Source organism: Sceloporus undulatus, chromosome 6 (genome assembly GCF_019175285.1).
Source record: "Sceloporus undulatus isolate JIND9_A2432 ecotype Alabama chromosome 6, SceUnd_v1.1, whole genome shotgun sequence".
Lineage (NCBI taxonomy): Eukaryota > Metazoa > Chordata > Lepidosauria > Squamata > Phrynosomatidae > Sceloporus > Sceloporus undulatus.
The window spans coordinates 72,527,701-72,599,789 of record NC_056527.1 but is presented as its reverse complement, the minus strand read 5'-3'; the positions used below and the strand labels follow the sequence as shown (position 1 = coordinate 72,599,789).

The following is a 72,089-nucleotide window of genomic DNA, read 5'->3' as shown; positions in this document are numbered from 1 at the left end:
TGCTATTCCAAGCTCTTTTATTCTGTTCTGGGTTATTTGAGACATTAAAAGTTAATAAAAACATGTTGACACATTTCTGTTTTTAAATATTATTTACAGTAAACCTGAAAACATTTCAATACCTGTCCAGAATAGCTCATTCTGCCCATTGTGTCCCACCTTTTACCCAGTCCCAAAGGAATCTGTGCTCACCCTTCCCTCCTAGAAGGAAGCTGGCTGTAATGGCTACTAGTGGTACCAAGCCACTGAGGCTGTTGCTGGGCAATGGCAGGGAGCAACAGTTGTGGACTCGGCCCTTCAGCATACTTTGCAAGGGCAGCTTCCCTCCCTTTTCTTGTTATTTGCTTCTCTCCTCTGTCCAGGTGCACTTTTGTTCTAATGTATGTTGAGCAGTTGCTGGCCACAGCAGGCAAGCTCTGAGATGAATGGAACAGGAAGGAAGCAGTCAGGCTGGTAGGAGCTTGTTTTAATACTGCTGGGGTAACATTACTAGAGGTGAAAAGAAAAGTGTCTATTGTGCCTTGCCCCAGTGAATTTCAGTACATTCAGCTTCAGAGCTGTATCAAGTCAGCGATTACTCTTCCATGAAACTATTCTAAATTCCTTGAGTCCTGACTTGTGAAGGAAGTCAGGAGGAGTTGTGGACTTTAGAATAGAGTAGGCAAAATGAAGCCCTCCAGATGCTGAACTGCAACTTATGGCATTGCTCACTGGCTAAGGTTGCTGGGAGTTGCTGCCCAACAAGAACTAGAGGGCTACATTTTGCCCACCCACCCACCCACCCACCCACCCACCCAGCCTCACAGCCAGGGATGGATTATCCATAGTCCAATTGGTGCAACCCCTCCAGGCCCCTCATTCTAAAAGATCTAGCTTGACCCCTCCCCAGTTGCTTCTTGAGTATTACAATGATTTTGTCATCAATATTGTGCATATTACTTGAGTAAATGGGATGCAGCTGCTAGTCTTACTGGAGTTGCAAGCCTTGAAATAGGTTTGCACATGAAGATTTTTGTGCTGCTGCCTGTTGTACTTGATAATTTAGTATACATTAATTCATTCAATATTTATGCCGCCATTCCTAGAACAAAATGCACACAGAGGAGGCCTTGTTTCTGTAATGAGTATACCAGTGAACCATATTTATTTTTGCGTTAAATGACCAAATGGGAGTGATAAACAAGACAAAAAAAGTTAACACTGGCCAAGAAAAAAAAGCCCACTATACTCTGAAAGGTAATCCTAAACATGAAAATATCATCTAGCCACATCAATCAAATTCATTAGCCAAACATGAATAATTTAGCGTGGATAAATGTCCCAACTACCTTAATCTGGCCTTGCTCACAGCCACACCTAACATGGCCGACATGCCATTAAAGGCTGCATGATGGAAAGAAAGACTTAGGTTTGTTTCCCATGGCAGGCAAAAGTGCAGCTGTTGCATTCTTACCTTTAAACGCAAACAAATTTCCATCAAGTCTGATTTCTTTCACAAGAAGATACAGATCAACATGGCAGCAAATCAGCAGGGCACAAGAGCCATGCTGCATAAGATGATGCCAGTGTTAGCCATACCACATAACTACAACCAATGGCTTGATTTTACCAAGAAGAAAAGAGGAGAGAAGCAAAGCACAACATTTACTGCCAAGCTTGATAGGAAAATCTCATTCCTGATCTGCAAAAAATGAATCAAACAGTAAACAAAATCCAAGACTCAAGGGTTATAGTGTACAATGACATCATCTAGCTTTGTGTCTAGTGGTAGGGAAAGTCCCTAATGATCCAAAGAAAGGAAAGTTTTCTGTTCTGTTCTGTTCAAGAAGACTTTCTGCCTGTGCAGAGAAAATTGTGAGTCACCACAATATTAAAAATTAGTTTTCTCATTATAAAATTATTAGTCAATTAATCATATGGGCTGAATTGGTTAACTGAGTATGTCTACATACATTTACAGAAAAATAAATTTGCTTTTAAGAAAAAATATATGATATACATTCAGCTCAATGTTATTAGATGCATTTGATGATGCTTGCATGTTTTGCAGCTTCTATCTGCAATGTAAACAAATAGTGAGTATCTTGTTTTATTCAGTCATTATGTCCACTGGGATTCATTCTATAACAACTGTGATTAGCATTTTAGCCTTTTTCTTTCCTTAACTAATTTCTTTTCATCACACTGTACACAAATGGAGGTAATTTCTACCAGCTGCTATTTGCAACTCCTCCAGTTTATGTTTATGTTTGTTACAGCTGAATGATTGAAACTGTGTACGGATGCAGCTACAGGCAATATCATGGGCACAATTACTAGGTCTTCCTTATTACCTGACACACCTTAACTAATACACCTCAGAGGTGTCTTCACACATCAATGGATTATATTTTGAATCACCTCAGTGCAGGGATAGTAATCATGCAGCCCTCCAGATGCTGATGAACTGCAGCTCCCAACACTCCTCCCCACTGACTTTGTTGTTAGTATGCATAACCCAAAAGTCTATTCCATCTTCCAAATTCCATGATATTTTGCTAAGAGTTTGCAATAAGAATTCTGGGCTACAATGCTGGATTATTTTGATTATTTATTTATTTTATGGATTATTTATAAAATATACACTTCATGCATTCCTCTCTCAAAGTAAGGCTTTGACAAGGTCCCCCATGCTATCCTTGCAAAAAAGCTAGTACGTAAAATGTGGGCTAGACAATGCAACTGTTCGGTAGATTTTTAATTGGTTGACTAACTGAACCCAAAGGGTACTCGGCAATGGCTCCTCTTCATCCTGGAGAGAAGTTACCAGTGGGGAGCCACAGGGTTCTGTCCTGGGCCCAGTGCTTTTCAACATCTTTATCAATGACTTTGGATGAAAGAACAGCAGGCACGTTTATCAAATTCACAGATGACACCAAATTAGGAGGAGTAGCTAATACCTTTGAGGACAGGATCAAAATTCAAAATGAAGATAACACAAGTTTGTTTTCTGTGGCTGCAGAGAATAGGACCAAGACCAAAGGATTCAAGATATAGGACCAGAGATTCCATCTCAGCATTAAGAAGAACTTCCTGAAGGTAAGAGCTGTTCCAATAGTGGAATGTGCTGCCTTGGAGTGTGGCAGTTTTGAAACAGAGACTGTATAGCCATCTGTTGGGAGTACTTAGATTGTGCATTCCTGCATGGCAGGGGGTTGGACTGGTTGGCCCTGCGGAGAAAACTGAAGGTGGCTAACATAGTTTTAAAAGAAGCGCTTCCCCTTACCTACACAAACATGAGAAATTCCTTTTTTCTATTATGATACCAACTTTGACGCATCGGGGTATCATCCAAAACTAAAAAAAAAATAAAATGCTTGTTTTGGTTTTTACCTACATCCAAACTCATAGTTGAAGTAACTAAAGCACATGATTATGTACTGGACTCAAACTTGTAATAAAGGAAAATGAAAGGCCTCTCTATTGCGTTCTTGATTCCCCAGGGCTAGGTCTGTCTTACGGTTTTTGAGATCAAAATGTGTCAATGACACAATGTATTTATTTAAATAGTAATCTTAACATGCAAAAAACCCCATGTGATTAATTTGCAAGTAATGCCACATGCTGAACTGGCTAAACCATTAATTTCCTCCATTTATTTTATTATTTATTGTTATTTCATTTCTATGCTGCCTTTCTCCCAAAAGGGACTCAAGGTGGCTCACAGATAAAAGAAAATGTCTTCCTTTCCTTCCAGTTCCCCATTACATTAGTACCCAAAGCTGCAGGAGGGATTGAGGTCCAGCAAAGACAACCTGCAACATAACAACTGCTAAAATGTAACAGCCTTGTGATCCTGATAAATATTTAAATTATCAATGTTACTGGATTGGAACTTTTGTGAACAGTACAAATTAATATCTAAATTAGAACAATTCCTCAGCAAAAAGAGTTAACTAGGGATAGACAGGCTCTGCCTATATGCTATCAAATAAATAACTGTTTTAAACAGAAGAACAGCAGTTTGTCACCAGGGTTGGCTTCACTAATGATTTTTGAAACTTTAATGAAATCGTATTTCAACTTCTTTCAGTGTAGATGCAGACTATTTAAAATTGTGACATTCCATATGGTATTAGGCACTTCATAATAAATTGCCAGTTATTGATGTTGTTAAAACTTGTGTTTTGCATAGTTTGAAGGGCTGTTATGATTGCAAGAGTTTTTGAAGGATAGCAGGTGTCAGCTGTCTGCAGTTCTCTCAATCAACTGATTTATCCTCTAGAAACCATGTTTCCCCTACTTGTGGGGCTTTTTTAGTCCAGTGATAGGTCCCTGCCTATCATTCCTTCATATGTACATCATTTCTTCAGTGTTGACACCCACTGCTATTCCCTTTTCATAATTACATATTTCATTACTCTCCAAAAACAGTTTTAGTGGGCTTGTGCTGGCCAGTGCAGCATGGCCATCCACAGAAAAGGTGGGGTATTTTTAAAAAGAGAGAGCTTTCCAAAGAAGCCCTCAAAGAAAAGAGCAGTTCCTGCTACAGAGAGGAAGAGGAGAGAGGTAGCTGGGCAGCCATTTTGAGTGGTGACTGTTTAATTTTTTTTTAAACTCTAGGGAGAGTGTGCTTGTTGCAGAGGGGGTGGAGCCTCAGTGAGTCACATCTGTGAGTCACTAGGGCCGGAGCTAGCAGACTAGCTCTATATCATTCCTCCCAGAGCCTCTCCAGAGCAGTTCCTGCTACAGAGAGGAGGAGGAGAGAGGTAGCTGGGCAGCCATTTCCAAGGAGATCTACAGCAGAGGCGGAGTTGATTGAGCTCACTGCCAGAAATTGGCAAAACATCAGGGGCTTTTACATTGGTGTTTTCCGGGGGATTTTTTTTTTTTTAAGGAGGAAGCCCACAGTCATGTTCCAGTAATTTTCTAAGACTTTTCAGTATGGACACTGACGGAACCACTGCAGTCACCTGCAACACTTGTGGGATGTTTGTCTTCTTGCCTACAGAAGTGGAGAACTTCACATGCCCCAAGTACAAGTTGGTAGCCCTCTTGGAGGAGAAAGTGCAGCAGTTGGAGTCCAGAGTAGCTACACTTCAGCATATTAGGGAGCAAGAGGATTTCCTGGACACAACAGAATTAACAATCCTGGACGAGTACCACACAGAGGAAGTTGCTGGAGCGGAGGTAACTTCACATACACAGGAGGCAGAAAGCTGGAGGTATGTCATACAGAGAAGTAGGCCAAGAAGGGATTGTTCTGGGAGTTTGCAGCTAGAGAATCAATTCGAAGCTCTTTCCTTTATCAAGGAGGATGAGGAAGAGCAGCATGGACAGACTTGAGGTACAGAGCAGGGGAGCCTGAGAGTCGCACCTGAGGGAACAGTTGCTGCTAAGCCTCAGAGGAGGCGTGTGGTCGTAGTGGAGGACTCCTTGCTGAGAGGTACAGAAGCAGTGATTTGTAGGCCTGACAAGATGTCTCGAGAGCTGTGCTGTCTCCCCGGGTCAAAGATCTGTGATATGACAGAGAGGCTGACAAGACTGGTCAAGCCTACTGACCAATATTCCTTCCTTTTGGTCCACATGGGAACCAATGACACTGCAAGACACAGCCTTCAGAACATCAAAAGGGATTACGAAGCGCTTGGTAGGAAGCTGAAAGGAATGGATGCACAGGTTGTCATCTCGTCTCTTCTGCCAGTTGAAGGGCATGGTCCAGGAAGGGAGAGGAAAACAGCGGATGTGAACAACTGGCTTTGCAGATGGTGCCGCCGAGAACGATTTGGATTCTTCGATCATGGGCTGCGGTTCCTTGAGGAGGGACTTCTTGCAACTGATGGGTTGCATCTCACACCTGTTTTTGCCAACAGTCTCAAGAACTTGATCAGGAGGGCTTTAAACTGAGTTCCGTGGAGGAGGGAGACAATATTAAGGAAGGCGAAAGGGATGGCGAAAATAGTCCAACTGACATAGAGGAAACAAGGCAAACAGTGCAACGACCCAACAGTGGGAGTCAAAAAAACTTGCACAGGCAGCAAGTAAAGGGGACACATGGTCTGTGATGTCTCTACACTAATGCACAGAGCATGGGAAATAAGCAAGATGAACTTGAACTCCTAGTACAACAAAGCAAATATGATATAAAAGGCATCACTGAAACCTGGTGGGATGAGTCTCATGATTGGAATGTGGAAATAGAAGGGTATAACCTTTTTAAGAGAAATAGGCCAAACAGGAAAGGAGGAGGAATAGCACTATATGTCAGAAATATTTACATCAGTGAAGAGATCCAGAACATCAATCATGGAAGCCAGGTGGAGAGCATCTGGATACAAATTAAAGGGGAGGGAAACAACAAGGATGTTATGGTGGGAGTCTACTACAGACCCCCAAGACAGATGGAGGAATTGGATGATGCCTTTCTAGAACAGATGACCACACACAGAGACGTAGTAGTGATGGGTGACCAACTATCCTGATATTTGCTGGAAGTCAAACTCAGCCAGATCCTCAAGGTCTAACAAATTTCTCACTTGCCTGGAAGACAATTTCATGGTCCAAAAGGTGGAAGAGGCAACAAGGGGTCAACTATTTTAGATCTGATCCTAACCAACAAGGATGACTAGGTTAATGGGGTGCAAACGGTGGGATCATTAGGCATAGTCAGACACACATTCTAGACTTTAGGAGAGTGGATTTCAGTAAACTTAGATAAGTATTGAGGGAGATCCCATGGTCAGAAATACTAAAAGAGAAGGGAGTTCAGGATGGATGGGACTTTCTCAAAAGACAGATACTGAAGGCACAATTTCAAACAGTTCCAGTGAGAAAGAAATCGGAGGTGTCTCAAGAAACCAGGATGGATGACTAAGGAACTTTCAACCGAGCTAAGTTTGAAACGGAACATGTATAAGAAATGGAAAAAGGGGGAAATCACAAAAAAGGAATTCAAAGAAATAGCAGGCATGTGTAGGGGTAAAGTCAGAAAAGCTAAAGCGCAGAATGAGCTCAGGCTTGCTAGAGAGGTTAAAAAGAATAAAAAGGGCTTTTTTGGATATATCCGCAGCAAAAGGAAGAAGGAGGAAATGGTAGGGCCACTGCGTGGAGAAGATGGCAAAATGCTAACAGAAGACAGAGAAAAGGCAGAATTACTCAACACCTTCTTTGCCTCAGTCTACTCAGAAAAGGCAAAGGATGCTCAACCTGAGGATAATGGAGCAGAGGACAGAATAGGGGAATTTCAGCGCAGAATAAGTAAAGAGATAGTAGAGGAACACCTTGTTAATCGAAATGAATTTAAGTCTCCAGGACCAGTGGAACTACATCCAAGGGTATTAAAAGAACTGGCAAATGTAATATCGGGGCCTTTGGCAATAATCTTTGAAAACTCCTGGAGAACAGGAGAAGTCCCGGCAGACTGGAGGAGGGCAAACATTGTCCCTATCTTCAAAAAGGGGAAGAAAGAGGATCCAAACAATTATCGTCCAGTTAATCTGACATCTATACCAGGAAAGATTCTAGAGCAGATCATTAAACAGAGAATCTGTGAACATTTAGAAGGCAATTCCATAATCACAAAAAGTCAACATGGGTTTCAGAGAAAGAAGTCATGCCAGACAAATCTAATCTCTTTCTTTGATAAAATTACGAGCTTGGTAGATGAAGGGAATACTGTGGATATAGTATATCTTGATTTCAGTAAGGCCTTTGACAAGGTTTCGCATGACATTCTTGCAAACAAGCTTGTAAAATGTGGGCTAACTATTACATGGATTTGTAACTGATTGACTGGCCGAACCCAAAGAGTGCTCAACAATGACTCCTTTTCATCCTGGAGAGAAGTGACCAGTGGGGTCCCACAGGGCTCTGTCCTGGGCCCAGTGTTATTCAACATCTTTATCAATGACCTGGATGACAGAATTGGGAGCATACTTATCAAATTTGCAGATGACACCAAATTAGGAGGAATAGCTAATACTCCAGAGGACAGGATCAAAATTCAAAATGACCTGAATAGACTACAAAGCTGGGCCAAAGCTAACAAAATGCGACGGTCAGGAGCAACTGCTATCAGCTTCGGCTGATACGCCAGCTGCGATCCTTCCTGGGCCAGGGGGACCTTGAAACCGTGGTACATGCTCTGGTAACCTCTTGGTTGGATTTCTGTAATGCGCTCTACATGGGGCAACCCTTGTACCAAACCCGGAAGCTTCAATTAGTGCAGAATATGGCAGTCAGACTGGTCACTGGATGTCCCAGGGCCAGTCATATAACACCTGTTTTGAAAGATCTCCATTGGCTGCCCATTCGCTTCCAAGCGCAATACAAGGTGTTGGTTATAACCTATAAAGCCCTAAATGGCTTGGGCCCAGGATACTTGGAGGACCGCCTCTCCTCATACAATCTGCCCCGCACTCTCAGGTCGGGCGGGAAACATCTCCTAAGAATTCCAGATGCACGCTATAATGCAACTCGGAGGGCATTTTCCATCTTAGCCCCACAACTCTGGAACACCTTGCACGACGAGCTCTGCACAGCCAACTCCCTTGAAGCTTTTAAGAGGACCTTGAAGACCTTCCTCTTCCGCCAGGCTTTTCCCCCATTACCTTTTTTTTTTTTTTGACTGATTCTTTCCCCCCTTTTTAGTGATGTTTTAGGCATTTTATCTTGTCATTTGTATTCTTATTGTACTGCCAGCTATTTGTATTGAGATTTTTATGATGTTTTAACTGTTTTATATTGTATAATTGGGGGGTTGAAAGGGCTTTGTTGTTTTACACTGTTTTTATATTTTCTGTACACCACTATGATCTCCAAGGAATAGCGGTATAAAAATAAAATTAATAATAATAAAATGAAATTCAACACAGAGAAATGTAAGGTACTGCACTTAAGGCAGAAAAATAAAATGCACAGATATAGGCTGGGGGACACCTGGCTGAATGAGACTACATGTGAAAGGGATCTAGGAGTCCAAGTAGACCACAAGTTGAACATGAGTCAACAGTGCGATGCGGCAGCTAAAAAGGCCAATGCAATTTTAGGCTGCATCAATAAAAGTATAGTGTCTAGATCAAGAGAAGTAATGGTGCCACTGTCTTCTGCTTTGGTCAGGCCCCACCTGGAATACTGTGTCCAGTTCTGGGCACCACAATTCAAAAAGGACAATGAGAAACTGGAGCGTGTCCAAAGGAGGGCGACTAAAATGGTGAAGGGTCTGGAAACCATGCCGTATGAGGAACGACTTAGGGAGCTAGGGATGTTTAGCCTGGAGAAAAGAAGATTAAGAGGTGATATGATAGCCATATTTAAATATTTGGAGGGGTGTCACATTGAGGAGGGAACAAGCTTGTTTTCTGCTGCTCCAGAGAACAGGACCAGGAACAATGGATGCAAGCTGCAGGAAAAGAGATTCCACCTCAACATTATGAGGAACTTCCTGACAATGGAACAAACTTCCTCAGAGTGTCGTGGAGTCTCCTTATTTGGAGGTCTTTAAGCAGAGGCTGGATGGCCATCTGTCGGGAATGCTTTGATTGTGATTTCCTGCATGGCAGGGGTTGGACTGGATGGCCCTTGTGGTCCTTTCCAACTCTATGATTCTATGATTCTATGTGCAAAACTGCTCCATAAAAAAAGACCATTAGAAAACTTTAAAAACTATTACACTAAACAAAGCAAAGAGGGAACAGAAAGTGATGCTGGAGTGACCTGTTTTTTCATGTTTAGTAAAGAGCATGTGGGGAAGATAACTGATTTGAGGACCTAACCTTCTTCCTGTCCCACCCCAAAAGACGAAGAGGAGGAACTATCTTGAACAGTAAAGAGAAGTTAATAATTCTCTGAACTCTCTCATACTATTCAGATTATGAGCATGCCTGGAATTATAACAGCATTACTGCAATTCCTCCCTTCCTTCACAACCAGTTTATGAGAGAAAGAGACTAAGAACCCTAGCTCATCTTTATGCTCCAAAGTCATCTAGAGAGCAGAAAACCAAGAATATGTAGAAAAGCGAGAATCTTACTTTTGGGCTTGCAGAACCACACATGCAAAAATCCCACCTCCCTTCCAAATAGACCCCAGTCCACTACATCCTACAGTTATAGTAGTGTCCAAGAGACCAAAACAACGTAGTGCTTAGAACGTTTGATTAGGATGTGCTAGATCTGTATTCAAGTCAGCACTGAACCATTAAATTCATAGGATGCACTTAGGTCAATCTCAAACTCACACTGTATCTCCACCCTCACAAGTTAGGATAAACTGGAGAGCAAGCTGAGAAACTATCCTGAGCTCAATCAAGGAAAAATGGTTTATACATTCCTACCAATAGTACTTAAACATACTAAAGGCACCAGATTCTGTCGAATCTTGGAAACTAAGCAGGGTCAGCCCTGGTTAGTACTTGGACAGGAGACCTCCAAAGAATACCAGGTGCTGTAGACTATGGCGGGGTACAGACGGCAGAAAAGGTGCAGTCTGCAGCCGCCCCTTTTCTTGCCAGGTTGGAGGCAGGGCAACCTCACTGGCAGCCCCTGCGACTCCAACCTGACGCTTTTCCAGGCCATGGAGAAGCAGCAAAATGCCGCTTCCCCGTGGCTTGGAAAAGAGGTGTCCTTGGGGCTTCATGCCCCAGGACACCCCAACAGCCGCAGCCAGAGGAGAAAGGGGCCACTCCGCCCCTTTCTCTCCGGTGCCGTTCCTGTAGCCATTTGGTGGCTGCGGGAACGAGGCGTGCGCCAGAAAGAGCTCCATTTCGGAGCTCCTTCTCGCGCTGCTGTTAGGCCACCATAAGCAGCCTGGGGCAGTACAAACACATCACACCTGTGCCACACTGTTTGGACATGGCACGGCCGTGACATCATAATGACGGTGCCCATGTACACAGGGCGGCACCATTATGCCACCGGCGGCATGTATTAGGGTTAAGGAGTGTGTACATGGTGCACGCTCCCTAACCCTAATACCAGCGCTGGTACACTGCTTTTTGGCGGTCTGTACTGCACCTATATATCAGAGGAAGGAACTGGCAGGACCACCTCTGAATATTCCTTGTCTAAGAAAACCTTTGAAGTTCATGGAGTCATCATAAGTCAACAGGTGACATGCAGGTACATAGGCATAGAAGAACAGGAGACAGCCAAAAACACTAGTATCGAAATTGCCTGGAATGACACCTGTTGGCTGGAGGAAAGTGATCTTTCTGTAACAATACTCTACTGTACAAGTTAATAAACATGAACTAAAATTACTAGGTAAACTATAAAGAATGACAGCTCTACACTAACTGATGGAAACTGTGGAGGAATTTAAGTTTCCTAAGGCTACATTTCCCTAAGGTTAAGTTTCCTAAGGCCTTTGCTAAGGAAACAAAAATACTGAATATCAAAAATGACAATGACAATCATGTTAGGATCTAGCTGTAAATTAGCAGAGAACAGAAATGTGCTCATGTCTAACTATGCTTTCCTAAGAACTGAGACTGATTCCAAAAAACAGCAAACACGTAGTTTGTAGTTTAAAACAAAAGTTTACTAATGGTTTTAATCTACAGTATATTTACATAGAAACTATATCCTAATCTTGCTAGTGAATAGTTCAAGTAAAAGAAATATTTTTCTCACCATCTTTCCAAAGAAAGTTTAGAGAACAGGAAGATGGAAAACACAAACAGCTCAGCTGAAAATATTTTGAGAGAAAGTCTCAAAGGGGAGGTGATCTAAGTCACATCATTAATCTGAATGAGAGAGAGAGAGGGTGGAACTTGCATGCAGGAAATCCCTATCTAAGGAGGAGGAAAGAGAAAGGAAAAATCTTCCAAAAGAAACATATATGGGGACTACACAGGAATGGAGAGCAAAGCCACCCATTTGCAATTTTAACAACTGAGACAGTTCTCAAGATTTTAAGTGACACCCTGATAGAACTGTCTTCTATTAGACCAGTTCCTCCTCTCCCGCTGTCCACCCCACAATACTTGACTACAATTTTCCCAGACAATTTTCTTGGAAGTTAAGTTTCATATTTCAGTATTAGTATGTGTCAGGTCAGTAGCAATAAAGATGTTGAGAAAATTTAGGGCTGTCAATAAGAAATAAATACTGCACTGAAACCTACAGTGTTTTGTTCTCCAAGTAAAATTAGTTACATCTATGGCTTTATAAAGCCACTGACATGAAAGTATGACCAGGTGAACACATTGGAGCTTTCTAAATATTTGTAGAGAACTGTGCTACACACTGCAACCCTGTGCATGTTCACCTATGAGTTGCAGTCTGTGCAACTACAACCTGAAGCACCTTTACAAGACAGCCAAGCCAACAGAATGCAATAGGGCCGAAGTAGAAGCAATCATGAATATGCGACCACTGAGTCCCCTTTCTTTTTTTATTTACAAGTAAAGATTCATATAAGTTTCAATGGTTTGTATTTTTAACATGTTATATTTTAATTTATAAGTGTTTTAACTCTTAACTGTTTAATTAGTTTTTAAATTTTCTATTTATATATTTTAATACTGTTCTACTGTTTTTAAATTGTATTGTTTTATACTTGCTGTTTGCCGCCTTGAGTCCCTATATTGGGAGAAAGGCAGGATATTAGAAAATAAATAAATAAATAAATAAATAAAATTCAGGGCCCAATCCAGATGGCTCCACTTTGCACCCCGGCAAGACTTAAGCGCCCCTTTTTGCTATTTTCCATCTGAATTCCTCCTCCCCCCTCCCCCACTGTGGCACTGCCCAAAACCCCTTTATTTTTTCTTTCTAAATCCCTTTTACTCCTTTGCCACCTTGTGCCACAGCTGGCACCAATTTTATGAAGGTGACGCTCTCTCATTTTACTGCTTTTCTCAGATGGCAGTCCAATGGGTTTTGTTATCCCACCACTGCCCCCAATTTGTGATAGGGACCTACTTCCCCACCCAAATCACTGAAGAGGTTTCAATAATAAAGTATTTTCCTCCAATGTTGGTAGCATGTAACTGTACCTTTGAAATCACTCCACACAGTTTGTGAGCAGGCGCTACCCAAGAGGGAGGGCATTTCAAGGTGGCCACAGTCCAGGAGGCTCCATGAGGGGGGGTCTCTGGGGAACCTAAAAGGGGGGCCTTCGGAGACCTCAGGGGCCACTCATCCCATCCTATGCAGAGCTTCCTCCCTCAGCACCTATAGGGGATCTGGACCGAAGGTGTCCGAAGATCCTGGTGGCACAGTGGTTAAATGCCTGTACTGCAGCTACTCACTCACAAATCATAAGATGTTGAGTTCAATACCAGCCAGGGCTCAGGCTTCATTCAGGCCTGGATCCTTCTGAGGTCACAAAAGTGAGTACCCAGATTGTTGGGGCAATTAGCTTACAGTAGTAAACCGCTTAGAGACTGCTTAGGTGGTATGAAGCAGTATATAAATGAAGCTGCTACTGCTATTGCCAAAAAGGCCCTTGACGGGCCTTTGGACGGGACAGGGGTGGCCCACCTCCAGGGCTCCAAGTGTTGCACTGGCATCACTAAGGGGGTGCAGACTGCACCAGGTGACACCCAAAGTGGGGGGGTGAGCCCCAGTGCTCCTCAAACACCTACCTTTTGGCAGAAATGGGAGTGTGTGGGGGGTGAAGCTCAGTGGGAGGAGAAAAGCGAGGCCCCCAAAAACAATGAAAAGTAATTTCAAATTTTTAATTTTTTTAAAAAAAATTGAATTTTTAATTTTTTTTAAAAAAAGCACATCATATTTTAACCAAATCTTCACTATGTATATGTAAGAGCATTTAAGTTGTGTGTATGATAATGTAATTCAAAGGTATATAAACTTGTCCTTCCACATTCTCTAGGGTTAGGGGCACAAGACCCCCATGAATATGGAAAAAACGCAAACAACAAAAATGCCAATTTTTTTTACCTGAGAGGAGATCTCTCTACCAACAGACACTGAGCACAGAACTGCGCTGGAGCTACAAATTCCTAGTAGAGTATTCTCTCTAGGAATAACCTCTACACCTTTCAGTGCAAAGTTTAGTTAAAGTTGACCACAGAATTGCGCCGGAGGACCTAGATATTCCTAGAGAGCACATATTAATAAAATCTGTGGGTAATCAAATCTGCAAATATCAAACCTGCAAATATGGAGGGATGAGTGTGTGAGATATATATATAGAGAGAGAGATAGATAGATAGATAGATAGATAGATTGCTAGTTGTTTATGCCATCATAAGTCTTTTAGAATGTCATTCAGTGGTAGATGGGAACTACAGTTTATGAGTAACGAGTGCAAAAAAGAAGAAATAAAGATTGTTATTTGATGCTTTTAATTTGTTGCCTGCCTTATTTAAATATTTTAATGAATCCTTTCATTTCTTATTATGTATTATTTTGTACAGTATGTGTTATGCTATTTTGTAGAATGTATGCCATGGGCAGTTTTATTTTTTAATCTGTTTTACTGCTTGTATGTACAGCACTGTGTAAATCTACCGCACTATATAAATAAAGCATAATAATCATAATAATAATCATAGAATCATAGAGTTGGAAGAGACTACAACAGCCACCCAGTCCAACCCCCTGCCATGCAGGAAATCCAGATCAAAGCATCCCCAACAGATGGCCATCCAGCCTCTGCTTGAAGACCTCCAAGGAAGGAGACTCCACTACACTCCGAGGGAGTGTGTTCCACTGTCAGACAGCCCTTACTGTCAGGACGTTCCTCCTAATGTTGAGGTAGAATCTCTTTTCCTGGATCTTGCATCCATTGTTCCGGGTCCTGTTCTCTGGAGCAGCAGAAAACAAGCTTCCTCCCTCCTCAATTAAACAGGGCTATCATCCACCTAATACCATCTGACCTCGGAGGGAGAGATGCAGGTCCAGCTCCATAGGGCCCGGCCTGAACTAAGAAGCAGAGCCCCTCTTCAGTCCCATGCCTTGGTCCAGGCCTCAGAGGGAGAGAAGAACCACTGGACCTCATCCCCTTCCCCACCACCATTCCCTTCTACTTTTGTGTTGTGTCTTTTAGATTGTAAGCCTGAGGGCAGGGAACCCTCTAATTAAAATAATAACTGTAAGCCACCCTGAGCCTTTAGAGATGAAGGAAGGGGTATAAATACCATAAATAAATAAATAAATAAATAAATAAATAAATAAAAAATACCATAAATAAATAAATATAATAAATATATCATAAATAAATAAATATAATAAAAATACCGTAAATAAATAAATAAATAAAAATAATAAAAATACAATAAATAAATATAATAAATATACCATAAATAAATAAATATAATAAAAATACCTTAAATAAATAAATAAATATAATTAAAATACCATAAATAAATTAATTAATATAATAAAAATACCATAAATAAATAAATAAAAATACCGTAAATAAAAATACTGAATAAATAAAATAATGATAATGATAATGATATAATAAAATGATGATGATGATGATGATGATGATGATGATAGGGAAGCATGACTAAGGATGAGGAGGTCAATGGACGCCATGAGTTACCGCGGCGGGTGACGCCATCCCTAGGGGTGCCACTGACGGCGGAGCCCCTGCGGAGGAAGGTCCAGCCGCTCTTCAGGACGGAGGCCCAGATCCGTCGGAGCGTTTTAGGAAAGGGCCTGAGAGAGGGAGGGAAGAGGCCCTTCAGGGCCAGCCAGGGGCGTCTCCCAGTATCCCTGGGTCTCCCCCTTCTGCCCTCTCTGCTTCCATTGCGTCAAGGGCGGCCTCGGGCAGCCCCTGCCTGCCTGCCTGCCTCCCGGCCGGGGAATCCCCGCCCAGGCTCCCTCTTTTCTCCTTCCGCAGCTATAAATACCTCTCGCTGCTGGCGCTATCTTGGGCTCGTCCGGCCCAGAAATAGCTCCTCTCTCCCTCCTTTACGCGAGAGAGCGCCCCCTGCGCCTGCGCTCAGTCACAAGGGCACAGTAGAAGAACAGACGCCGAGGCCGCTTCCCAGGCCACGCCCCCTCGCCTCTCGCGCGCGCTGCAGCCACTGCCGCCGCCGTCACCCGCCCAGAGGTCTAAATTTAGCCGCGCCGCTTGCGTCAGTCACGCGCTCCCTTTGCGTCAAGCTCTTCGCCCCGCCCTGCCTGAAATGGAACCTCGTGGTCTCGCTCCCTGATTGGCCGAAGACGTCACGGGGGACGGCGTTCCAGAGTGACGTGGCCGCTCCCCATTGGTCCTGAGAGGGGCTCCCTCAGAGAGAGGCGATAGCGCGGCACAAGCCGGGAAGGGAGTGAGGGGAAGGGAGGCTGAGGGAGCGGATGGGGTTTTTTCGCGTCCCTTGGCCTCCATAGCTCCGGTTTAACTCTTATCTGGCTCAAGGCCAGGGGATTCTGGGAGTTGGAGTATGTTGTGGGCCCAGAGCGGAGCGGAGCTACTCCAACTCCCAGAATCCCCTGGCCTTGAGCCAGACAAAGCGTTAAAGCGGTACGAAACCGGGTTATTTCTCCAGTGGATGCAGCCTTGGCAAAAGTTTCTTCAGGATTCGAACCCAGAGTCCTCCCAGCCCGACACTGAATAAACCCAGATAAACCCTCTCTCACACCATGATCCTCTATGGACGAGGCGAACCAAGTCCCTCCTGAGAGGCCCTCCCTTGGACGGCGGGGCTCTCCCTGGCTCCCTTCCGAGGAGCTTCCCAATCCCAGGCCAAGATTCACTGGAGCGGAGCGTACCTTGCCTCCCAGGTCATTTGTAGAGAGATCTTGTGGCCCCCTTGAGACTCACTGGAAGGGAGAAGCTTTACTGGGCTTCAGTCTACTTCCTCAGATGTAGTTGGATATAATAATAATACTGTAATAGAGAGTTCTTGTGGCCCCTTTGAGACTCACTGGAAGAGAGCAGGAGCTTTCCTCAGATGCTTCTTAGCTTCCAGAGAGAGAAAGAGAAGCAGCTTCATGGACTTCCATCCACATCCAGAGCGCTTTAGACGGCTCCATGGCTACCAACGTCGGCTACGCTCAGATGAAACCCTTGCTCTCATAGAATGGTAGAGTTGGAAGAGACCCCAAGAGCCATCCAGTCCAAGCCCCTGCCATGCAGGAACTCTCCAGCAAAGCATTCCCGACAGAGAAAGTCATTTATTTATTACATATATTTAATTATTATTATTATTATTATTATTGTGGAAGCCATTCAAAGCCCAGGGCTCCATTGTCTGGAGCTGGGACGCCCTCGTCTTCCGAGTCAAAGGGAGAGATGTGCAGGAAAAGTCAGGCTGATGGTGGCTGCAGAGTTTCCTCGGCCAGAAGGGCTCCTTCTGATCCCGGGACGGAGCTCTTGCAACGACGGCGTCCTTAGCCACAGCTTCGGAATCTCCTCCTCAGTATGTCCCCAGCGCGACCTCTTTGGGCTTCCCCTCCTCCTCAGTCAGCCCTGATGCTGCTGATGCTGCTGCTGCTGCTGCAGGAGGGCTGTTTGGCCGGGGCTCCTTTCCTCCGGGTGTGACTGTCACACACCCTCCCTCCTCCCTCCTCCCTGCCTCCCATCCTGGGCTCCGGAGGGGCGGGCAGGGGGCGGGGGTCAGCCGCGTCAGGCTCCCATGGCGTCACCATTGACGTCTCGCATTCCAGCCGCTCTATGAAGAGGCCGCCGGGGCTCCTCTGGCATAAATGACGTGCGTCTCAGAGAGAGACCGAGACACAGAAACACACAGACAGAGAGAGAGGGAACAGGACCCACCGCTCACGGCACACGGGGACCGCGATCGCATCCAACAAGACACGCTCCTCCTCCTCCTTCTCTTCTTCCAATGCCTCAGGACCAGAGCGCATCCCTCCGGAGTGAAGCGTCCCCGGAGCCCCGGGCTTCCCTCCTCGCCCGACTGCTGCTGCTGCCCTTTGGAGGGGAAGGAGGCGTGGGACAAAACTCGATGTAAAGACGGAACCGACACAGCAGACCAGTAAGTACCTTGGAGAAAGATGGGGACGGAGGGGTGCATCCGCACGGGAGGAATAACCCACTTTACTGCCTTGGCTGAAGGCTATGGAATTCTGGGAACTGGAGTATGTTGTGGGGCCCGCAATGTACTCCAAGCGGTGTCAAAGTGGGCTATTCCTCCAGTGCGGATGCAGACTTGTACTCCGACGGTGGGGTTTGGTCAAGGAGGCCAGGGAAGCTCCAAAGTTTTGAAAGGTCTCTTGGAGGGAGAGCCCTCTTCCGCTGAGGTCAGGCCCCAGGAGGAGAGCCCTAAGGCAAAGGACAGCACGTGCCCATCGCGGATCATTGGGGGATAGTTGCCCATAGGGAAACATTGGGGACACTTGTCCATAGGGATACATTCGAGAATGCTTGTCCAAAACATTGGAGGATACTTATCCATAGAGAGACCTTGGCGAATACGTACCCATAGGGATACATTGGAGGATATTTGCCCATAGAGAAGCATTGGGGAATAGTTGCCTATAGGGAAACACTGCGAGAGATTTGCCCATAGGGGAACATTGCAGAACACTTGCCCATAAGGATTCATTGGAGAATAGTTGCCTATGGGGAAGCACTGGAGGATACCTGCCCATAGGAAATCAGTGGGGATTACTTGTCCATAGGGAAAGACATCTAATGTAATCCTCCAGGGATTCTCTATGGGGAAGCGCTGTCCCTTGTTTCGTCGTGTCCCGCCAGAAGAATGGAGGGTGACTCTCGGGGCGCAGAGCTCTCTCCTCCGTGGATCCAGGCAGGGCTCAGCCACGAAGCCTGCTGCCCGGAGGATCCAGCCTTGGAAGAGAGGATGCGGTAGTCCGAGCCGAGAGTGGCCATGTGCTTCGGAAGACGACGGTCTTTTCCGATCGCAGCCCCTTCCGAAACACCCTTTCTCCCAGCCGTTTCCAAGGGCAGGCAGTACCCTAAAAGTGCCTCTGGGCAGGAGCAGAGTGCCTTTACCTCGGTCCGGGCTAAAAGCAGGAGCTGTCATTCATCCGGGATATCTCCCACCTAATCGCCCCGATCCCCGATTCTCAGCCATTAGGCAATTTTGGCGGCAGGGGAGAAGAGGAGGAGGAGGAGGAGAGAAGGTCATCTTCAGAGGCAGGGAAGGAATAAGAGGAACCCGGCTTTTTTCTGATCTCTTCCCTGAGAAAGTCCAGCTCCGGAGCCTCTCCTCCATAGGACTCCATAGGACATAACGACTCCGCAGCATTGAAATTTTCCAAGGGGAAGAGTCTCCCTGGATGCGGGGCTTCCCTTCGGGGGATCCCCCAGAATAACAAGGACGGCTGTCTCCTCTTCCTTGGATCTTTGCAAAACTACGACGGAGGCTAATAGTCCCTCCTGAGGCTTTCTGCTGGGCAACAATACCTTGCCATGCCGACCTCGCTGCCACTCTCTTCCAACCCTCGATTGTGGCGATGGCCCTCTTGACCAGAGGCCCCCAAGGAGGGAGGGAGTAAGGGGCAAAGGATCGGAGGAGGAATCAGGTCTGTGGGGGGCCCTATGGGGTGTGGGGGGGCGAGAGAGGGTCGGGCTGAAGCAGGTGTGTGGAAGGAGTAAGAGGACCACGAAAGTCCGACCATGATCTTCGCCCCCCACACACCCCTCGTTGCGATGCCGAAATACAGCAACCCCCACTTTTCTGGAAGCAGAAGGCTCCCCTTGAAGTGTCAGCCAGGCTTTGGACCTTTTTTACAGCCCTCACTCCCCAAGAAGTTTACATCAAAACAGACAGACGGCGAGCATCCCTCTCTCTTGAGCTCCCCTGAGTGCTTGATCACTGAGTCTTGGTGGTCCTGTACTGCCAGACCGTTGATACCTCAAGTCCAACCCCATTCTGCCATGCAGGAACTCTCAATCAAAGCATCCCCGGCATATGGCCATCCAGCCTCTGTTTAAAGGAAGGAGAATCCACTTCACTCCGCGGGAGTTTGTTCCACTGTCGAACAGCCCTGACTGTCAGGAAGTTCCTCCTAATGTTGAAGTGGAATCTCTTTTCCTGCAGCTTGCATCCATTGCTCTGGGTTCTGTTCTCTGGGGCAGCAGAAAACAAGCTTGTTCCCTCCTCCATATGACATCCCTTCAAATATTTAAACAGGGCTATCATATCACCTCTTAGCCAACTTTTAACAAGCTTGCTCCTTTCTCAACATGAAGAACTTCCTGAGAGCAAGAGCTGTTCGACAGTTGAACACACTCCTTCCTCGGAGTGTAGTGGAGTTGCCTTCCTTAGAGGTCTTTAAACAGAAGCTGGATGGCCATCTGCCAAGAGCTCCTGCATGGCTGGGGGTTGGACTGGATGGCCTTTGTGGTCCAGCTCTATGATTCTATGAGTCTATGATTCTTTTCCAGGCTAAACATCCTCAGCTCCCTAAGTCGTTCCTCATAGGGCATGGTTTCCAGGCCCTTCACCATTTTAGTTGCACTCCTTTGGACACGCTCCAGTTTCTCAACGTCCTTTTTAAATTGTGGTGCCCAGAGCTGGACACAATATTCCAGGTGGGGCCTGACCAGAGCAGAATAGAGTGGCACTATTACTTCCCTTGATCTAGACACTATACTTCTATTGATGAAGCCTAAAATCGCATTGGCCTTATTAGCTGCCACATTGCACTGTTGACTCATGTTCAATTTGTGGTCTACTGTACTTGGACTCCCAGATCCCTTTCACACGTAGTTTAATTCAGCCAGGTGTCACCCATCCTATATCTGCGCATTTCACTTTTCCGCCCTAAGTGTATTACTTGACATTTATCCATGTTGAATTTCATTTTGTTAGCTCTGGCCCAGCTTTGTAGTCTATTCGGGTCATTTTGAATTTTGATCCTGTCCTCTGGGGTATTAGCTACTTCTCCTAATTTGGTGACATTGCAAATTTGAGGAGTATGCCCCCAAGTGAAGTGAGGGGCTAAACACTCCTGAAATGTTCTGGCAATATTGGACTATCTGTGATCAAGGAAGGTTAAGAGCGGGATCGTAATTCAGCCCATCCTTGAATATTAAAAGATTCCTGCCGTTTGGTTTATGCCAGTTTATAAGCGCTGCTGAACACACAGAGGCCTCTCCTAAGCACACATTGGGCTTGTAGGTTAGCATTTGAGGATGTTTCGGTGAGAAGAGGTAGAAAAAAGGAATATGCCCTCCCCTGGAGTTACTTGCCAAGGAGGCAGAACAACTTGCCCACCACCCACCAATATAGAGCCCCTCCGCAAACATTGCCAGTTGGTTCTCTCGATTTCAAAGGGAGGCTGCAGAATTAATCCAGTTTTTGACACTGCTTGAACTGTCAGGATTCTGTACTGTGGAATTCTGGGAAGTGTGCTTTCGTGGGACCTTTAGCCTTCTCTCCCTGGTGCCACAGGTCCCACAAGTGCATCGCGTTGAGCCGCGGCAGTCAAAGCGGTGTCAAACTGGGTTATTTCTGCGGTGCGGTAGGTGACTTGTTGGAGACTGGGAAGAGGCGGGATCGTTAAGCTCTACAACAAGCACCAGCGTCTGCCTAAAGCTTTTGCTGCGCTCAAAGATCCAGAGGCGACTTTGTTGTGTGCTCTGGGCCCACAACAAACTCCAACTCCCAGAATTCCATAGCCTTGAGCCAAGACACTTAAAGCGGTGCCGCACTGGGTTGTTTCTCCAGTGTGGATGCAGCCTTTGGCTTTTGTTGAAGGGATGGCCAGGCAAGAGAGTTGCTGGGGGGGCACTGGGGAGCTCCAGCAAATGGTGGTTTGAGAGTGTCTTTTCTCCCACGGAAGGGTTAGGATTGTCCATCTTAGGTGCCCAGATACCAGGTTGTGCGCCTGGAAGGGAGGGGAGGGCTCTGAAATATCTTGCCTTCCGACCTAATGCTGCATCTTCATCTTCATCTTCATCTTCATCTTGGAGAGAAGTGACCACACAGTTCTGTCCTGGGCCCAGTGCTATCCAACATCTTTATCAATGACTTGGAAGACAGAATTGGGGGCATGCTTATCAAATATTGCAGATGACACCAAATTAGGAGGCGTAACTCATACCCCAGAGGACAGGGTCAACATTCAACATGTCCTGAATAAATTAGAAAGCTAATCGGGATCTTGGGGCGTCTCCTTTTCCTTGGAGGTCTTTAGGCAGAGGCTGTCTGACCCTTTGTCGGGGATGCTTTGATTGAGAGGTCCTGCATGGCAGGGGGTTGGACTGGATGGCCATTGGGGTCTGCAGAACCCTAGAGTTGGAAGAGACCCCAAGGGCCATCCAATCAGTTCTATGAGTTGAAGCCCAGGAAAGGCGGCGGAGGGGGCTTGGCAGGATCTCTTGAGGGGTCCAGGCATCATCCCCCGGACCCTCGGGGATCCGGCCAGGGCCAGACATTTGGGGACTGGGAAAGCCGGGATCTTGGGGAGCCGCGTTCCTGCAGCCTCGCCTCCTCCTCCAACCTCTCTCTCTCTCTCTCTGTCTTCCACAGAGCCCAGCTTGGAGAAGCCCCCTGCCGCCAGCCCCGGCTCCGCAGCTGCAGCCGCCCAGGAGGGCTCCCCGCCGGCCCCGGCTCCAGCCCCCCTCCGCCTCTGCCTCCACCATTCAGCGAGCAAGCCACCCTCCAGGTACAAAGCCCGGCACCCAAGCCCTCCCTCGCCTCCAGGCTTCGAGGTGGAGGGAATACTTTGGCTGCATCCACACTGGAGACATAACCCGGTTTGGCCCCGCTTTAACTCTTTGCCTGGCTCAAGGCTATGGATGTCTGGGAGTTAGAGTTTCTTGTGGACCCCACAACATACTCCAACTCCCAGAATGCCATAGCCTTGAGCAGAAAGAGTTAAAGCGGTGCCAAACCGGGTTATGCCTCCAGTGTGGATGCAGCCCCATTGTGGTTCACATTCATGAATGAATCACTTCAAAAGGGACCAGCTCCAGCTGTCCGAAGGGCACATTTAAACGGATTCTGATCCACATCTGGTTCACACTTGCACAGAATCGGATTATCCAAAAAGACGCAGAAAACATCAGTGTCAAAAAGACACAGATTAAATGGATCTAGTGCATGCTCCCCCCCCTCTCCAAATCACTTCAGCAAATCTATTCAAGCGGGTCATTTGAACCAGTTCAATCCAATTTGCAATCCGGTTTAAAAGGTAGTGTGAAGCAGGCCACAAGACTTCTTTCTCAGGACTTTCTGTTATGCTCATAAATATAGAAAACACGCAGGGGTAGCTGCGTTGGCCATTTAACAAATGCAAACCATAATACTTTTCTTGGCCAACCGAAATGCACAATGCATTTGTTGCAAGCTTTCACGGCTCTATGGGCTTCTTCATCAGGCAAGATGTTACAAACCAAACAGGATTTAAAAACAGTTGGAGATGTTAGTCAGATGCTTGCATGTTGTTTCAGTTCTTAGTAAAGATGGCATACTGGGGAGGATATCTTTTGTGCAGGCATGCCACAATGGGAGATTTTCAAGGTCCAGGAAGTTTAAGGCCCATTTGCATCTCAAGAGGGACCTCTCTCTGGCAATCCATCTGTCTCCATTCCAGTAGGATTCACAGGCCTCATAAATATAATCTTTGAACTAAGGGCCTGTACAGACAGGCCAAAATAAAGCTGCTTCAGGTCACTTTGGAGGTATGTTGTTTAAATGACACACACATCTTAAGAGGCCAGAAGCTGTACCAATGCTGCACTCCAGTCCTTAGGACCGGAGCATGGCTTTGGGCGCAGCTTCCAGCCTCTTAGGATGCATGCATCCTTTAAACAGCATACTTCCAAAGTAACCCGAAGCAGCTTTATTTTGTCCTGTCTGTATGGGGTCTTAGAGATGAGAGAAATACATTTTAGAATGAATGAATGAACGAACAGATGAATACAAACCTCAAACTTTTTTTTTATCACTTTAAACATGTGAACACATACAGTGGGCCCTTGGTATCCACAAAATCCATGGATGCTCAAGTCCCACAAAATACAATGGCAGAGCAAAATGGTGTCCTGAGATAAAATGGAAAATCAAGGCTTGCTATTTGGAATGTGTGTGTGTGTGTGTGTGTGTGTGTGTGTATTCAAGCCATGGATACTTGAATCCATGGAGGAAAAACCCATGGATAAGGAGGGCCAACTCTGCTTGCTGAAATCATTTTTATGTTGCTTTCAGAGCCGCCTGTCCAGTAGTTTAAAATCTCTTACCACAAAACCTGTTTGGCAATATAACACAATATTAAAATGTTACATGTGGGACAATGAGTTGTTTTATAGATTTATTTATGGCTTTGAATTAAAAAGTAGAAATGAAAATAATTTGCTTTTTACACACTAAAGTTGATGAGTTGGTGTTAAAGTGGGAGAGGCTTTTCTAGGAATGTGTCATTTATTCAAAACGAATGCAAGAGAACAGGAAACCAGGTTTGTGTAAAATGCCCTGACATATGTTAAAAATACAGTACATGTTCTTCCTCTTTTCCTTTTTCAATAGTACAGTATCTGTTTCTGAGAAGATGAAACTAAAATGTAGTGGTTGTGTTTAGATTTTTTTCCAGGCAGGTTTTCAGCCTTTACACAGAAATTTCACTTCCATTAGAATGGACAAAAAGATAAAGTCAAATGGTACATTTATTATATTTTTATTTTATTTTAGTCATGTTCTGGTATTGGCATCTGCAGTTCTATGAATTCATTCTTGTTGCCACAGTTAACAAGATTAGCTTTTGTGGTTATGATCTGGTTTATACTAATGAGAACAAGCTCTGAAATACAAGTTCAGAAACATAGTTATGCCATCTTCGCTCTGCCTCTGCACTGTTGTGCAGGGGCAGAGTGAAGATGGCATAACTATGTTTCTGAAGAAAGAAAGAAAGAAAGAAAGAAGTTATCTCAAAGGCAAAACAGAAATACCTGGTCTAGAGATAAATGCTTTGTACTGTACAAAGCATTTATCTCTAGACCAGGTATTTCTGTTTTGCCTTTGAGATAACTTATAGCTAACCAATGTCATTTCTTCCCTTTCTTTCTTTCTTTCTTTCTTTCTTTCTTCACCCCCTCCCCAAACCTTCTTTCTCTTCTTCTTTTTGACCCCTTTCAGACAGGCCAAAATAAAACTGCTTCGGGTCACTTTGGAGGTATGCTGTTTAAATGATGCATGCGTCCTAAGAGTCCGGAAGCTGTGCCAAGGCTGTGCTCCAGTTCTTAGGACTGGATCATGGCTTTGGTGCAGCTTCCGGACTTTTAGGACTCTTAGGGCCTATACAGACAGGCCAAAATAAAGCTGCTTGGAGTCACTTTGGAGGTATGCTGTTTAAATGCACACACATCTTAAGAGGCCACAAGCTGCACCAAAGCTGCGCTCCAGTCCTTTAGACTGGAGCATGGCTTTGGCATGGCTTCCAGCCTCTTAGGACGCATGCAACATTTAAACAGCATACAGTACCTCCAAAGTGACCCCAAGCAGCTTTATTTTGGCCTGTCTGTATGGGCCCTTAGTGACCTGAAGCAGCTTTATTTTGGCTTGTCTGTATGGGACTTTTGGTAATGTGTGAGCAAACATGATTTCCCTCACCTCCTAATCAAAATGTTGTGACTTAATTGCACATATTCAGAATCAATAAACCGTATTCTTTGGTTTCCTTGTTTACGTTTCAGAGCCTTTTCTCTATATGAAACAGCAGAGCGAGGACAGCGTCAGGGAGAAGGTTGAATTCTACTTGTTATATCATTGTGAAACTCTTAACTAACACTTTATCCTGTGTCACTGAAAGCAGGCATGCTTGCACTTTGATAGGTTAGCAATTCTACCCCGAGTCTGCCGCAAATGTAAGTTGTCCTGCTTTACATAGAGAGGCCTTCAGTGCCATCAGAACTGTTTCCCAGATCTACAGGCAGCAATAGATGCATGTGTATTAGGATGCTCTTTGCTGTACAGAAATATTTCCCCAAGTAAGTTGTGTGTCACATTTTGAAGCATCCCCTAGATAGAGGATAGAAATTATGTTTCATCTGCTTTTGTGAACTTTAAGAGAAGGATATAAGGACAACGTGTTGATGCACGGGGTGTACTACTGCTAATTGGCCCTTCCTTTTGCCCTTACAGATATGCCCTGTGTGCAAGCCCAGTACAACCCCTCGCCACCTGGCTCAACGTATGCATCTCAGAGCTTTGCCTATGGCTCTGAGTACAATCCTGAGATCATGAACCCTGACTACACCAAGCTGACAATGGAACTGAGCAGTGCTGAGATCAGTGCCACCGCTACCACCTCTCTACCCAGCTTCAGTACTTTTATGGAGGGCTATGCTGGGAGCTATGAGCTCAAGCCCTCGTGCCTATACCAAATGCAGTCTGCCTCGTCTTGTTCTTCACCATCCTCTTCTGCAAGTCAGAGGCCCCTCATTAAAATGGAAGACAATCGGATGCACAGTTATCACTCTTCACTGCCTCCTTCCACGGAAGAAGGCATGGCAAACACCCCCATGTATTTCAAGCAGTCGCCACCTTCCACACCCACCACCCCTGGTTTTCCTCCCCACCAGGCCCCCTGGGATGAACCACCACCCCCGCACTCTCTTCCACCACCACAGACCTGTATGGCGCCCAGCCATCTGATGGACACTGCCCCGATGAAAACTGTGACTAGCCGCTTTCCACTCTTCCATTTCAAGCATTCGCCACCCCACACACCCACTGCCACTGCCCACATGTGCTATGACACCACTGCCTTGAGTCTACCTATTGGATCAGAAAGGGCCACTGCTAGCCAAGTTGCTATGGAAAACCATCCATATGGGCTTCCAATGTCCAAGAGAGCAGCCACCTTAGCCTTCTCACCACTGGGCCTCAATGCAGCAACATCCAGTCTTTTGGGTGAGAGTAGCAGTAGCAGCAGTGGCCTCCCTTCTCCACACAGCCGAAGTTCTTCATCGGGAGAGGGCACATGTGCAGTGTGTGGGGATAATGCTGCCTGCCAGCACTACGGGGTGCGAACATGTGAAGGCTGTAAGGGCTTCTTCAAGGTAAGAACTGCTGCAAACTCACTCATCCCCACACCATCACATTTGTTCCCCTCTGTCTTTCTATATTGTAGTCTAGCTGAACATAGCTAATGGCACAACCCTTTACAGATTTACTCAAAAGTGGGGCTTCTTGACAATTAAGTAAATAGTGGTTCTCCATTTAATAAGTCTCCTAAGTACATGTGTACAGAAGCTAAATGAAGGACTCAGTGAAACCAATGGAGCACATCCATTGCTTTCAGTGGGCTTTGGTTATAACTAAACTAAACTGTGTCAGAGTCACAGTGTGGTTGGCCCCAATATTTGTAGTGTGTTGCACACCTCTACTGACAACATGGTTTGACATTAAACCAACTTTCTTTGAAGTGCTTGGTTAACTTGAATGCTTGTTATGGATTCTCATGTGGTGGTCAACTTGATTCTCAACCTCACAGAAGTTGTTCATACATTTTTTCCAGATAATTGCTAATATATAGCACTGTTCAGAATTATGATCCTTTAAGATCCTGTTTGGAAACTAAGCAGGGTCAGGTCTGGTTAGTATGTGGAAGGGATACTGCCAGCTGCAGTAGGCTATTTTTCAGAGGAAGGAACTGGCAAAGCTGACTCTGAATATTCCTTGCCTAAGAAAATCCCATGAAATTCAAGGGGTCACCTGAAGTCAGCTAGTGGCTTGAAGGCACATACTCACAAGAAAAAAACAACAGATCCTTATCCCAAGAAGTTTACAGTCTAAAATCAGGTGTGAAAGTTGTGCTACTCACACAAACCCTTAAGCTGCAAACATTAGCTTTCCTCTGCATTGGCTTTGCTAGATAAGTTTGCTGGGAGCTGCAAGTCCAATAATTTGGAAGGCTACACAGTTCCCATCCCTGATCTAAATTCTGACAAGTAGAAAGGAGAGGCAAGAATGACAAGAAATGAATGTGAGAGACATTCTAATCCCAATTCCAGTCAAAAACTGGAGAAAGATTTGTTCTTTCACCTTTTTATTTATGAAATGTATATGCTGCCTTCATTATCCTCCTGTTCTATTTATTTATTTGCTTTTAAACATTTGTATCCTGACCTTATTCCAGAGAACGGAGGCCTGTTACAGACTGCCAAAATAAAGCTGCTTCGAGTCTGTTTGGAGGTATGCTATTTAAATGATGCATGCATAGGTCCTAAGTCCGGAGGTTGCGCCAAAGCCACACTCCATTCCTAAGCACCGGAGTGCAGCTTTGGTGCAGCTTCCGGATTCTTAGGATGCATGCATCATTTAAATAGCATGCCTCCAAAGAGACCCGAAGCAGCTTTATTTTGGCAGTCTGTAACAGGCCTTAGACATTAGATGGGGTTCTCACCTGTCATCACAGCATGGATACTCTATTGATAAAATGCTAAATGCTTTTAACACAGAGAAGCAAGCGTGCACATTTAATTTCCATGCACTGTAATTACAGTGGATCCTTGTTATACGCTGGGGTTTGGTTCCAAGATCCCCCGAGGATAACAAAATCCATGGATGCTCAAGTCTCATTAAATATAATGACATAGCAAATGGTGCCCCTTATATAAAATGAAATTTATACTTTTTTGGAACATTTTCAAACCGTGGATGCTTGAATCCGTGTATAAAAAAATCTGTGGATAAGAAGGGCCAACTATATTTTGTTCTTAGCATACGTAAAATAAAGATGCTTTAAGGAAACCACTCAGACTTGTGCATACATGGATAAAAATACAGCTGTCTTAATAAAACTGTTGCGGTGACTGCTGAGATAATATAAGTGAAATACCCTGATCACTTGAGATGCACTGTATATATAGTGAGAAATTTACACTTTGTTTCAATAGTTCTTATATCACGTGTTTGTAAGTATTTGATTGTTGTTGTTTTGAAATTTGTACACTGAATATTAGTGAAAAGGTGGCTTTTTATTAAACTAGGCACAGAGGAAAAATAATTCAACTTGCATTTTAACACAAACTTCCCTAATGTGCTTTTCCCAAACCTATATACCTATAAAAATCTGTGTATTATGGGTATCTTGCATAGAAAAATGTGAACAATATTGAACATACCATGTAAAAATGTATGATACCCATGAGATTGCTTTCAAAAGTGCATATAGTAGGCAAAACAGAAATACTAAATTAGACAAACTCACTGGGAAAGGTCATGTCTTTTAAAAAAAACACTAGAAAAAATTGGAAACAGATTGGAAACAGGACAGAACAAACGGGAAAAATTAGAATCTGGGAGGAAACAAACTTGATAGCGTCATTCATCTGTGTAATAAACTGCTATAGAAACTGAGACATCAATATATCTAGTCTTTTCTTAAGAAAGATAAAGGACATGATTCAATAAGAAGTTTTTCTGTGCATGTCAAACTGAAATAAGCAGACGCTAGGTAGTGCAGATATGTATTCCAGCAGCTCCCTTCTCTGTATTCAGATTCATTTCATTGGGGTTTGGACAACAGAACTTTCCACAGCCTGAGTTCCAGAATCTAGATCCAGTGTCAGCTGAAGGGAATGACATCTTTCCTGTTGCTGTTTGTAGAAATAAAAACAAAAAATCTAAAATTTAACTTTTTATCATATTCAGTGATAAGTAAGAAACATTATCATGTTGAAGGCCTAAACTTTGCCTACTACAATTTCTTTTCTTGGTGAGTACTATAGAGGTGTGTGAAAAGGAGAGCCATCTCCAATAACAAGAGATTCCCAAATCTAGTGTATATTTTGCAGGATATAATGTCATCAATAATTTACTAGAGCTTTTAAGTATTGAGGCTTGTGCAGAGCAGTCCTCTGCATGGCTAGTCAAAACTTCTTCTGCTTACTACTTTTGTCCCATTTGACATCTTCAATACGAATTGAACATCATGTGATTATGGAATGTGGCCACACAACTTTTTAAATATAATGATATTGCCTACATGTATTTATCTGTTTTATCTGCTTCAAACCCTCTTGTTCCTTTTTACAAAATAATTACTGCTGCCAGTTTTTAGTTTTTGTCTGAAATGCTAAGCTAACAGTTCCGTGAGTGTATGTCCCATGTGATAAATATGCTTCAGTAGGACAGATGGTTTAATCAACTCTTGGACTCCATTTTCTGTAAATGCCTCCAACAAGTATTTTCAAAAGGTGGTTGAATTTGGCAAACTCATATTTATTCTATCTTTCCCCCCAAATCTTGCATATTTAGTATTTTATACAACTGCAGTAATCTGTATTGTATACTTTTGTGAATCCACTGTGTTTTTGCTTAATATATTTTAAATGTCCAACTACAGCCTTTCTGTCATTTCATTCACAGTGAAAGAAATGCATTAATAGAAATATTTGTTTCTGTAAACATCTCTTTTGCAGTGTTTTTTATTTTGCATTTTTGAATATGTTACCAAACCTGATATTTCATGTGTTAAAATTCATACTTATTGCACACAAATTATTACAAAAGAACAAAGAAAGAAAGCATGATCCATCTATAGTTAATTGCTTCTTAAATGTATTTATTTCCAGTAAAGACATAAAGTTAACCCTGTCATTATAATCCGTTAAAGTGAAACATATGTTTTTTCTGTCTTATTTTTTTATCTTTTATAATTTAACAAGTGTATTTGCATTTCTTACTGATCTGTTTCTCTTTGTTGTAACAACGAGTTAAAACTAGTTTGCTAATAACAATAAGGGTCAGTGAGAAAAATAAATCTGCAGATAATTTTGATTTTATTTTAATAAGGTCAGTAATAATCAGGATTATGAACCAAGTAGAAAATTGTTTCCAAAGGAAAATTGAAAGTGAAGCTAATCTAATCCCCAAAGGTATGACGTGATGACCTGGTAATTTCAGATATGATTTTATCATTTAGGAGTTAGCTGTCTCCGGAGCCTAGCTTCTGAACCATCCTCGATAATTTTCATTGTCAGTAGCTAACACTAATAAAATTGTTTTTCCTGGAGGCTACTGTGTTAGGAAATTAATTTTATCTAATTATATGAATTGCACTGTTGCTTTTCACATTGTAATTAAAATGCAACTTGTCAGGTCCCAGCTCATTCAGCCGATTCTTTCTTCAATTCTGTTTTTGTTTTTGTTTTTTTGTTTTTTAGAGGACAGTTCAGAAAAATGCAAAATATGTTTGCCTGGCTAATAAAAACTGCCCAGTGGATAAACGCCGTCGAAACAGATGTCAATACTGCCGATTTCAAAAGTGTCTCAGTGTCGGCATGGTAAAAGAAGGTAAAGAGTTTGGTATTATTAGCCCACACATCACATTACTAAATAGCTTGCATTTAAAAGGAGCTCCTCTTATTTTAATGCATTTTCTTTTTAGAAATCACAATGACTGTCCTTGTTCCTACATGCACTATAACATTATAGTGGTTTTCCAGCATATGTAGTATCTGTTTATTTCAAATGACAAATATATCTGAGCTGGAAAATAGAACCTCTAAAGGGAAAGCACTCCACAGTGACTCTTCAGTCTATTCTCCTTGCTGTCAAACAAGGTTTCACACAATTCTTATTTCAAAGGGGATATTGGTATTACACTGTATCATATCTACCACTGTTTGTTTAGGCTTAATTTCCATACAATTCCTCTTTCTTTTTTTCTTCTTCTGCAAATAACAAGAACCTGTTACACCAATAAATAATTACTGCTATGAGTATTAGGGATGCAAGCTTATATCAATTTATTGGATACATTAATGAAATTTTAGCTTAGTTGTTGGATACTGATTTGAAATGGTGAATTTCCAAATTTCCATCAATAAGCTTTGAGTTATGGACATCGGTGGGTTTTCTTAAGATTGTTGTTTTTAAGGATGTCATACTTCTGGCCTTTTTACTGCAGCAGGCAACAACTAAGGAAATTATAAATATGATCTTTCCATCTAATAATGAGTGGAAAGTATTTTTTTTTTCAATCAGGAAGTTATTTCACTCTTCCTTCAATTTCTCAAAATGCATATCTTGTAAAGGTTTGATTATATACACATTCATTTTACATGTAATTGATCATTTAATCGTTTTGAAACTACATGCTTAATTAAACTCTTTAATTATATTATCATTACAACTTTCTGTCTGCAATCAGTCATATGAAATAATTTCGAGTACTTGAAGAAAATTAAGTTCCCAATTGGTTAATATTTTGAAGATGTTACAAGATATATTTTTAATATTATATTTTGTGTGTGTGTGTGTGTGTGTCTGTTATAGTTTAAGTAAAAAAAAATTGCAATGCAAGGCTGATTTCAGCAGAATAATGGTACACATACAGAAGTTAAACAAGGCTAATCCAGAACATTTATAAAAATGTTCAGTTAGTACAAAAAGCATGTCTCATTATGTGCAACATGGGCAGTATGGAACTCTTTTAGTATATACATGTTGGGTATTTAAGCAGAAAGGGAAAGAAAGAGATTGAGCGAAAGCAATGTCCTTGAAATGAAGTGAAAACTGTAGGTAATGCCTATATACGAAGATAGGCCTATAGGCAACTTTGCTGTCTTACCTCATTTCCCTAGTATTAGTTAAATTTGGCCCTATGGTGTTCATGTGTGCCTTGTAAGAATTGGCTATTGTGTCTCTGTAGACTAACTATGGTGTTCTTTTTCTTTTTTTCTCCTTGATCAGTTGTCCGTACTGACAGTTTAAAAGGGAGAAGAGGCCGGCTGCCTTCCAAACCAAAGAGTCCTTTACAGCAAGAACCTTCCCAGCCCTCCCCACCTTCTCCTCCAGTCAGTATGATGAATGCTCTTGTGCGAGCTTTATCGGATTCTGCACCCAGGGAGCTTGATTATTCCAGAGTATGTTTTGTGGGTTTTTTTCCTCCTATATAATTATTTACCAAGTTGTATGTGTTTAATTTGTGAATTAAGCTGTGTCAGATATAACCAATGTTTAAAACTGCTGGGTGGTCTAGCTCTCTTGCTGTGATTTGTAGTGACTCGAATAGCACTTTATGTAAGGTCTGTTTATTGCATAAGTTATATTTGATAGCAGAAACTGGTGCGGGAAAAATATAAAGGGTTTGAATGCATATGCCATTAATACAGAGACTGCAGAACCACAAATGAAACCTTACCAGGTTTAGCAGATTGTCAGTACCGTTCTTTGAAACCTTATACATGGACGTGAGTCCCATTTTCTAAAAGTTAATAAATGGTGAAAATTAGTGCTGAAATATAGGAATAGATTCTGCAATCAATTCTTTCTCTAAATCAGCCAATCCTTTTAGATCAAGTATTCCACTATCTTAAAAAGTTGATGTTTTCAGTAATTTAAAGGAAATCAAGGTTGGGACCATAAAGGTTTGTTTCTGAAATTAATGTCCTCACCTCAAGAAGAAAATATATTCCACCAATCAGCAAATCACTCTTAATTAAGTATTTGACATAATCCAGTGTGTATATTTTAGTTAAAGTACAAATAGGATGCCTTGAAATCTGGTTCCCTCATAGATAATTGTTCAAGCTGCACCAGAAAGAGGGAAAGAAAAGAAAAGGAAGACTCAGATGCTAAACCTGTTTCCTAATTAATTTTAGTGGGATCTACTGCCAAGTAAATATTGGTGGTGACAGATTGCATTATTAGATTTTTGTGTTCATTCCACTCACTGTAGTTAATTTAAGCTTTTTTCTGTACAGATTCCATTCTTTACAGTTAGGCTTATATACGATAATTTATTTTAAACTAATTCAAGATTCAAGATTAGCATTTACAGGCTTCAGTTGTATGTTATGGACTTGATCCGAGAAGAAGTAACTTTTGTTGATTTCAGTCTAATTGTGACATGGAAACTAATCAACATATGTGTAGTATATCACTACACATATTTGTGTAGTATATCACAAATCTACAAATTTTATGCAAATTGTCCTGAAAAGCTGCTTGTAGGTAAAGAAATTGTCAAGAAAATAACCTTTTTATCAAAATGGTGCCTCTCAGTGGCAAATATTTACAAAGAAATAGAGGGAAATGGGATAGGTGGCACCAATTATTTTAGATTTTAAGTTGCAATATAATAATTTGGTACCACTGAATTAATAATAATAATAATAATAATAATAATAATAATAATAATAGAGTTTATTTATATCTTCCCGCCTCTCCCAATTGGATCGAGGCTGGATCACAACAGAGTTTAAAAAATACAATTAAAACATTACAATATATTATCACACAAGTTAAAACCACAGTTAAAAAGATAAAATCAACAATCATGGGGTCAAATGCTCTCGTTCCATACAGAAACAGTCTGTAATTCATAGAAGGTCAGGTGGGTATGCACATCGAAAAAGCTCTGTCTTAACCGCCTTCCTGAAAGTTTCCAGGGATGTAGCAAGGCGGATCTCCTCTGGGAATTACTTGCAGTTAGGGCTTAAAGCTTTTGGTTTACCTCAGTTCATAAGATTTTAGTAGTCAGCACTGCTTAGCAGAACTGATATTTTTTATAAAAAAAACAGAATTTATCAGAATACTGTATGAGAACAAATAGGATTGAATACTAACTAATATGGCTTTCAGAAAATAGAGAGTAAGCAATTAAATACTGTATGTTTTCCCTAATTGTATAGACATGCAGTATAAACACAGGTTTGTTGGATTAGAACTGGCTCTTACAAAATGTCCTACAAAAAGCATGTCTGCATCAAATACATTGTGGAATCTGGGATTTCTAACATGTAACAAGTCTAGAACAAAACTGTAACAGTATTTTAAATAATGGTACAACTAGAAAAGAGCATCTATTCAGGTTCCATAAGAAGTATTTTAACTTGTTGCTACTCTTGTGTTTTAAGGCTGGTATTGATTTACAAGCTCATAGTAACAGTATATTTAGAAACTTGCTTTCAAAAAGCAGTCACTAGGAGGAGACTCTTTAAAGGGCATGGGCCTAATCTGGGCCTCCCACCTGTTTTTACACTGGTGCAATTTAATTTCAGACTTGAAGTATGTTAGGGTGAGGTGAATCTCGCTCAAAATTGAAAGTCTTTGTTCAGGTAAATGCTTACTGACTTCACTGAAAATCCTGCCTTAACTGTGGTTTGGAAGATCTTTGTTGTTGTTGTTTTTAAGCCATTTGCTTAGAGTTAAACATTATGAGAAAAACAGTGTCTCCAATCCTCATAATGCTAAATTGGGATGGAAATATTTGCAAAGCAGCACCAGAACTCTCCCACAAGTACCTATTGAAGTAGTTTTCCCTCCCTAGCCCCCAAAGTGAGGATACAGAACTAAAGGAGTGCTCAGATGCTTTGTTGTTGCTTCAAGTTGCTCCAACTTATGGTGACCCTCAGGCGAACCTATCATGAGGTTTTCTTGGCAAGATTTGTTCAGAGATTTGACATTGCCTTCCCCTGAGGCTAAGAGCATATGACTTGCCCAAGGTCACCCAGTGAATTTCATGGCGAAGCTGGGAATTGAACCCAGGTCTCCAGAGTCATAGTCAAACACAAACCACTATGCCACTGTGGCAACAGGTTTGCATTTTCAATGTTGAATTGTTAGGCACAGGAAGATTTAAGCTTTCTCTCTCTATCCACGCATGGGATCAGAATCTCATGTTTTTGAAAATAACATCTAATTTAATAATCAGACATACAGGGCAAAATAAGGATGCTGTGCTTTAGTTTTTCCCCTGAGTCTATAGCATGAGGGAAGCATCTGGTCATTTCTTAGGAGTTTATCACATGAAGCTCAGGAGTTCATCCCGTGAATATCCCGAAAAAATCATGTAATTAAGCGAAGCGATTTCACACGACATCGCACAAAATCCGCCATTAAAGTGGTCACAAAGATGCATTAACATGCATCTTTTTACTTTTGGGATTTCAGTGAGAATGCATTTCCGATATCACTTTATTTGCACAATTTCGTGTGATAATCATTCACGCAATTACTCGTCATTTTCACTTGATTTGCGGGATGCTTTAAATGTGCTTTAATCTCTCTTTAATGCCAAAATTAGTCCCAGTGTGACAAACTCCTTTTCAGAACCATCAAGAAATAAAAGCACGCCCCCTTTTTTTTTTTTTTTTTTTTGGTTTTGTGAACTATCACTTCACTCCTTAATGGTAATCTATGGCATTATGATTGCTGTGAAGGTTTGTGCAGCTACGGCCATCAATGAAAGATTTTGTGGACCTAGTACAAAATGAGTATTCAGATCCTTGCTTTCCCTCTCTATAGCCAATTCTGTAGATTATGTATGGGAAAACTAAAGATTTCCATAAGCTTTACAGTAGCATATATGATCCCTGATCTGACCTCGTTTGGGCTGATGCAAGTTAAAACTGGTCTGGATCTTCTAAGAAAATCTGGACCACTCTGGATCAATGCCAGGCAATTATTTACAAAGCATTGTACTGTGCCATCCATTACTGCCACATGAGTCACTCTCACTGAGGTCACAATGAGGTACCTAGCCTAAGGACTGGAGTGTGGCTTTGGCGCAGCTTCCAGACTCTTAGGACGCATGCATCATTTAAACAGCATACCCCCAAAGTGACTCAAAGTAGCTTTATTTTGGCCTGTCTGTACAGGCCCTATGTAAACAGCCCTCTGGCATTGCTCTGGAATGTGCAGGTAATGAGGAGGGGAGCAATCTGGGGTATTCTGGCTAGTGTAGACCTACCTTAGAGAAAAATGCAATATACATTTTAAAAATTGCAAAAATAATATAGACTGAGAAAGGCAGTAATGTGCATGTGTGCATATAGGTACATTCAATAACTGACCAGGGCCTGAGCAAGACTGTGTACCTTTCCCCCCACATTCACACTGCTATCTTGCCACCACAACCATCCCAGGGGGTGTTATCCTAATTCCACTCTCACTCTGTGTGTCTGGCTGTGTGACAATCATAAACCTGATAGGTCCAGCGTAGAGAAGCAGCAGTGATAGAAACTGTCTAATTCTGTCTGTCATATACCTGTCAGCAGTGTTTTTAAAAAAGTAATCCTAAAGAAACTCATAGGTTTACAAAGTGCTTTTTTCTTTCTTTCACTGTAATATGTTTTTTAGTGGCTGGAATGGAACAACATGTTGTTGGACTGCAGCCGCCAGGATTCTTTTGTCATTGGCTAAGCTACCTAGGGCTGATAGGACTCACAATCCAACCACATCTGGATCACCACATGATACCCACCCCAGGCTAGAATTATAAGACTGCTAGATATTTTATACTGCCATTAGATCAAACATTATTTCAGTAAGAAGTCATTTCTGAAATCTATTAGGAAATGGAAAGATGTTAGGACTTCAGAGAAGATTTTGGAGTGACTGACCAAGGAAGAGATGAGAATCATGCACCCTGCAGTTGTTGTTGGACCATGACTCCCAGCATTCCACACTATATTCTATGATGGTTCAGACTGCTGGGACCAACAACAGCTTCAGGGTTGTATGATTCCCACTCCTAGAGTAAGGAGTTCAAAATGCAGATTTATTTTTCTTTAATAACTTTATTTCTTACCAAAAAAGGCAGAAAACAATAACAAATACAAACAAAAACAAACTAAAATACAGATCCTTAAAAACCAACTTCAAAAATTCAAGGTCACATGGGATGTAAAAGGGCAACATTACATAAAAACAGGGATGGACTCAGAACACAGAGGCGCGGTACAGAGCGCCAAAAAGTGGGGCCTCCCTGGCACCTCTCTTTGCTCTGCAAGAGCGCCACAGCACCCAAATTGTGCAGTGCTGCTGCGGAGCAAAAAAGGAGCACCCGGAAGCAGTTCCTTTTTGCGGTGCCGCAGCAATGCTGCAAAGTGCCAGAGACGTTGTGGTGACGTTGCAGCTGCGCTGCACCATTTAGACATGGCGCACCTGCGACATCATCGCTGTGTGCCGCCGTCCCTACAGCACTGCCCAGCTGCGGTGCATCCATGACGTGCTAGGGTTGCAGGGCGTGTGCGTGCCCCACCCCGAGCAACCCTAGCACGTCATGGGCATGCCGCAAATGGCCCGTCTGTACCAGGCCAGAGATACCTTCTTTGCACCAGTTCAATCATCGAAAGGGAATCATATTACAAAGGAAGACCCACTTCTGCTCCAATGTTGTTGAGATAAGATATAAGTGGGGACCATTGTTCTTCAAAAGGCAGAGGAAGATTTCACCCCTGCAATCTTCTAGATTGATCAGTGAGCTTTTCCATAAACCAAAAATTCCAAAATTGTAACCACCAATCAGTCATATTGACCTTTCCAGTTTTCCAAGCCCTGGCAATTTCAATCCTGGCCAATACCAACAAAAATGCAATAATATCTTTATTGTGTAATGTTTTGTTTTCATTAATAAACACTGAAAGCAGTAAAAATTCTGGAGAAGGGACAATTTTTTGATCAGTGATTTCTGAAACTAAGTTAACTACTGAATGCAGATTGGTAAACATCAATTTGTGGTTGTACTTCCATCTGCCTATTACCTTCCTTTCAAAAGCATTAACTTGAAAAGCTCTATTTCTTGGCTCAGGTTGTCAAACATACATGGATAGTATAATGTTGTTGCTGTGAGCTTTCAAGTCATTTCCGACTTATGGCGACCCCAAGGCAAGCCTATCACAGGGCTTTCGTGCCAAAATTTGTTCAGAAGAGGTTTTGCCAATGCCTTGCTGTGAGGCTGAGAGAATGTGACTTGCCCAATGTCACCCAATGGGTTTCCATGGCTGAATGGAGAGCTGAACCCTGGTCTCTCAAATCAGTGCTCAAACTATGCTGGCTCACACCACTATGCCACACTGTGTACAAACATATGCAGATAGCATAATGCATCAGTTTAATTAAACATGATGAGACTGGCAAAATCCTTCCAATCATTTGTGTTACAGGAACTAAATTCAGAGTGTTTTGCATTCATATTGATGACAGTTAAGTATTCTATAGTGGTAAGACATTTAATAATATATAAAATTAAGAATACAGAGCAGTTATATCAGTATCGAGGGCTCATATGTTTTCCATTCTTTGGTAGGATTGCTTACCTTTTTACTCACAGCAGGTGATATAGTCAACCTGAAGAACCAGGTCATGTAGATGCACTATGTAAATGGCAGGGACTGGATATGAATGAGATACATATATAAAGCACATACTGTTAGATTCACAGTGGTGGTATTACACTTTATATAAAACATTGTTACATTTGTAGATTCACAAATTTAGCATCAGATTGCAAACCAGCATTTGGTGTGTCTGTTATAAGGAACCTGATCTGTAAACATAGGGTTCACACCATGCTTATTTCCTCTGTGATTTTTTTTATATATATATAAATGAGGCTGTAGTTAAGGGCATCAGGAAGAGACAGGGCTGTTTGCTTTCCCCTTCCCCATTCAGCTGAGTTGATAATAATTAAGTTGGATCTGATTCTGTGCCTTTGACCATGTAGTTACACCGCTTTATTGATGCTACTGTACTCATATTGGTGTAGGGTTAGAGGCTGCAACATGCAAATGACAGGTGACAAATTCTCCCACTAATAATACAATTGCAGTGAGAGCAGTTTCCACTTGCCCCATTCCTTCCCATATTCAACCAAATATTCCCTAGGGTGATACAACCAAGAAACCTCTGTCATGTAATAGCCCTATGGGGCATACTATTCCTCAGTGGCATCACTGGGGGATGCTGGGGGTGCAGATCACACAGGGTGACACCCCAGATGAGTAGTGACACCCAGTTGGGTCCTTTTCCCCACCTTTGGGGCAGGAGGGGTGAACATTCACCTTTCTTGGCTGCTCCATAGCAGGGCTTTCTCCCTGGGGAGCAAACCCAGCAACAGAGGAGCAGAGGGGTGAATGTGCCCTTTCTGTCCCCTCCCACTGCCTGACTTGCCCAGCCAGGGTAACATAATGAGGAGGGAAGCAAGTGAGTCCAGGGTCCAGTCTGGCAGTGGGTGACTGGACAGATGAAGAGGGAGGCAGGCAAGTGAGTTAGTGGGAGTGGGTGGGACAGGCTGCCGACAACCTCCTGTATCTGGTGTTACCACAGGTAGTGATTGCACTGTTATTCCTGGCATGACAGAAGAGCTTTCCTCAATGATCTTAAAATGCTATGTCAGTAATGACAAGATGGCCTTCCATATACTTGGATTTTGGATGAAACATTTAGGGTTTTGTGAACTTTTATTAGCACCTTGAATTAGGTTTGATGGCTCACTGGCAGCCAATGCAGATATTTCAGAAGAAATGTAATATGCTCACCTCCCACTGTCTCAATCAAAACCTGGGCAATGACATGCTTCATCCACTGCAGCCTCCAGATCATCTTCAAGAGAGGCTCCTTGTAGAACACACTGCAGTAGTCACAAAGTAGAATTCACACGCAAATTATGTCTGTGTGCATCAAGTGTATTTGTATCTCACATTTCCATGGCATTATTCATTTCCACTGATGCCCTGGCCTGCCAATAGAGCAGAAGCAAGAAAAGAAAACATGTGCACATCTATTTAATAGTTGAATAACATCTGCTTTAATAACATCTGCTTTGGATTCCCTATAGCTTGGAAACCTTTGCTGTGTGAGATCTGGTTGGGAAGAACCACATTAAAAACCTGTACAGTTGGACTGTTTTGGACCCCCCCCCCCCACCCCGTGGAAATGAAAAAACCTGGGACCTCAAGTGCTGTTGTTCCTAATGGTGGCACAACATGTGCACGGCTGCATGCACACACCTCCATTGGTGACAACGGGACTTGTTCTTCACGGATGCTCAGATCCATGGATGGCAAGCCTACGAAAGTCCCGTGAATGAAACGCAACACTAGAATTACTCTTTACTTGTGGGATAATGATGCAGTTATGGTGACATTGTGCGATGTCATCGTTAATCTTCGTGCAATTGCATGATAGTGACAGGAGCATCCCACTATGCTCCTGTCACTTTTGGCCATGTGAAAATGTCCAGATTTTATTGCATGGTTAATACTTTAAAATCATTTATCTTTTGTCCCTTGAACACTGTGAGAACAAGGCTACAGTGGGCTCTTGTTATCTGCGGGCTTGCCATCTGTGGATTTGAGCTTCTGCAGATGGCAAGCCCTGTTGTTTTTAATGGAGGCATGTACACATGGCTGCACCAGCGGCTGCATGCACATTGGACCGCCATAGTAAACAACAGAAATTGAGGTCACACATTTTTCGTTATCCATGCCCCCCATAGATAACAAAAACATGTGACCTCAAGTCCTGTTGTTCACTATAGTGGTCCAATATGCATACAGATGCTGGTAAAGCCGTGTGTTCACGCCTCCTGGCTTGATCACCCATAGATACTTAAGCTACTCTGGGAAACATTAGCCAGAGTTTTGGAAACACCTTTAAAAGGAATTAGTTTTAGTTTCATGGACCTCAAAAGAAGTATATTATCATATTTGAGTTTGCTAACTTTTAATTTTTTAAAAAAATATGAATTACAGCAATTGAGGTATGCACTTGAATCAATGTGATATTCCTCCTATACCATGTGATGAGGCCACATTGCATAACACTTCTTAAAAAGTTACAGATGCATTGCATTTACCACTCAGATTAGGTAAAATCAATGAAAACCAGTAAAATATAACAAAAATAATGACCAGCAATTGACAAGATAAAGGAGAGTTCTAAATAAACCAAATAAGATCCACAAAAGCAAACACCTACCAAAACAGGAAGGTCGTCTCCTTACTTAGTTATATTGTGTCCTTATGTAAAATGAGCATTCATTACTTTCATGTATAAGATAAAGTGAACTTGATAATGTATAAAAGGTGCTTGTTTGTGACTTTAAAGAAATAAGAGTTTAAGAAGGGTTCCTATGATCCATCACCAAAAATCATTTCTTCTTCTTTTATGGGTTTTTTTCCTGTTTCTGTCTAGTACTGTTCCACAGAGCAAGCTTCTACAGGTACAGATGCAGAGCATGTACAACAGTTTTATAATCTTCTTACTGCCTCCATTGACATATCAAGAAGCTGGGCAGAAAAAATTCCAGGATTTACAGACCTCCCAAAAGAAGATCAAACTCTGCTCATAGAATCAGCATTTTTGGAGCTTTTTGTATTGCGACTGTCCATCAGGTAAATCTGAGATTCAGTTCTTAAAAGCTCATGACTTCATTGTATTTTCACAAACACTGATATTTTCAAATTAATAATACATTTAAAAAGAATCTATGACATCCCAGTTCTGTTAGATTTCCTGCTTTGGAGTCAGGCAGGATTTCTAGCCACTTGACTTGTTTACATTCAATGGCTTACTTAGGCTGACGTGAACTATGAGGGTGGAAAACACCCCCTCTATAATTATTAGTCTTGATTCCAGCCCCCCCACCCCCCACTCTTATGATGGGGCAGAACAGGCTGCCGTGAAGGTCCAGCTTGAAGCCACCCCTGAGAAAGCCAGATTGGGGCCACAGCAATTGCACACCGTAGCCCCAATCTGCCTTTTCGCCAGCCCAAAAAGAAGTGGCAAAATGCCGCTCCTTTTCGTGTTAGCAAATAGCCAGTTTTTCCCTCCCCACCATGGCTTTACCGTGCTCTGACAACGTGGCATCTAAACACTGCACTGCCAGAGTGCCCTGAAGCTGACTGCCAGGTGGGCAGCCAGGTGGCTTGAAGCTGGCTGGAAGCTACCTTTTAATGCCATTCTGTAGCAGCCCTTAGTGAAAAAGAAAAAGAAACTTTAATACTAACATATTAATTACACCAACTAGGCAGAAGTAAGTGAAATGGAATTCCATGCAAACAAATACTTGGGATAGCAAACAAACATGGAAAAAGTTGGGCTATCTGCACAAACAATAGCTGTAATTATTAATGAAGCTATCAGTTATCATTTTACACTGCTGTTGGAGAGATTCCATAATTGAACTGTCTGCACAAACAAAATAGAAGTCAGGAAGAAAGATTCTAGCCTGTTCTGTTTCTAGGTGCAAGGATCTACTTTCATGAAGGAGTGTTGAAACATGACACTCACCACCTGCAATCTGAAGTGCAGGTGGTACAGAGAAAGTTTTACTGTGTGATGTGATGTTGCTTTTAAAATACCAATTCAAAAACTGCATTCCTTAACATACTTGCCAGGCTATAAATACCATTTAAGTAAGGGCTTTATTTAAGTAAACATGTTTAGGATCAGGCTCTGAACACTGTGATTCACTCAGAGTGTTAACAAGATGTGTGCACAAGCATGTGAATTGGTTATAAGAGCCTAAAGTATTTGTTTGTGAAAGAATTTTAGAGACCTATAAATCCGTAGACAAGTCCTGAGGAAGTTTGTGTCTCTCTTTACTAGGTTCAAAAGCAAATGTCTTTTTGTATGTGTGCCCGGGCAGCAGCACATACGTAATAAATTATAGTCATTTGAAATACGTGCCAAGCTTAACCTCAGGTGTTTCACCTATGCAAAGTATTCTTGTATATATATTTATTTCTTACCTTAAAAGGTAATGTATTTGCAAATTTAAGATATATATATTTATGGGTCGTGTTTTGAAACACTGAATGTGTCCTTACAATATCATATACCTACCTGTTGATAACTTGCATCTTTCACTTTGTTTCTTTTCTTTTCCTTTAAAGATCTGACACTGCTGAAGATAAATTTGTTTTCTGCAATGGACTTGTGCTTCATAGACTTCAGTGCCTTCGTGGATTTGGGGAGTGGCTCGACTCGATTAAAGACTTTTCCTTAAATTTACAGAGCCTCAACCTTGACATCCCAGCCTTAGCATGCTTATCAGCTCTAAGTATGATTACAGGTAACAGCTTTTTTTTTAATTTAAAAAAAACTACATTTTTTTACAGATAATAGTAATTTGATTAAATGCCCATTCCTGTTTATGTATTCAAAATACAGTGTGTTATTATTAAATGCTTGTGTTGGCTGGATTGAAAATAGGAGTTCTTATGCTGAATGTGACTAGTGTATAGAAACTTAAGCTTACTATTGTGCTTTGAAGCAATTATATTTATAAATGTAACACAGTCATGTCCTTTTAACGGTTGGGTAAAAAGTGGCTCTTCAAGTATTTTTTAACTACAGCACCCAGCACTCTCCATCACTGGCAGTGAGGGCTAGGGCTAGTGTGATTTGTAGTCCAATGGCATCTGGGGGGGCCATATTTTGCCTACCTCTGCTTTAAAAGTATACGATATGCCTGTTACCATTCATGTTTCTGGTTACATAGAGTTAAATTGCATGTATCAAGACTTTATGTACATTCAGAGGTAAAACGCAGGCTGAAGCACTAGAATAAGGCCACTCTTGTTGAGAACAGGTGATTTCAGTTAAATACTGTTGAATATTAGTTTGCTAAATTCCACTGAAATTAATGAGTTACTAATCGTTTTTGAGCCTTATTGCATGAGAAAAGAAAGCCAAAATGGAGCAGGAGAGTATCAGCTTTCTCTGTTCCTCTCTGCATAGCGTTGTAGCACTTCTGTTCTCTTCCCAAGGGAGGTAGTCATAAAAGTGTGCCTTTTGTTGCACTAAATGACCCATTTGAGAAAAGGCACACTTTTACAACCTTCTTCTTTGGGAAGAGAATGTACGTGTTACAACAGCATATGAAAGACCTGATAAAAGTCATTACTCTCCTACTGTGTTTTGGCTTTCTTTTCTCATGCAGCAAGGCTGTTGGATTTCATGTTATCTTTGGCAAAATCCTGCCACTTTTGTATGACATTCCAAAGCAGCAAAAGGATTTAATAAATATCATATCCATAATTCTAAATACTGTTAAATGCACATATGTCCATTAAAATCAGTGAGATTAAGTGTGCACAACTCTTGATTTGTAGGCACAGTTTTTGGTAACAGATACAAGTACCTACCTTTGGCAAACCAAACTGCCTGATTGAGATTATGTTTATTCTGTTACTACTCTAAGCAGCAGTAGTAGCTGCAGCAGAAGCAACAGAATAGTAGTAAGAGTAGTAAAATTGGCATTGGCCCACTGTACAGAGGCTTTTTTTAAAAAATATTCTGATGTATTCCTATACTGAGAAGATAAGGTGCCATAAGTTGTAGCAATATAGTTGTTCGGAGATACAAACCTGGCACTAGGGTCAAGTGCCTTGACCAGGCCTTCAGCTATCTATAAAGGCAGCTGGTCACCGCTCTGCATAGCCCAGCTCAAGTGATGACAACAGACATAGGACTGGCAGATGGGGAAGTATTGTATAAGTATTGTTTCTTGAAAAACTGAGGCCCAAGTAAGTCCAGACTTGAACTTGTTGCCCAAGGAACAAATATTGTTGGAAGATACAGACAGACCTGTCCACTCAGTTGGTGAAGCAGGAAGCAGAACTGCTTTGGGGAAACAGGAGCAAACCCCTACAGGTCAGAAGATAAAGATGGATGGAATATGTGTCTGCACATTGTGATGTAGAAGAATTTGCATTTATTTCATTGAAAACAGACGTTGGGCCAAGGGATCACAGAACTCAGTCCACACACTCTCACATTGCTCCAAATGCTCTTATTGTATACCAGTAATCTCCCAACGAGTGTTGTCATCTATAATGTTTCCAGCACTGAGTGACTCCTGGGATATTTACAGAAAGAATAAAGTCTCAGGACAGTTCATGTGGCAGGTTGTCCTCGATGGAAAATGTGTTTCTTTGTAGTACAGTGGTGCCCCGGGTTATGAAAGTAATTCGTTCCGCCGCCGCTTTCGTAACCCGAAAGGCTTTCGCAAGCCAAAATGCCATAGGCGCTAATGGGGAAAAGCCGCGATTCCGTGCGAAAAAGCCGAAAAAAGCACCAAAAATTTTTTCGTAACCCGAAAAAACATTCGTAACCCGGAACAATTATTTCCTATGGGATTTTTTCGTATCCCGGAAATTTCGTAACCTGGGTATTTCGTATCCCGGGGTACCACTGTATATCGTTGGGTCATGGCTTTTACTTTTTGCATACTCATGCTTCAGTCTAAAACAACAGCAAAAGCCATACTTCCCTCTTTATTTGGATCCTGACATTTCTTATACAGTATTAAATGTTTGCTAGTAAATACCTGCCAAACTCTACCAAGAAGAGCAGGAGGAGAATTAAGTGATATACTTACCTAGGAGAATTATGACTCTCTCTGTTGACAGGACACAAACACCTGCAGAAGAAAGCCAAAAACAACAAACATCTTGCAGTATCCTGCTGAGGTGAATCTGGTAGAGATCCTTCATTCCTCACCAGAGCTCAGGTCCTCTGAAGAAAGGGAAATACAAATAAAGTAGATTAATGTAGATAAATCCCTGGTAGCATGTATCACAGTATCATTAAGTTACTCTCATTGGCCATGGAAACAAATTTGAATTTTTTTGCATATGAGCAGTGCTGAATCCCATGTGAAACATTTTTGCAAACAGCCATTTTCAGATTTTAAGTGAGTGTATTGACTGAACATCTAAATGGGAAAACATAACAGAACTCACTCTTCCTATCCCCTGATGTCTAGATATGTAAAAGGTGCTCTGCACACCAGGGGCCGGCTCAACCATTAGTCTGACTGCGGTGTTTGCTTCCAACAGTAGATGTTGCAAGGCAGCATTGAGGGCAGTTGAGACATTAGAAACACTGTGTTCTACAGTTGTTTATGTGTGCATGCTGCATGCTATGCCTTGTCCCCATAAGCTAGCTTGTTGCCTTCCAGTGTCATGAAGGACACTGCTAGTGTTGAAGTAGAATACCACGGTCAGTCTGGTCACCTTCATATATGGAATAGGAGGTCACTATGATGTGCTTCATCAGGCAGCTTCATCAGGCTGCATGGAAGAACATAAGCTGGCATGTGTACATGGAACATGCAGAATATGTGGAAGTAGGGGAGTAGTGGGATAATCTTATTCACATCGTTGATCAACATACATACTAAGCTAAATTTTAACTCATTGCCACCAGCTTACCTAAGAAAATTGTAGAGAAATGCACACCCAGCTCAAAATTCCTAACCATATAGAACTTGTTGAACTGAAAGTGAGATATTATGAAAGAACTCTTGAGTTTTGATAAACACTGTTATTTTAAGTGGTTTTAAAAACAGAAGCAGCAAATGGCATGTTAGCCAGGAGTGGGAAACATATGGCCCTCCAAAATTGCAGTTCCCACCATTCCTCACTACTAGCTATGCTGATTAAGGCTAATCAGAATACCAGTCCAACAAGATTAGAAGTGCCAGATTTTGTGAGCCCCCATGTTAGAGTATGAAAGCTAGTAACGTAATGCCTTTATAGAAATATTTGATTCAGCAATATTTGGAATATTATGGGTGAGACCCAGCCTAATTTGGGTAACATAAATCACATTGAAATTAGTGTGGAAAAGTTAGCTCCAAATGATTTCACTAGGAATTAAGTGCAGTTAACAGGAGACATCAGAACTCAGTGTGAAATTAGTGCATTTAACTTTATAAGAAAAGCAACAAAGGAGGGTGGGAAGGAAGACCATGGAGATAATTGTGTATAAAATTATACACAAGGTGCAGAAAGTGGATAGAGAACCTTTTATCCCCATAACTGGGATCATCCAGTGAAATCCACTTTCAGTGCATTCTGGATACAGAGAAGAAAGTTCTGCTATACTAGAGATGTTAAAATTTTTCTTCCCTTGACAATAAAGTGTGTCTCAACACATCAAATCATCATGTAAAATATAGAGCCAGCCATCATAAACTAGTTTGCATTTTACTACTTATTTACTGTTAATATACATGGTGTGCATATGTGTGCAAAATACAGTTTCTGTACAAAGTGTTATTTTGCAGAAATTTGTTTTGTTTTGTTTTGTTTGTTTTGTTTTTTTGGCAAAATAGTCCCAAAGAGTAAAATATCTTTGAAAAAATACGTGAAAGCTCTCATGGAGCATTTGGTGGAGAAAAGCCATTAGGCTGCAATAGCAAATAAATGAGAAAATAAAGGTTTACATCTCTATTCTTCCCATAACATAATTGATTTAATAATTAATTTATGGAGCTCACTGCCAAAAAGATGTGGTGATGCCTTAAATGACTTTAAAAAGAGCTGGAGTGAATGTGTGGAGAATAGATCTGTTGTTAGTAATGATGGCTAAGAGTTCAGAAACAGTCCATCACTGAATAAAATTAGGGAAGGAGGGAAAGCAACAGTAGAGCAAGGCTACATACCCAGTTTTTGTCTGGGTTCTGTGGAAAACCTAGATGATAGGTGAGATGAACCTTAGATTTGGGGTAGCAGGGCTTTTCCTATGTCCTTGTGTTCTTAATACCCACAAACTTGAATTTGGTAGAAATTTAATTTGAGGGGCTTCTTAACTGGAGTGCATCATTTCTGGATATTTTATAAAACACATCCCTATGTTCTAAATCTGAAATATCTCACTTTGAGATTACTTTTAACTCCAACTCTTCGAAGGTGAATAGGCTGCAAAAAACAGAAAATAATCCAAACAGCAAAAAGTCAATTGAGATGGTTTTGGATTCTTTTGGTTTCTTAGAAGAGTGTCTGTTAATTCCTGGTGGAATTCCAGCCTTAGCACTGATGGAGCTAGCAGTGGATATTGATCTCCACTTGAATTCACTGAATAAATAATGGTTGCCATAGTTATTGAGCATTCACAACTGGTAGGGAAGCTGGGAAATCTCCAAAACAGCCTTTGTGACAATTCTGCCATCAAATTCTCCAGTGAAAAGATGAGGCTAAAATGTTGCATAAATGCAGTACATTTCTTTCTCTTCACCTGACGTAATATAAACATTTTGGTCTTGAAAAGTAATTATTGCACATAAGTGACATTGTAAGACCCAAGATCAGATGGCATTATTTGCTTCACACTGAGACACACATGCCTATGTGCCCCATAATGTCATGCACAGGTGTATATTTGTTTGCTAGAATTCTTAATTACAAGGAGGTTACTATTTAATTACTAGCAGAGGTATTCACCCAGTATGAATGCTCACTTACTTTTCTTTTTCTGTTTTGCAGAACGACATGGATTAAAAGAACCAAAGAAAGTGCATGAGCTATGCAACAAGGTTATGAGCTGCCTGAAAGATCACTTAGCCTTCAGCTGCCAGAGCAAAGGGCAACCTTTTGAGCCTGCAGAATCTAAGGTACTTGGTGTCCTTGCTGACTTGCGTTCCCTCTGCACACTAGGACTGCAGCGTATCTTTTACCTGAAACTGGAAGATTTGGTGCCACCCCCTTCCATAATTGAGAAGCTGTTTCTGGACACGTTACCATTCTGAAATTCCAACTTGCCCTCAAGAAAGGCAACTGTCTATCAGAGCAGGCATAGAGATTGGAATTTACTGCTAACAATGTTCCTCTCATCTAACAGTGTAAGAAGTAGTTCCAGCCCTAAGCCGTAGACTTTTCCTAATGCATTTCCTTGCAAAGTGAGGCCTAAATCCTAATTTACAGTTCTGAAGATAGGGAATTGGAAGTGGGGAGTTGAATGCAGTTTTGTTTTGTTTGTAATTGCTAAATATGGCACTTTTGGGTGATACTATCCCAGCTGGAAAAAGAAGGTGTGTTAATATGACTGTTTAAAAACTATTGCCGATTAGTTGGTGAGTAGAAAAATGTAGATGCTAAATGTGTGAAAACTGAAACAATAACAAATTGTTCATCCAAGTAGTGTGTGTTTTTATAATTTAAACATTTAGCTTATTTCCCATGCCAAGGGTATATTATGCTGTCATAAATTAAAATGCTTTCTTTCTCTACTCCCCACCCCCCCAAAAATTAATAATGTTCACTCACTGTTTCCTATAAATCAGATATAGCAAAATGACAATGGCTGTTAGCTCCCAAGCTCAAGGGCAATTTTTAAAGTGCTGTCTTATTGTTTATTAACTATAATTTATTTTAATATGATTGTTAAAATACTAGAAATGAGTTTTACATGCATTAACTTCCATGACCAAGTTTTTTAAACTTTGGATCAATGTAGCATGACTCACAACTATATGTGGAAGGCAAGGAACAGGAGCAATTTGTAATAGGCTCACAAGTGTATTCCTAGGCTGAATTAAGTAAATAACAATGCAGATTTGATGAAACAGATAGGGTCAGCATCAGGCTTAGTATTGGGGTTAGAAATGAATTTTGCTAATTGGTTAGAAAACAGATACAACAGGAGCAGTTCAGAAAAATAAGTCTTGTAAATGTCTGAACATAAATGATAGGAAGGGTTTGATGGGCTGTATTTTAAACATTCCTTGTATGTATTACCCTTCCTCCCTTTTTGTATGTTTATACTGTCAATGCCATATTAATATGAAGCAATTTGTTGCATAGTGTCTTTATTTGTATAAATATTTGTATGCATGAAATATTGTAAAACTTTGCCTGTATTTATTGCTATGACTGCCAGCTCAAGGGAGCCGTGCTACACTGCGTGACTAAATGGTGTGTTCACACTGACTCAGATATATAATGGGTATGAGTGTGGGTAGTCTCTCACACACATGCATATGTATGTGTGCATTTTTATTAACTAGTTGTATATAAAATCTGTCCTTTCACAAGCAAACCTTATCTTACTGTTTATTTGCAGTGATTTTTATGGCAGTACAATTTAGCACTTTGATATTAAAAATCTTGCTCATGTTTTGCTAAATTAAATAATATTTAAATATTTTCATTCTTTACAAAAACATTTATATGCACTGTATTAAGTCAAGGTTTCATTGGTCATTTTGCTAAGAAAAAAACTTTTTGAATGTCAACCTGCTGTCCCTGTATTTTTTTTTTTTGTTAGCTTTAAACAGTCTACAGTAATTTTGTCCTTTTTAAAATAACTATGTTGTTTATATGGAAATTAAATTATATAGTCAAATCTATGCCAAACTAACTGCCTAATAGCTGCAATGAATAACCTAGCTATCAAGCTATTATCTGGTTTTCAAAGAGTTGCTGGATTTTATCATTTATTATGTTTGGACATCTTGGGGTATGGATTTATTCTTCTATCAAAATTAGTAATAGTGTCAATAGGGAAACATGCTTCTAATCAGTATAGCTAATAATTTCAGTTTACCTGCAGATAATATTTGAAAATGTATTGCTTTTTTATATTGACTGTATGTGCAAATAGAATAGCATAATTAAATATTAGAGGAAGCTGATTTTTCCTGCGGGTTGATCTCACTTGCCTGACCTGCAAAGCAAACATATTTTGATTTTTAATTTGAATTTTTGTACAAATTGTGTACACAATCACAACTGAATTTGAAAAGATATGCCAGTGTTTTCACACATGTGCAAAAGTTATAATTGTCATTAACCTGCTGGAGTGAATAGGAGCTTTTGTCATTAATTTTATTGAGGTTCATGTTTCAGTCATTCTAGTAGAATGTCATACTTCTTTAATTAAAAAAAAAAAAGCCAGAAGAGGCATGAAAACCCTAGTTCTCACTAAAATAACTAGAAGCTGAAGATCCATGACACTTCAGAGATTTGTGTTGTTAAGGTGAAATGTGTGGGCTTTTCAACAGAAATATTGTTCATAGAATATGATTGTTGATAAATTTCAAGAGAAAGATAGAGGGAAAGATTTAATGCTGATAAATCTATTCCTTTTCTGAGACTCCTCAGTGTGCTGATGTCTTGTTTCATGAGCAAAAAATCAGGAATATAACAGCTATTAAAGGAGAGTGCCTTGCTTTTATTTCAGACAGAGTGCTTCAGAAGTTTCTCGACTCCTCTAACAGCTGTGTGTGTTTGTGTGTGTGTGAGAGAGAGAGAGGGAGGGAGCATGATGTGTATGAGAGAAAGAGTTAACCTGTGGGGTTACAGAAATGCTCTGGTACATATCCATTGTCAATTAAAATGATTAAATCAAATGACATTTTTCTCAGAGGCCCCATGTGTGTTGAGTAAGTATGCTTAATTCTGTTAATGTCTGATGTGAATTTTTTATCTCCTACAAAATATTAAAAATGTATCTCCAGTATTAAAAGTGGGAACATGCTTAGGAACACTGAAAAATTGATAGCAAGAACTTGGATTGCATATCTTACAAGATAACAGCAGCATCTACTTATGAAAGTGGGAGATAGCATTTATCCCTAGAATCTTGTTTCTGACAGTGGGTCTTACTAAATGCTGTAGAGAAAGAGATTATATAATATCAAAGAGCCAAGTAGAGTATCTACTTTTTCCTTCCATTTAGTGGCCTGGTCTTCTGCCTCTTACAGCAGCCTATAATAACCTATGTAGAAGTCTGTTCTAGAATGTGTGCCTGTTATTTAAGGAACCACTCAGTCAAGGGAGATTCGAAGAGAAAAGAACATAGTTTGCAAACCTTAGATGAAACTGTTTTGTTCAATAAAATTATGTTAGTGTTTGAAGCAACTAAAAGTGTCTGATCAATTCTTCACAAGCAACCAGAAGTAAATCAGTTTAACACCCCTAGCTGCTATGTTTCTGCAATACAAAGTGTCATCTCTTTAATACCAGTTATTACCTACTTTTTCTAAAATTAACTGGCATGTGTCTGAATGGTATTCAGTCTGAATGGTGTTGAACTAATACAAGTGAAAAACATTTATTTTTATTTCCCCTCCCCCAACAGAAGCATATCTTAATAGAGGCTGTAGTTGCCGCTTTCACTGTGTAAAAGAGCATTCCAAAGACACTGAAAATTAGCTTTTTAAAAACTTTCATTTTTAATTAAAATGTTGCTGACATAAGGAATCCAATTTACAGTGCACATTGCTCTTGAAGGATGGTCATGAAAGGCCTTCTGGTTCTTCTTCTTTGTGGTATATGTCCTTCACTAATCACATATCAGTTGGGATGGCCACATCTAGTCCATTGTTTCTTTTCTTCTTTGCATAAGTCCCAGATTTCACCTGCCTCCTGCCTTACCTCCTATTCAAGCAGAGAGGAAAGATGAGGACTAGAGAAGAGGGGGAGAGGGATAGAAACTTGCCCTCCTTGTAGGGTCAAGCAAAAGCAAAAGGCAGCCACTCCAAGTTTTGGAATGGAGCAAACAGTGCTATGTGATAAGCAAAAGGAATAAACAAATACAGCACACACCTTGTAAAAAGCAGAGGAAGTGGAGAGCTGTGCCTCTTAGGAGAGGTCTTCCTGGAGGGATCCCCTTTGAATTGTAGCACTCCACACTAGGATCTTTCTCAAATTCTTTCTCATGGACATGCAAATTGCCCCCTTTGATTGGAATTTAGATTGGAATCTGTAAATCTGCTTTTGAGATTTGCAGAAATCTTATGTTTTAAGGTCTAGTTGTACTGGTTTTCTTTTCTCCCCCCCCCCCCTTTTTTTTTTATTTACTAATCCTGTGTGTGTGCACACAGACGTGCATCAAGGCTTCATGGTGCCATAGCAAAGAAAAGTAACTTGTTTAGGTCCACTATTGAGAGAGATTTGTTTATTTATTTATTGAATTTATTTCCCACCTTTCTCCCAAGAAGAGATACAGTAATTTAAGCTAAAACAATAATAATTTAAAATAACTTTATTAAATATTATAAAAATTAAAAATAATTTAACAATATTTTTTAAAATAAAACACTTAACATGCTAAAATGTATTTAAAACATAATATCCAATAAAAGATTAAAAATACAGCACATCATTTTACACACACACACACACACACAACACACATACATTGCTGCTGCATAATTAAGATTCAAAGGGTCTTGTTCCATGTATATTACCAATGTAAATGCAGGGTAATATCCATTTACATTACCAATGAAACCCTGAAATAAGCCCCAATGGGTTCAAGGGTCTTTGTTGTTGTTACATGCCTTCAAATCATTTCTGATTTATGGCAATCCTAAAACAAACCTATCCCAGGGGTTTCAGGGGATGAAAATGTGTGACCCGCACAAATTCACCCAGTGGCTTTCCATGGCCAGTTGAGCCCTGCTCTCTAGAGTCATAGGAGATTATGCACTTCCTTTACTCCCAGCCTCAGCACAGGCTGAAACTTTTGAAAACTTTTTTAAAATGGGTGTTATTTCACACCTCCATACCTAGTCAGGAGGTATTGCATACCTAGTCTTGGCATCCCATCCCAATCCGTACTTCTCTGGCACTTTTTGAAAGAACAGGGTAGAAGTGTTAATCAGGGATGGGATGCCAAGATCGGATATATGATACCTCCTGACTGGGCATGAAGGTGTGCAATAACACCCGTTTTAAAAATGTTTTTTAAAGTTTCAGCCTGCGCTGAGGCTGGGAGGAAAGAAATTACGATACTCTCCATAGTCCAACACTCAAACCACTGCAGTGGAAACTTGCCTTATGCAGGGGATCCGTTCCGCACCCCTCCCCCCAGTGTAAGGTGAATTCCGTGTGCACAGTGGCACGGGAGCATGCGGTGCGCCACGGTCACGCACCCCATTCATCTGAATGGGACATGCCACCCCTTGCGCCTTGTGCACTCCCCGTAGCTTGAGCGCATACACTCAAAACCACGTATAGCACACCCGTGTATAACGTGGGCACACTGTTTACCATGCTGGTTCTCCAAAGGTTCTTACCCTGAGATAAATAAGGTCTTACTCTGAGATAATAATGGGGGGGGATTGTATATATTGTTGTATTGTTTTAAAGGTTGTATGCCGCTTTGATTGAGGTAACAAAAAGCGAAATATAAATAAAAGTTTTATTTATTATTTATTTATAATTTTATTTTATTAAGTACAAGATTGTAGCCTAAGTGAGCCATTCTAAAATATCATTGAATTGCATGAATTCTTTTATGGCAGCCATGCCACACACATCCCATTATATCTTTTCTGTCTAATTTATCCTATTTCTCTCCTGGAGGTAAAAGTATTTTATATTACTTCCCTATTCCACCAAATCATTCTCATTTTTATCCTATTATGAAGCCTATGAAGCAGGTCAAGCGGAAGACTATGGAGATTATCGCATTGACAAATAACCCGACTGCTCCCTAATGGGATGTAGCCAGGTTGTGGAATGCAGGTGGGTATTACCACATGTAATTGGTGTCGCTGCCACTAGGCAGCGGCACCCTCAGTCCCAGCCACACTTCGGAGGCTGCTTTTCGTAGCCAGGAGCTTTCCAACTTTGAAAAGCAGCTTCTGAAGTGAGTCTGGGACCCGGGATGCAGTTGCCTAGTGGTAGTGGCAGCGAATTACATGTGGTAATATCCACCTGCATCCCGGAACCCAGCTGCATCCCGTTAGGGAGCAGTCGGGTTATTTGTCAATGCAATAATCTCTTATGACTGTTGTACATGAATGTTATGAAGAAGCTGCGATTTGATATGATATATAATATACATTAGGCGGTGTGTGTTTGTGTGTGTGTGAAATCAGAATTCTGGATCTGAGAGAAAGCTCAAATTTTGAGCAGGATCTGATTTTATAATAAAGTGTGTGTGTTTGTGTGTATTAATCATGCTGTCAAGAGTGCGGGGAGAGCACTCATATTTATTGTTATAGGTATTTTTATTTTTCAGGCTTTCCTAAACTCAGTAAATAAGTTCTAAGATTTCTCTGCTTAAAACAGTAGTTTTGAATTAATATTTTTGTCTGCTTGTTGCCTGACCACACCTTTTTGACAACTGTCTGATGTTGCTCAGTCACATGTGTCTATATTTTCATCTGTGAAATGTTAGAGTGTATGGTAGTAGTAAGTAAGTAAAAGTTTACTGAATATTAAAGTCAGTTGACCACAACAGAAACCATCAATAAAAACAATACCAAATACACACAAAGTGCACCAAACCTGAAAGAAAAGGAAAGGAAACCTATTATAGTAATACTTTCATCAAATATTTTTCTTTTCCTTCCCCCCAACCCCTTAAACTGGCTGCTTTAACTGCTTTAACCTTTTGTATCAGTAGATGGTTAGAGCTTGCACAAGGAAATTCAGTTTCAGTTCTGTGTGGTACTGCAAGTTTCTGGAATTAAAACACACAGTTCAGTACCACTCTAGTGTGTTTTGTAGATGTATCCAAAAATATACATCTTTATTCAGAAATGCCCAAGTTGCTTCAGTGAGGCTTACTCCCAGCTACACATATCACAAGCTATTAAAAGGGTCACAAGAATAACTACTGTATATACTCGACTATAAGTTGACCTCATGTATAAGTCAAGGGCAACTTTTGAGGCTAAAATTATGGATTTTGCTATGACCCATGGATAAGTCGAGGGTAAAACTTAGGGGCATAGAGCAAAGGATCTAAAGATGAAGCAAAGCAAAACAATGTCAAAGAACTTACAAAAGTCCAGCAGAGATAACTCTTTGTGCTTACTCTTAAGACTGGATGGATGAGAGAGTAGATGGGGTCAGTGCTTCACATATTATACTCTTGCTTTTCATCAGGAGATTTTTTTCTTTTAAATAAGAGTTAAGATACAATACTTACATTGACCCATGGATAAGTCGACTCAGGTTTTTCGGATCAATTTTTTGACCTAAATTTCTAGACTTATACATGAGTATATACAGTAAGCACACCAACTCTGACTAAGATTTCTGACGGGCCCACGAAGTATTAATAATAGCAATTCAACAACTGTGGATTTTATACATATCTGACAGTGTTGTATTTATTACAATGGATTTTTGCAGTCTCCCACAAAGCAACTTCAGGAGTAAATTTTACTAGAAAATTTAGAGGATTTTTAAATAAAAAATTGCCACAGGATTCTTTCTTGTTCTTTTCAAGAAAGTCTGTATGTAGCCACTGGGGGAGATCAGTAGAGGTTTGTGGGTTGGGTGTCCTCAATAAACTGATGACATTCATCTATACTTCTTGTCATCAGAGACATCTGGAGCTGTGGAGGTGCTGGAGCAGTATGTGGATGTTGCAATGTGCTGGATGAAGGCTAATAAACTGAGGGGCTTATTGTACAGCTTTATAACGCTACTTACCACTCCCGAATTGAAGCCTAATTTGGGCTGCATCCCAGTCCTATCACATGGCTTTTGTCTTCCAATCCACCATCTGAGTACAGCCCGCTTCAGTGGCCATTTTTCAAAGTCAGCAAGCTCCCAACTTTGAAAAATGGCAGCCAAAGCACATCAAGGGACGGGGCTGCAACCGGGCTGTATTCAGATGGTAGATTGGGAGACAAAAGCCATGCAATAGGACCAAGATGCAGCCCAAATTAGGCTTCAATTCGGGAGTGGTAAGTCATGTTATAAAAGCTGTGTGATAAACTCATAAGTCTGAGTAGAGGGTAAATAGATTGTCCTCTAAGTGGAGGAGGTGGGCAGCTTGGCAGTGCTCCTGGATCCATGTTGCCATGGGGTGGGGTATATGGATTCTGTGACTAGGAGTGCTTTGGTTTCAGCTGAAACTGATCCACCAACTACAGCCATCTTTCCTGGACATGGATAACCTAGCCACAGATGTTGATGCACTAGTAACTTCCCAACTGTGTTACTGCAATGCACACTATATTGGGCTGTTCTTGAACATGATAACTGCAGCTAGTGAAATCTGGAGCAGTTAGATGGTTGAATGAAGCCCCATTTAGAAACCATGTAACATCAGTCAATGTGCTGCCTGCCAAGAGGCCTGTGGTCTGAAATCAGGGTACTTGTTTGAAGCCCTAAATATTAAAAATCTTTCACAGCTGGGTAACACAATACATGAAGGAACAACTCTCCCTATATATATACCTGAACTAGGACTGAAATTACTGGGGAAGGCTGATCTTTGTTCCAACAGTGGCAAATACATGAGAGATGGCCTCTTCATCTGTGTACTGGTTACAACTAGACATTCATGTCAAGGGACTACCTTTACCTTTACATCTTTGATATGTATTCCACACAATATTCTTGCAGGCAAGCTGTGAGCTAGACAGTGTTACTATTAGTTGGATTTCTAATTGGTTGACATCCAAACCCCCGAAATGTGTTCATCATGGAGAAAATTGACTAGTGGGGTGCCTCAAGATTCTGTTGTAGACCAATGCTGTTCAACATCTATAAATAATGTGTATGATGGAATAGAGGGCATGCTTATCAAATTTGCTTGTGACATCAACTTAAGGACCCTGTCACATGAGGTTAAAACAGCAGTTTACTTTTCCCAAATTCAGTGCTAATTCAGGAGGCAGCCACATCCTATCACACAAAAATCACCACTAAATCACCACCTGGGTCTGTCTTGGATGCAGCCAAAGGTCATCTAAGTCACTTTGGTGGCAATTTTTAGAAGTCGGAAGCTTCCATTTTCGAAAAGGTGGGCGCCAAAGCAGCTTAGACTACCTGGGCTACATCTGGGATGGACCCGGGCAGCAATTTGGCAGTGATTTCTGTGTGATAGGATGCAGCCAAAGGTTAGGATCAGAATTAAAAATTACCTTGACAGATTGGAGAGCTGGGCCAATATTAAGAAAAAGAATTTTGACAGGGATAAAAGTTAGGAAAGGATAATGTAAAGCTTTAAAGTGCCTCAGCCCTGACATGATAAAGGTGCATTTAATTTTCAAAACAGGTGTTATCACATTCAGCATTGGCTGGGCGAATACAACCTGGATTCAGCCAGGTTGCCAGCCAGGCTTGTCTTGCACCTTTTCAAAAATGGGAAAATCCCATTCTTGAAAGGGCATAGGAAAAGCCTGGCTGGTACAGTATCTGGGTTTTACATGGGTTGCATTTGTGATAACACCCATTTTGAAAATTAAATGCGCCTTTATCCCATCGGGGATAAGGCGCTTTAAAGCCAATGCACTAATCTCCATTGAATGGGTGACACCTGATTTGAAAGCAGAACATCTTAGTAGGCCACAAACAAAACATGAGTCACAACTACAGTATCATGCCAATGCAATTCTAGACCTCATCAATAAGAGTATAGTGTCCAGATCAATAGAAGTAGTGGTGCCATTGTGCTATGGCTAGACCTTATCTGGAATACTGTGTCCAGTTCTTGGCACCACACTGCTGGAATGATATCAATAAACTGAAATGTGTCCAGAGAAGGATACAGAAGATGATCCAAGGTATGGAAATTTAGGGCCAAAGCAGATAGTCTGGAAGGAATGGCCTCTGGCTGCTCCAGCACCAATTGCACTGGGACTACGCCAACTAGATGGCTTGATCCTGAAGTGGGCCATTGTCACAGTCCCAAACAGGTCACTGGCAGGAGTGGATTTAATCTGCTCTTGCTGCCTCAGTACAGCCTCTATGAGGTGAGCGTCATGTAAACATCAAGTGTGTTTGTCCACCAATTTAAATCCATCAAGAAGGTAACAAATCACAGCGGAGCCTACTGTACCATATACATATTGCCTAAACAACATGGAGAATTGAGTTAACATGGTAAGCCCTTGACACAACATGTTCTGCCCAAATATTTTGGAAACTAAATTAACATACAGCTCAGTGGTGGACATGTGCATAGAAGGGACAGAGCTTGGGATTAACAAGTGCATTGCAAGTTCCAGAATTCTCCTGACAGCATTTCTGTTCTCAACAGGTCTATATATTTTATGTATTTTAAAAAACATTTTTTCAAGCTCTTGACAAGGGTGAGGGGGTTCAGCCTGGGATCTATAGATCCCAGTAACAGTATAGTAATACGGATACCAGAACATGTCTTTCATTCAGATACATTACTTTAAAAGGAAAAAAAGGAGAAGGCACGCTGGGTTCACATCAAGTGTGGGTAGAGGTTTGGTATCATCCTTACACAAAAGCAATGGATGCTCTGTCTCAGGGAGGAAGGGTACAAAACGAGGGAACACAGCACCACAATGAGAGAGTGTGCACTCTCTGGGGAAAATGTATGGAATGAAGAAAACAAATGGATAACCTATGCCTGAATACATATTGCTCTTTAAAAAAAAATCTGACCAGGCAGAAATCTTCTCAGGAGCACTTTGTAACCTTCATTACGTGTTACATTTCTCCCAGTTCTGCTACTAGAAACACACAAAGAGCTGTGAGACATTGTAAAGAAGATGCTTTAAATGCATCAGACATAAAACACATCCATTTACCTTTCAAGTGGTTTCATTGTTTATCCTGCTTGCCTGTCTAATTAAATCCATTATTTGTCTTTGAATAAAAGTTGGTACATTTAGAGCCTTATTTCTGTTTGATCCTGCAGAGGAATCAGATTGTATTGAATCTATGGTATCATGTTAACTTCCATAGCAACAGCCAATGATGTCACAAATGCTTCATTGTGAGACATGGCCAGCAATTGCTTTAAAAAGAGTTGAGCTGGTTTGTCTGATCCCTAGAATGTCGTCAATGCAGCTGATCCCAGGAGTGTCCCTGGTCCGGTTCCATACAATTATTTCCCTTTTTGAATACCTCACTTGCCGACCTTACGCTAAACTTTGCTTCCTGGTGACTTCAGACCTGCTTGCTCTCAGCTTAAGACTATAACTTTTTCTTGTCTCCAAGCATTCTTTTCCTGCCTACCACACATGTTCCCCTTAAAGGAGAACAGTGGGGCCAAACTCTTTGTGTTAAAGCTCCAGCATGTCTTGGAATTTTTGGCTTTCACCCCAGGCTTACAAAGCTCATAAAATATTGAGCAGAGGATGTGGTCAGGCCCTCAGAAAATGAAGAATATGAGAACAAAGAAACACCATTAAACAAAATACCAGCTGGTGCTTAGCTAGGAATCTCATATTATACGTTTCTGGTAGCAACTGGTGTTCTTCATTTAAGCTACCTCCTTTGCCCATTGAGTTTGGACAGAGTAATATCAAGCAGGATGGCACTATTAAACTAGCCAGAAAAGAGACTGGAACTTGATCCACAGTGACTGCAGCTCTAGACATGTCTCCCTGAGCAAGTGTCCCTGAATTCACTGGAATTTACTGCTGTTGTTTGTACTGTATATGGCAGCATCACAGTGCATTGCAGTAGTTTCCAGAATTAACAGCCAGGGCAGACTTTAGCTCCATGCTACTCATACATGGGTATGTTTGCTTAGATTACACTCTTGAAAAATTATATTGCTTTGCATGTGCTTCAGGTACAGGCATTCATTTAACAATGTAATCTACATCTGACAAAGTAAACTGAAGTCTACGAAAGCTCATGCTGCCAGATTTCTCTACATACTGATTCTACCGACTGACATGGCTATATCTTTGTATTCAGTAAGAAGGTGTTACAGGTCAGAAGAAACATGGGTCAAAACTCAGTCATGATTTATTTTCTACCTGGACTTGAAATCATCTCAGTCAATAGGAAATCTCCACAGAAGGGAAGAATTTGAGCTTTCATAATACAGCATTTTACTTACTTACTTTATATGCTACCTTTCTCCCAGGCTAGGACGCAAGGTGTCTTCCATAACAACAAATTAAAAACCTTTAGAAAAAGTTTTAAAACCAATTTAAGAACACCACATTAAAACACTTTAAAACTGATTTAAAATCATGACTAAAATGGTGAAGAGTCTGGAAACCATGCCCTATGAGGAAAGATTTAGGGAGCTGGGGATGTTTAGCCTGGAGAAGAGAAGGTTAAGAGGTGATATGATAGCCCTGTTTAAATATTTGAAGGGATGTCATATTGAGGAGGGAGAAAGCTTGTTTTATTTATTTATTTATTTATTTATTTATTTAGGTATTTATACTCCACCCTTCAGCCCTAATGGCTCTCAGGGCGGCTTACAATTATTATTATTAATTAGACAGTTCCCTGCCCTCAGGCTTACAATCTAAAAGACACGAAACAAAAGGAGAAGGGAATAGTGGAGGGAAAGGGAATGAGGTCCAGTGGTTCTTTTCTCCCTTTGAGGCCTGGACCAAGGCAGATGGATTGGAGGGAGGGCTCTTCCTTCTTCCAGGCTAGTCTTGATGGAAACTGGAAAACATAACATTGCTGCTCCAGAGAACAAGACCCAGAACAATGGATGCAAGCTACAGGAAAAAAGATTCCACCTCGACATTCAGAGGAATTTTCTGACAGTAAGGGCTGTTTGACAGTGGAGCACACTTCCTCAGAGTGTATTGGAGTCTCCTTCCTTGGAGGTCTTTAAACAGAGGATGAGTGGCCATCTGTCGGTGAAGCTTTGATTGAGAGTTCCTGCATGGCAGGGAGTTGAACTAGATGGCCCTTGTGGTCTCTTCCAACTCTATGATTCTATGATTCTATGATTCTCCAAGCAAGCCTGCAATGGTGGTGGGACTGAGAGAAAGCCTTCCTCTGATTATCTTAAAGCTCTGGCAGGTTCATATGAAGAGATGTGGCCTTTCAAATAGTTTAGTCCTAAACCATGTAGGGCTTTATAGGTCATGACCAGCACTTTGAATTATTCCCAGAAATGAACTGGTAACCAGTGAAGCTGTTTAAAAGGGGGAGTTATATGCTCCCTATAACTGGCCTTGGACAGCATTTTGGCTGCCACATTTTGAGCCTGCTGAAGTTTCCAAACAGTTTCCAAAGGTAGCCCTACACAGAATGCATTACTGTAGTCCAAACAGGATGTAATCAAATCATGTTTCACCAAAACCAGGTCAGACATCTCAAGGAATGGGCACAGCTTGCATACTTGTAGTCTTCGTGTCACCCCCTCAATAGTTACCGTAACCCATACGGTACGGTACACTGGACCCACATCACTTCTGGGGTGCCCTGGTACTCCCCTTCTCTAATAAGGGAGCACCCACAACCTGAATCTATCATAGCCTCTACCCATCATCCCTCCACCTGAGCCCGCACAATCTTGGCCTCTTGACTATTCCCTTCTACCTGGGTGGCCTCCCAGGCCTCTGCCCATGAACAATCCATCACCAGGCAATCTCTCCATAGATCACCTTCCAAGCCACAGGTAAAACAAGTCAGCGGCTTTTTCTGCCCTTCCTTCGGTTCCAGCAAGTGAAAAACGTGCCGTAGTGTGGCTCCTCCTTTTTGGTTTTCTGGCTCTTCCCTGGTGGGTGGACGAGGGTTTGGCTTCTCCTCTCTTTTTCCCAGGCCTGTCCCACTTGCTTCGGGTCTAACATTCTTAGTCATGGCAAACTCCAGAGGATGGCGCCATGGCGTCTCAGCCTCCTCAGCCCCTACAAAGGCCTCCATTAGAGCCACTGCATCCTTCAAAGTCTTAGGCAAATGGCACCGAACCCAACTTCAGGCCGGGGCTGGGATAGCATTAATATATTGCTCTACCATGATAACCTCGGTCATTTTGGTTGTGCTTCGAACCGCGGGCTTTAGCCACCAGAGGCTATTGGCCCGCACCCTCTGGCCTAGAGTGCGCAGATGTAGGCCTGCTTTCCATTTTAGTTCACGCAGCCTTCTGCGATAAGTGTCCTCCGATATGTTGAGGGTGTTGAGAACAGCAGCCTTTAACTTTTCATAGTTTCCAGCCTCCTCCAGGGTTAAAGTCTCGAGAACTTCTTGCCTGGGGCCCATCAAATAGGGTGCTAGGATCAAGGCCCACTGATCCATAGGCCACCGGGCTGCCGCTGCCACTCTCTCAAACACGTTGAGAAAAGCCTCTGGGTCATCATTGGGCCCCATTTTTGCCAACCGAATGGGGGTGTTGAGAACGTCAACGTTATCTGGACCCTCCATTCTCACTGCCTCCTGAAGCAGAGCACAAAGAACTTCGGCCAATTGGCCCAAAAACTGGATCTGTGAGGCTTGTTGGGCAGTATACATCTGCTCCATCAGCTGCAGGTGATGTGTTGATGCCTGACCAGGAGTTGTTGGTATTGATCCACGAACCACCCCATCCACGCTTCCAGTGGGCCTGGCGGTTGGGGCCCCAAAGGGCCCATGCCCGCATTCTCCATCACTGTCACTGGGCTCATAGCTACCCTGGTGGGCAAGGGGTTAGGATGTACATCCATGGTGGAAAAACTTGCAGACACTGAGTGCTGCTCAACTCAACTTTATTAACACAACTTTTAACTGTTCGTTTAGCAAGGCCGAGGGGCTGGTTATTTCACTGCTCCTTTTGGCTAGAGTCCTGCATCTAAACGTCGGGGTTGGTGTCTCCATCGGTGGGTGTGCTCTCACCCACACCTCGAGTCCCGGGATGTGGTTTGGTGGACCAACACCTTCCTCTAAAATCCCAAAACAATCATGGGCCTGGACCGAGGATGGGCCTGGCTTCATAGGGCCCCTCACCTTCCTCCAGTGTAGATGGATGTACTTTCCCGGCAAAGTAGTCCTCTGAGGGAACGTCCTGGTCACGGCTGTGCCCGCTCCCTTCCCATCAGCCTCATAGGTAGCAGCACCCTATTTCTGCCACCCACACTTCTCGCATCCGGGCTGTTATCTCCTCCTCATAACCAGTCACCCCTTCGCTTTCGCCTGACTTCCTCTTCTCTCCCTCCCCGGAATCTGTCCCTTCTTCCTCTTTTCTATCCTCTGGCCCCCACTCCTCCCCTGGCCCCACCTTTCTCACAGCTGTTTCCTCTAAAGCCCCCATTTTCCCAGCCCTCACAGCTTCTTCAGTGTCCTCTTGTCAGTCATCTTCCCGTGCGGGACCCCAACCCGATTCCTCCCCTTCTTCCACCCTTTGACAATACAATTAAGTGCTTAAGCGACAGAGTGGTTTCGCATCTTTGCAAGTACTGTAGTTGCTAAACCATTATGTCACCTAAGTACTTAGTTTTTAAAAAAGAAAAAAGAAAAGGAACCAAACATTGCACCAATAATGACAAGACAGCACTGGGTGTGGGAGGATGACATCTCCCAAAAAAATGGGGAGGGATGGTAAACACCCCTCTGCCATTAGTTCCTCCCCTCCAGAATGCTGCAATTCCAATCTTTCGTTCCCATTTGTTTGACAAGCTTTGGAATCGCATTTTTTCAAAAGAGCCTCTTTTTAGCTGGTATCTGGAATAAAACGGTTCTTTTGCCTTTGCCTCGCTTCATCATGACAGATTTGATTACATCGGGACAGGAACCGGTTTCAAATGGGAACTAGGGCCATTTAATTCACTCAGCAATCCGATTCTTTTTATAGTGGGAATGGCGCCTAAGTTTCAGTTTGATTGCCCTTACTGAATCCATTATAGACAACAAATGCTGGTTCAGTACGGAGACAGCTTCCTTAGAATCAGATGGAAAGGAGAGATAGAGTTGGGTGTTATCCACATACTGGTCACACCACACCCCAAAACTGGATGACCTCTCCCAGCAGTTTCACATAGATGTTAAATAACATGGGGAACAAAATAGAACCCTGTGCATAACAGTGCTCCCAAGCCCCATCTCAGAGAGGTGGCCCAGGTGGTATCATCTGGATGATGGTATCAAAGCTGCCAAGGAGTCCAGCAGAACTAATAGGGACACACTCCACCTGACCAGTTCCTTGCATAGGTAATCCACCAAGGTGGCCAAAGCTGTCTCCATCCCATAGCCAGGCCTGAAGCCAGATGGATCTAAATAATCAATTTCATCCAGAAACCTCTAGAGCTGAGAGGCCACCACTTCCTCCAGAACCTTGCCCAAGAATAGAACATTAGAGACTGGCTGATAGTTATTCAGAATGGTGGGATCCAGGGAGGGATTTTTCAGTAACAACCTCACCACAGCCTCCTTTAGGTAGGGTGGAAACCTCCCTTGCTGCAATGAGCATTCACCACTTCTCTTACCCACTTGGCCAGTCCCCCTCTGGCTGCTTTCAAGAGCCAGGAATGGCAAGGATCCAGTATGCTTGTGGTGGCCCTCATTTCTCCAAGGATCCTGTCCACATCCTCAGGCTGTACAGACTGAAATTTGTTCAATAATGCAGGACAAGCAGGCACAAAGATAACATCCACTGAAACTGTCTCAACTCCAGCATCCAAGACACAGCAGACCCAAGCAATTTTGTACATTAAATCACTATAAGCTCCCTGCTTAAGAGACATACACTGTTACCCCACAGACTAGCCCTCCTTCACCCCAGTCAACCTTTGATATCAACTTAATATTAAAAGGGATGTTTGGGTCACACAGCCACTAAGAGTAGCCAGCGTGCGGAAATAGCCTTCCCAAATAAGGAGATCCAAGAGGTTCATCTTGGAAATGCTTGTGTACATACACCCAGGATAGGTCCATTGAGGCTGGAATCTGCATAATCTCTTCAGATAGGAATGTTATAGTGGGTGAAGTACCAAGTACTTGCCAGAAGGTTTGAAATCAAAGGTTCTTCCTGTCTGGAGATGACACTTCTTTGTGTAAGATGTTTTCACTGATTGCCCCGACATATTCACACTTCTCCATTTTTCTTCCTGGAGAAACTCCTGAGAAACTGTCCCAGGATATATTTTACCCTATAAATAATGTCCATTTGGGCACTTTCAGTTCACTCTTGGTTGAGCTCATACAGCCACCCTGTTTCTCCCTTGACTCCACAGTACAAGCAGGCCAACCCAGGTTTAAGCTGCATGCTCAGCCAAACTCATTCACTGTGTCCCCCGAATGCAGCTCTGTGCCTGAACTTCATGAAGTATTGCCCTCTGTTAAACCCTCTAAATCGCTATCAGCTACCACCTTTACATCGTTCATTCTTGTATCTGTGTATGAGTATGTGTTTTTGTGTGAAAGTTGATTTCCCCTTTTGTGATTACAAATAAAAACCATTTGTAACATGCATTCTGGAGTTCAGTTGTTCAGAATCATTATACATAGGTTTCACTTTTTAGTTACCGGATTTTTAGTTACCTGAAGCCCTCTCTCAGCTGTCATTTGAACAGATTAAATGCTCCTATTTAAATACAGTACTGATTGTGGATCAATCCTAGCATTTTGGGTAACAAGAATGGTGGAGTAATGTGGGCAGACCCTGTACCTCAAAGGTGCTAAAGCGCATGTTAGCCTGTCTGGAGGTATAGAACTATGGAAAGAAATTTAGAACTCCCAGACTGTGATTTAAATTTTGTGCAGGAGTGACTGAGAACTCTGTATGCTTGAGCCACAAGGGCTAACTATCAAGGGTGAAATCTGCTCTTCAGGCTGTGTCTGGCATCTGCAACTCTGTGAAGAGCCAGGGCAAGACTCAGACAATATCCTAGGAATCACATCTTGGTGCAGCATCTAAACTCCACTTTGGGAAAAGAGTTATAGGGACTTCTGTTAGGATCCAGTCACTCCCCCTCTCATGTTTACACACACATGCACATGCACGCGCGCACACACACACACCTCATGAGAAAAACTATAAATCCCACATTCCAAGTTGCAACCCCCTGTAGTTTGCTAAGGCTATATGCCTGAGTTGTTTTAAGGGCAGATTAGTGTATCTGTGTCTGTCATCTCTTAGGAACCTCCAGGGGACTAGAATAACTTTTCAAGGTTGGATTTAGACATAATAAATCCATGCCTGTTTAAAAGTTGGCACATCCGCCATAGCAGCTACCAAAATTGGATTTTTAGAATTTTGCCTGAGAGGTAGGCACTCTCTCACCTGAAAAGAAGGTTTAAATAGGCAGGGCACAGTCAGGAGCCCCCAATCTCTCTTTCCCTTGTTGCTCAGTTGGTTAAAACTATAAGTTCCTTTGAGTTCATCCTCCCCCCATGCTCTCCCCAGTGTACAACATGGGGTTCCCCCAAAGGATCGTGGCGATCTATCCATCCCTGTGCTCTGGTTCTCCTTTTGCCCAGTGTTGTTGAGAATTCAATCCAGATCTAAGACACGCAGAAGGGTTTTTCTTGCAAAACACACCTGATAGAAGGGTGCTTTGCTCTATATAACTGCAAAGCTTGTTTGTTAGAAAAGAAAGCATTACCATGTAGCTAGACCTTTTTGAAGATTGGTAGGGCTCAGACTGGTCTCAAGTACTCTTCAATCCAACCTAATGGTACACCAACTTTCTCAACTGTGTGTTTTGCACCAGTGTTTAACCAGGGAGATTTTGAGAGGGAAGTCCGGAGTCCTGTTTCAGTGCCTACTAAAGACTTCTGAATATGGACAGTGCAGGAGCTGCTGCAGTCACTTGCAACACTTGTGGTATGTTTGTGTTCTTGCCAAAGGATGTGGGTAACTTCACCTGCACTAAGTGCAAGTTGGTAGCCCTTTGGAAGAGAAGGTCCAGCAGCTGGAGGCCCTGATATCTACACTTCAGCACATCAGGGAACAAGAGGTTTTCCTGGACAGAACAGAATGGATGGTTGTGGATGGGGAGCACACCAGAGGAAGTTTCTGAGGAGGAGGTCAGTTCACATACACAAGAGTTAGATAGTTGGAGGAATGTGACAAGTTGAAGTTAGGAAGCGAGGGATTGTTCTGTGAGCTTGTAGCTACAGAATAAATTTGAAGCTCTCTTCCTATCAGGTATGACAAGGAAGACCAGCAGAGCCACTCATTAAGGAAAATGTAGAGGTCCCCGCGAGTACCACCACAGGGAATAGCTCTTGCTAAGCCTTGGAGGAGGCATTTAGTGGTTGTGGGCTCATTGAAGAGGAGGGATACAGGATCAGTGACTTGTAGGCCTGACAAGATGTCTCAGGAGGTGTGTAGTCTACCTGGGCAAAAATCTATGATGTGGCAGTAAGGCTGAGAAGACTTGTCAAGCCTACTGACCATTACCCCTTCCTTTTGGGCCATATGGGAACCAATGCTACTGTAAGGAATAGCCTTCAGGACATCATAAGGGATTATGAGGCTCTGGGTAGGAAGCTGAAAGAAATGGATGCAAATGTTGTCATTTCCTCTCTTCTCTCAGTAGAAGGGCTTGGTTTAGATTCTTGGATCGTGGCCTGTGGTTTCAGGAGGGGGGATTTTTGGCAAGGGATGGGTTGCACCTCGCACCAGTTGGCAGAAACCTGTCAAAAATTTGATCAACTGGAGATAATAGTCAAACTGTTATAGAGGAAACAAGGCAAATAGTGTAAGGACCCAACAGAGGGAGGGGGAAAAACTTTACACAGGCAGCTGGGGGAGACCCATGGTCTTTGATGTCTGTATACTAATGTCTATATACTAATGCCCTGAGCATAGGAAATAAACAAGATGAACATGAACTGCTAGCACAACAAAGCAAATACAATATAAAAGGCATAACTGAAACTTCATGGGGTGAGTTTCATGACTGGAATGTAGTAATAGAGGGGTATAACCTTTTAAAGAGAAACAGGCCAAACAGGAGAGGAGGAGGAATAGCATCCTATGTCTAGGATATTTACACTTGTGAAGAGATCCAAGAATTAAATCCTGGAAGCCAGGTGGAGAACATCTGGATAAAAATTAAATAAGATGGACACAACAGGAATGTTACTGTGACTATAGCATTTTAGCAGCAGCTAAAAAGGCCAATGCTATTTTAGGCTGCATCAATAGAAGTATAGTGTCTAGATCAAGAGAAGTAATAGTGCCACTGTATTCTGCTCTGGTCAGGCCCCACCTAGAATATTGTGTCCAGTTCTGGGCACCACAATTCAGAAAGGACATTGAGAAACTGGAGCGTGTCCAAAGGAGGGCGACAAAAATGGTGAAGGGTCTGGAAGCCATGCCCTATGAGGAACGACTTAGGGAGCTGGGGATGTTTAGCCTGGAGAAAAGAAGGTTAAGAGGCGATATGATAGCCCTGTTTAAATATTTGAAAGGATGTCATGTTAAAGAGGGAGCAAGCTTGTTTTCTGCTGCTCCAGAGAACAGGACCCGGAACAATGGATGCAAGCTACAGGAAAAGAGATTCCACCTGAACATTAGGAGGAACTTCCTGACAGTAAGGGCTGTTCGACAGTGGAATGCACTCCCTCGGAGGGTGATAGAGTCTCCTTCCTTGGAGGTCTTTAAACAGAGGCTGGATGGCCATCTGTCAGGGATGCTTTGATTTGGATTTCCTGCATGGCAGGGGGTTGGACTGGATGGCCCTTGAGGTCTCTTCCAACTCTACGATTCTATGATTCTATGATTCTATGACTAGACACCCCCAAGTCAGACTGAGGAACTGGATGATGCCTTATTAGAACAGATGACCACACACTCAGAATAGAGAGAGGTAGTACTGATGGGTAACCAACTATTTTGATATTTGCTGGAAATCAAATTCTGTCAAAACTTTACGGTCTAGCAAATTCCTCACTTGCCTGAAAAACAATTTCATTGTCCAAAAGGTTGAGGAGCCAGTAAGAGGATCGGCTATTTTAGATCTCATTCTAACCAGAAGGGATGACATGGTTAATGGGTGCATTAATCCTTAGGTGGGAATGCTCATGTTCTCCTGGAGTTTGTTATACAGTGGAAAGGATAAGTCAGGCCTAGTCAGAAGATGAGAGAGAAGAATGGGGAAGAAAGGAATTGTTCCATGCAATTAAGGGAAAGGAGAAAGAAAGGGATTGAAAGGATGAGAAGTAACAGATGTTTAGCCAAGATCTGGTGGTGAAAACCAGAAAGATTTGGACTAATGAGAAGACTAGTGTAGGCCAAAATTGATGGCAGTGGGAGGAGAAAAAGAATGAGAAACAGAGAGAAAGAAGTGAAATCAAGAGGTAAAAAAGAAAGGATCAAGTGATTTACCACAACGGCAAAAGAAAAACATTTGCACTCAGCTTTTACTAACAATGATGCAACTGGCATACACTTCAAACCAATTTTTTTTTTTTTACTGCAATCCCTCCCCTCTGTTTAGCCTGAGATCTGGGTGCAATTTCAGAGGTCTTTAAAGGGGATATGGGGAAGGAAGTAGATGGCAACAGAGATCTACTGCAGAGGTGTCAAGGGGTGCAGTGTGTACTGAGCCACCAGGTGACACCCTAAGGAGGGATGACACCATTGCTCACCAAACATCTGCCTTTGGGCAGAAACAGGCTGTGGGGTGTGTGTGTGTGTTTCTTTTCAATTTTTCTTTTTAAACTTCACATCATATCAAATTTTCACTTTAATTTTCACTTTAATTTTTTTACATGAAACTATGTACATGTAAACTTTATTTATTTATTTTTTACATAAAACTATGTACATGTAAATATATTTAGGCTGTGCATATGATATTGTAATTTAAAGGTGTAATTTTAATTTTACTAGTTTATGTCACAGCTATTGCCATTACATTCAGTGATATATGGGAATTACAATTTAATGGGAACATTAGTGCAAACAAACATTACTAAGCATTCTATATGGTGTGGTACAGCAGGAGGTGACTGGACAGACTACAGCGGTCACTCCCAAAGCAGCCTGAAGCAGTAGGAGACAGCAGCACAAAATTAAAAAATTTCATGGCAGTACTCTTGCCCCAAGATTCCTCTCTTCACGCTAAGGTGCAGAGGAGTGGACCTGAAATCTGAAAAAAGATAGTTCACCATAATTCCACAAAACAAAACAAAAAAATCTTAGAGTGTCCCCAGTTTTGTATAATCTGTGGTGGCAAGAGGAATGAGACTAATTTTGTTCTGCTGTGCTGTTATTCTGAAAAAACTCACGAGTCAGAAAGCCTTGGAAATCTATTGGAAATCACCCAGTACTATCCACTATCAACAGATTCAGATATATTTTCTGCTCACTCCTGATTTAAAGAGTTTTACTGAGGATACTAGGGCTTAGAGAAGTGTGCATTAACTAATTTTAGGATACAGCTAAAAAGAATTAGTGGCCTTTATACTTTGTGGCAAACATCTGAACTGCTGAAAGCCAGTTACTATGATAATGAATGAGCTGCCCTAAATGTAGGAGACTTTTGGAAATGGTCATCCTTGCAGTAGAGGCTATAGTTGAAAACAATTAACTCTGAATGAGCACATATTTAGATAGTACGTCTTTAGATTTTAGCCAGGGTCTCTACCACAGACACTTTAGTGTTGCATCGGTTCGATCAAAGTTTGTCAATAGTGTCTCTATGTACTAAGATCATGCTCCAAAATGTGTGATACAAATGTCTTAGTGCAATCTTGAGAAGTCAAATTTCCAAGAGACAGAGAATGAGCACCAGTTTAAGATACCCCAGTTAACAAGTACAGCAACAGTTCGTGTTGTTTATAAACATATTCCAGCAAGAACACAATAAAAGTAACTGACAAATACTTAAAACATAAATCCACTCATAGGACAGAGGATCCATTTCTGGATGCTTTGTGTAGAGAAGAAGAGGCTAAATATATCTACTAATTTATTCACAGATGAATAATTCAGCCAGTTTGGCTAACACCCATGCTGAGATTGCTTACAGCTTCCTCTCTGTTTCTAACACAGTCTGTCAGCTATAATGCATGGATGAATCACCAGGACACCTCTCCCCACTGCACCCTGGTAAATGCCAAGGGACAGATACTCAGCAGTCACAGATTGATGCAGCTTTCTGTATTTAACAACTGAAACATAGTAGACAATAGTGATCTTTCAGTTCTCA

General features: G+C 41.9%; 1 protein-coding gene across 2 annotated transcripts; it reads left to right on the top strand.

The window, feature by feature from the left end:
- Positions 1-17,506: 17,506 nt before the first annotated feature.
- Positions 17,507-51,708, top strand: NR4A3 (nuclear receptor subfamily 4 group A member 3). 2 transcript variants are annotated; one of them, XM_042472495.1, is made up of 8 exons: positions 17,508-17,893; positions 22,361-22,496; positions 25,970-26,889; positions 31,000-31,129; positions 32,531-32,703; positions 41,762-41,961; positions 43,465-43,643; positions 48,844-51,708. In XM_042472495.1, exons 3-8 carry the CDS (start codon positions 25,972-25,974, stop codon positions 49,104-49,106), a joined length of 1,863 nt encoding a protein of 620 aa, XP_042328429.1. In that variant the 5' UTR covers positions 17,508-17,893; positions 22,361-22,496; positions 25,970-25,971; the 3' UTR covers positions 49,107-51,708. The 2 variants fall into 2 exon arrangements, with proteins under 2 accessions (XP_042328430.1, XP_042328429.1); XM_042472496.1 differs by lacking the exon at positions 22,361-22,496 and having other exon boundaries at positions 17,507-17,893.
- The last annotated feature ends 20,381 nt before the right edge of the window (positions 51,709-72,089 follow it).

Coding starts and splice junctions, on each gene's coding strand:
- NR4A3 (XM_042472496.1), top strand. CDS start 25,972: ATGCCCTGTGTGCAAGCCCAGTACAACCCCTCGCCACCTGGCTCAACG. Junction 26,890..30,999: donor GCTGTAAGGGCTTCTTCAAG/GTAAGAACTGCT, acceptor TTTGTTTTTTAG/AGGACAGTTCAGAAAAATGC. Junction 32,704..41,761: donor GGGAGCTTGATTATTCCAGA/GTATGTTTTGTG, acceptor GTTTCTGTCTAG/TACTGTTCCACAGAGCAAGC.